The sequence below is a fragment of the Pogona vitticeps genome, chromosome 3, assembly GCF_051106095.1.
Source record: "Pogona vitticeps strain Pit_001003342236 chromosome 3, PviZW2.1, whole genome shotgun sequence".
NCBI classification, from domain to species: Eukaryota; Metazoa; Chordata; class Lepidosauria; order Squamata; family Agamidae; genus Pogona; species Pogona vitticeps.
In genome coordinates, this window is record NC_135785.1 from 225,730,080 (window position 1) to 225,802,168 (window position 72,089).

Below are 72,089 nucleotides of genomic sequence, written 5' to 3' on the forward strand. Positions count from 1 at the left end.
TGGAAAACCTTTTGCTAACAAGCCTGCATGTTTTGTTACTGTGGCGGACAGCCCCCACGCGTCACTCCTGTCAGTCCCCTTAGAGCTCTAGTGCATGAGCCTATGACAGGACAGGGAGTCAGTTAGGAAGAAGATTGTGAAGTGTTTAGACAAGAGATTGTAATGTTGGTGTGTTAGAGAATATAAAAGAGTTAAAAGTTGCAAGAAATACATGGACAGTCAGAATATATTGAGACCTTGATTAAAGTGAATGAATACAAGCAAGCTCACATGTAATCAAATCCACATTGACTGAATGAATAATAAAAGAACATCCATGATTTCATTTCTGTGATTTTCCTACCAAACCATAAATAACCCTTGTTACATTTGGCAGCAATAGTCTGAGATTCATAATTGGTACTGTTGAGGGTAATGTCCTCTGGTGGCAGCGAAAAAGTGTGAAAAGAACAAGTTGTGTCTGCAGGTGAACCTGTGTGAGTGGGAAAACAAACGGGACACTGGGGGTGCATGACAGTTACTCACTTTTCTTCTGATTTTGTTCTTTCCCTAGAACAATTCCAAGTGTTAAAATTACAGTATACCTGTAATAGCTACACTGTGCTTTTTTCTGAAAACTGAAATCAGTTACTATGGGACTAACAGTGCTAGAAACTGCTTTTTTCTGTTAACTTGATTCTTGGGTCTGTGCTGTGTTGATAGTTGTGTTAGGCCATTTAACAGCACAAATTGAGGAGGTGAATAAATGAATACTTCTTTCCAACAGCAGGAAACTGAATTGGAAAAAGAGGATTTCATGCCCAGTTTTAGGCAGACAAGGATTATGAGAATTGTGGCTACATAAGCACTACCAGCCACACAATTACTGTGTTCCTCTGAATACATTCCCTGCATTAGTGAATGTCATAGTCCAAGGACACACTAAATATGCAACCTAGAAGTACCGAAGGAGATCTGTCGTATCTTTATGTTTTGTGGTGGCGTCACTTTTTGTAGACTAGAACTCTTCTCAAATGGATCAAGTAATTTTTAAAAATTATTTATAAACGTGAATGTGGGGGTATTGCACAAGGGGAACAAGGAGATAAACAGCAAAAATCTGGATCACTGTAACGTGATCAAAAGTGGCCCACATTACTTTCTGCTGCAAGGAAGATTCCTGTCGCACTTCAAGTGGCGGTTTCACAACACTGTGCTTGTGAAAAACTTTCTACCACATGCTCTTCGTGGGCTGGTTTTTCACGCTGCTCATCGGAGCAAAAGCCGGATATCCCTGCAATGATTAAATAAATAATCAAATAAGGTGGTTTTTAAAATTTCGTATGGCACAGCAGAAGACAGCCTTATCGCGTACGGTTTCACAAATGAACGATGACAGGAGACAGTCTCGCCCCGTAACCTATCCACACGTCCATCGAAGCCGCCTCCCAGAAACTTCAAAGGGACTTAACATTCGCTTTGCAGACGAACAAACCACAGGCACCCGGCGAGTCGGAAACCTAGACCAACAGTTTGTAGAAGTATCATGCACGTTAAGACCCTGCCTCAGGGACGTCACGAAACCAAAACAAATGGGTGTATACGGGTCTCTTTCTGGAGCCCCTTAAGGTCGTTTCCACGGCGCCGTATCGAAAACCGCTTCCAGCAAATGGCGGGAAAGCGGGGGAGGGGAAAGGGGAGGGAATTGTTTCTCCTTCATCTCTCTATGGTTTTGTCACTAGAGAGAATTTGAGAAGAGGTGTTTGGTGTGTGGGAAAGGCGCCTTAGCCACCACCAAGGTCCATCATTCGTCACAGACGAAAACATCGGTTGCAACAGTGTGTAGGGAGATTTTCCGGTTTCTTCCACGCAATTTTAAACCCTTTATTTTTGCGCATAACAAACACCTCAGGCGTAGCACTACCGTTCCCAGCATGCACTGGGGTTCGGCGGGGAGCGGCCGGTCACGCTCTCCGGCAGGAGGTGACCGCATCAAGATGGCGGCCAGGGCGCCAAACACGAATTTTTGAGAAGTTGGGAACGCCGAGAAGCAGCGTCAGTGCCTGTTCTTGAAAACAGCAGCAGTAGCGTCATGGACGCCTCGGCTTGTATGAAGTCGCTGCTCCTGGCGGCTTCGCAGTATCGGGCTGCGCGCACCCAGCCGAACGCAGCGCTGTTGCAGCGGAGCCTGGAGGTGAGAGGCGACTGCACGGCGGTACGGGTCGGCTCAGGACCTTTTTTCGTCCCCCTGTTCTCCGGCCCCTCGTACCGTTAGAAGCCGGTGAAGCGGGGGGAAAGGTAGTTAAAAGAAAGTTGGCACGGGTCCGAAACGCTCTTCCTTCCCCCGCCCCGCCCCGAACAGTAATTTGAGTGGCCATTCCTCTGTGGCTATTGGGGATGCTACTGTCCTTTTAGGATTCACTCATAGTCCCCCCCCCCCCAGGACAGTTTATTTCTTGATTAAGCTCTATGGTGAGTTATTCGGAAAGTAATGGGTACGGAAGAGCGATGTGCCGATAACCCCAAGTGCCCTAAACATAGCTGCCTGGCAGCAAGTCCCATTGGGCATAATGGGACCTGCTCATGAGTAGAGAAGTACTGTATGTTATGTGCCCTTGGGTCGCATCTGGCTTCCAGCGACCCTAAGAAGGTTTACAAAGTATGTGAGACTGGTTTTATGAAAGCTATTCCCTCCCCCAAGTGTTTCAATTTTAACCCTGGGTACAAAACATCCTCTAGGTAGGATATATATTTGTGACAGCCAGTTGTTATTTAGAAGTACGGTGGTAGGGAATGCAATGCTGCAGGTGTGTGTGTATATGCACACACACACACACACTAGTGCAAACACTACACATAATTGAGTCTGAGACATCTTGTTGGTTCTGTAGCCGTTTTTATTGTTTAGCTGCTTGTGATATTTTGGGGGTTTTAAGTAATAGCAACTGAAAGGTAATATTTTGTATCTATCAGGTTATTAAACTTAAAAAATATTTTAAAGGTGGCTTGTGAGTCCTTTCAAAAAGCAGAAGTGTCTTAAGAAAATTATGTTTATTATTTATATACTGTATTTAAAATATTTTATTCAGCCTTTCGTTAAAAGACATTATGTAAAATTAACAAGAATGAGTATACTCTACTGAAATGATCAAACACACACCACTCTTAAGAATAGTAAACAAAAGTAAAACCAAGATATATTCAAAGTAGTAAAGTACAAAACACATACAAAGCAGTAAAGTACAACAATAAGTTTTTTAAAAATAACCCACTCAGGCAGTCAGAGAAAGCTTGCCAGAAGAGAAAGTTTTTTGCCTGCTTGCTGAAGGACAGCAAAGATGGGGCCAGCCAGGCCTCCTGCAGGAGCGAGTTCCAGGGTTTGGGATCAGTGAAGATCCTTTCCTGTGTCCCCTTGAAACACACCTGTGAAGCTGGTGGGATCAAGTTTAACAACTCCTTTAAAGGGATACAAGGTCCTTGAGATAGTTTGGACCCAAGCCATTTAGGACTTTATACCCTGTTTCCCCAAAAATAAGACTTAACCTGAAAATAAGATTTAGTATGATTTTTCAGAATGCTCTTAATAAAAGCCCTACCACCAAAATAAGCCCTAGTTAAGTGAAACTCCACCCACCACCAGGGACTTGTTGTGCTGGGATTGATGTCTTGTCCACGCAGGCCAGTGGGATCCATACTTCCAACTCCCTCTAGTGCAAGTGCATTCCCGAAACGAGATAGAACCTGTCTGGTCCTGCAATGGAAGGGGCTTGAGGGCCGTTCGTGTTGGGGCCCTTAATGGCAACATCACCACTGCCACCACTACTCCCCCCGTCTTAGAGGGAGTCACAAGAAATCCAGGCCAGATTTCAGGATTTGGAGAGTTATTATGATGTTTCAGAAGATGACATGACTGTATTTGAATAAATGTAGATTTTTGCTTGTTTTGGGGAAAGCAAGGTAGGTGAGAACCATCACTTTGAATTGTGCTGGAAACAGTGTTATGCAACATTTATCTAAACCCTATTTTGTTTAATTCTGAATTAGTCCCACCTTGGAGAGGATGTGGAAATAGATAAATACCGTGTTTCACCGAAAATAAGACAGTGTCTTATGTTCATTTTTGTTCCAAAAAACACATTAGGGCTTATTTTCAGGGGATTGTTTTTTCATGTACAACAATCTAAAGTTATTCAAATACGGTCATGTCATCATCTTCTGGTTGCTGCACAGTGGTGGAGAGCAGGGTTTCACATAACTGGGGCTTATTTTTGGGGTAGGGCTTATATTATGAGCATCCTGAAAAATCTTACTAGGGCTTATTTTTAGGTTAGGTCTTATTTCCGGGAAAACAGGGTATTTAATAGGTAATACTGCAGATCGAGAGCCTTGGACGTAGGTGTCTATTAAAGAGCCTGTATCAGTTCATTGATACGTATTTGGTTAACATGTTGCCTAATTAATTAAAGCCATGTAAATTTCTGTCTGTAAATGAAATGTGGGGTAGAAACAGTTAGAAAAACATTTATGGGTAATTTCCTGTGGAATATCCTCTCAACTCCCTGATTCTTTCTTTGTACAGTACTTGAATATTAGAATTATTTGTGCAAATGTGATAACACTGCCACTTCTTAAGGCCCAATTGTGTGAGCAACTAGAGTCCAGGTCAGAAAATAGTTGTTATCCGTAATTAAAACTCATAATTATACTTTTATTTTTATATCAGGGTCATAATTGTATGTATGTTAATAACAGGCAGATTAGTTAAAAGAGGTTTGCCCATAACATGCCTTAACAGCCCTAATATAGCTGCCTCAGAAAAGCAGAAACACAGAATTGCTTAGCACTAATGAGCTGAATTGATCTCACTTAAAAAACTAAAAGGAAATGCTTCTTAATAGAGTAGATTTTGTCTAGAGGGGCGGGGTATAAATCTAAATAAAGTACAGTGGTGCTGTACTGTAACGTCGCTATCCGGGAACATCGCTAAACGGAACATAAAACCCCATAGGAACGCATTAAACTCAGTTTAATGCGTTCCTATGGGTAGAAAACTCACCCGTAAGTGAAGATTCCCCATCCGACTTCCATTTTCGCCACCTCAGTAAGTGAGGGCAGGGCGCGAAAACGCTGCGGTTGGCCATTTTGGAACCGCCGATCAGCTGTTCTAAAAACATCGCAATGCAATAATCGGTAAGCGAAATGCTTACCGATCATCGCAGTGCAATGTTTAGCCTATCTAAACATCGCAATGCGATCGTAAAAAAAATCGCAAAATCCGTGTCGCTATGCGGATTCGTTGTTAAACTGTGCGCTCGTTAAGCGAGGCACCACTGTAAAAGTAAAGATGCCTCGAACAGATATCAATCAAAATGTCTTGTGCAGCTATTCTGTTCTTTTGCTTTGGTGAGGTTTTGTGGAAAATGAGAAAATATAAATGGAAAGTGGTGATGTCTGGATCCCTTGTAAAATTCTTGTAAAAATATATTCTGAATGAATGACTGTTTGAGGCACGATGAATGGATAATAAAGCTCCATCTGCAAGGGACCAGTATTTGTATGGAGTTTTCAATGAAGTAAATCATTAAGAGGTTGATTATGTAATAAGTGGATTCCTAAATACTTAGAGACTTTCTGGCTCCGTCTGTTTGCTACTGTTAACTTTGTGTTAAATATATATTTCTTTTAGATTTTTGCAGGACTGAAACTTGAAAAATTATTTGCATCAAACCAGATTTTACCAAGTGAATGCTTGAATTGTTTAGTAGAACTTATTGATGATCCAAATATAAGTGTTCCGTTGACCCTGAATGTATTAAGTTTGCTGTCTCAACTAGGTGAGTCCTAAACTACTAATGCTGCTTATTCAACATCCTTCAGGGCTAAAGGGTGAATGTGGTATAGTCATGCCCCGCTTAACGATTACCCCGCTTCACGACGAATCCGCTTCACGATGATCTTTTAACGATGGTCTAAATGGGTTTTTTTCGCTTTGCGAAGATCGGTTCCCTGCTTCGGGAACCGCTTCTTCGCATTATGACGATCAAAATAGCTGATCATCGGGTTTTCAGAATGGCCACCAGGTGCTCAAAATGGCTGCCCGCTGTGCTTAGGGATGGATTCCTCGCTATACAGGCACCGAAAATGGCCGCCGTATGGAGGATCCTCGGTGGACAGTGAGTTTTTAGCCCATTGAAATGCATTAACCGGGTTTTAATGCGTTTCAATGGTTTTTTACATTTTGCTTTACGACGTTTTCGCTCTACAGTGATTTCGCTGTATTGAATTAACGTCATTAAGAGAGGCACCACTGTACATTGTACTGCTTACTGTTGGGTAAGATTTTTGTATACTTTTCCAAATTTGTTTTTAGTGTGTGTCTTTGGAATAAGAACCACTTGTAATTTTTTTAAAAATTATTGAAATACTTCTGACTGGTTCTTGAACATAGCAGTTTAGTTCTTTGAGGAATCCTAGAACTCTTGACAATGCAAAATTGTAATGGCCATTGGAAAGGCTGTGTTCTTAATATGGGGATTCTGTGTCATGTTCAGTTCAACACAGTTAAAGAACCCTCTTGTGCAAAGGTCTAGAACAGGGGTCTCAAACTCAATTTACCTGGGGGCGGCTGGAGGCAGAGTCTGGGCCACATCAGATTTTCCGCCAAGCAGAGCAAGAGCCCGAGGAAGCTGCCCAGGAGTATCCGAAGGCCGGCTGGGGCTCCGAGGAGGAGGAGGAGGGGTGCCGGAAATTACCCCCTCTGGCTCCTTCTTCACTACCACCACCACCAGCAGCTACCCCCACCATGACAGGGGAGTAAACTTTGCAAGGTGTGTCCAGGCAGCCTGCAGAGCCGAGGTGACTGAAGCAGGACAAGGAGGAGGAAGCATCGCCGGGCGCTGCAACAGCTGCTGGCCGGGCTGGTGCTGGGGGTGCCGAGAGAGAAAGAGAGCCAGAGAGCCGCTTCCTTGAAAGAGGTGGCAGTGGTGGCAGCTGCTGTTGGCGGTTTGAAGGTGCTCTTCGAGGACAGGCCGGGAGCGAGCTCCACTCTCAGGCATCACGTGGCGGCAGCTTCGGCGCTTGGGGAAAAGGGTTGGCAATGCGCCTCACTCACCGGCTCTCCCTTAAGACAGCACCTCTTGCACCCTCCATCCGGAACTGCAGCCTGCCAGCCAGCAGACAGGCGGGCTGGCTGGAAGGCTGCAGTTCCAGATGGAGGCTGCAAGAGGCGCTGTCTTGGGAGAGAGCCGGCGAGAGAGGCGAGCCTTTTTTTGACTCTTGACAGCAGAGGACACGTGGCCACTATGGGGGGCAGGCAAGGCGGGGGCTACAAACTATCATCTGGCAGACTGCAAATGGCCCCCGGGCCGCATATTTGAGACCCCTGGTCTAGAATAACTCAGGGAGTGCACCAGCATTTGGGAATGAAGCTTATACATCAGGAGTTTTAAACTCAATTTACCTGGGGGCCGCTGGAGGCAGAGTCTGCGTGAGGCTTTCAGCATCAGATTTTCCGCCAAGCGGAGCAAGAGCCCGAGGAAGCCACCCAGGAGTTTCCTTAGCCAGCAGACAGGTGGGCTGCAGTTCTGGATGGAGGGTGCAAGACGTGGTGTCTTGGGAGAGAGCCGGCGAGCGAGGCAAAGCTTTTTTAAAAACTCTTGATAGCAGAGGATGTGTGGGCACTTTGGGGGGGAGGCGAGGCGAGGGCCACAAACTATCATCTGGGGGGCCGCAAATGGCCCCTGGGCCGCATGTTTGAGACCCCTGTTATACATACACCTACATCACTATCTGCAGTTTTGTCTCTGTGTTAGCAGGCAGTGGCCTATGTAAGGCTCTGGTGTGCCTGTGGTGATATGATACCTTTATTACCCGAGAAATGGCAGAACTACATAATTGCTTTTAGATAAAACAAATTTCAGGAAAATTTTCATTATGTTTTAAGTTATTCATTAACTTGTCTAAAATCTGTGTGGTTTGAAATGCAGTAGTAAACTAAATATCTTTTTTAGTTTGCTAGATGTAGTTCTCTTATGTCCCAGCACATTTTACAAAATACACAAAAGTGGGTTCAAACATCCTGATTAAAATTTAATTAGAATGTTGGGAGGGATGTATTACTCCTCTGAATCAGTTTCTGAAATATTATCTGATTCTTTGTAAATGCAAATACAAAGATAGGTATACCTTTATAAGCCAGTAAAAAAAATCATCATACAGTTCTTGAGCGTTCATGGATAAAATACCACTTCATCAGGCCCAGTGTGAAGAACTTTTAAGTTCAAAAGTTTTTGGCAAGATGGATTTCGCCAGGCACATCTTTCTTAAATGTAAGTCAGGATCGTTTCCTGCTCTCTCTCTCTCCCCCCCCCCAGGTTTGTTTCAAAGAAAGGTCCAATGGGGAGGTGTGAGTGTCAATGGCCTATACTTCTTCGTTTGAAAAACTGGGGCTTGATATTCAATCCACATCTGCCTCAGCTGAAACCTTAAAAGAACAACCATACTACTTCCTGCACCTCTTCTGACTTACATCTAACAAAGACAGGCCTGGCAAAAATGATCTTGCCAAGAACTTTTGGATTTTAAGTTCTTCACATAGGTACTAGCCTGATGAAGTAGTGTTTTCAGCCCTCGGCGGTTGGTAAAAGGAGTACCCAGCTTGCTGGGTGCGGGGCAATGGGTAGCCTTCATAATTAACTTGCAAATTGCCCAGAGAATGCTTTAAGTGCTATGGACCAGTATATAAGCAGTATGCTTTTTTTAAATCCATGAAAGCTCATGCATTGTATGATATCTAGTGGTCTATAAAGACATCACCTATTTTTGTATTTGTATTTTATTTTGTACTGACCATAAGGTTATCCTTTATCTCAACTGATTTTTGTGTTACTCTAAAAATATTGTTTATCATGTTAATTCTATACAATTTGTATCAAATATGTTTACATTTTAGTTCTGCACAATGAAACTAGAGAAACCCTTCAGAATACTTACAATCTGTGCAGTGTTCTGGCAGGTGTGATTCTTCGAAGTTCTGTGAATTCTAGTGACCCAGTATTATTCCAGGTAAGGTAACATAACGCTTAATGCCTTCTATAATAAAAATCTTTCTTACAAAGATTACTTATTCTTTTCTGGTAATGTTTATCCACCTTTCTCCCCCTAAACACAGAATGATGGTTGTAGTACTTTCCCATTTAACATCCAAGCTTTTAAAGCTTTATTAATGGTGCTGATGCATGTCCCCTCAAACTATACTGAAAAATAAAGTTGTGATCAAAACATTGTGTTTTGAGCACAAGTTTTAATATTGTTATACACCTCTCAGAGACCATTGCTAATGGCACAGCTAAAATGTAAACTAACTAACTAACTACCCTGTTTCCCTGAAAATAAGCCCTCGTAGGATTTTTCAGGATGCTTGTAATATAAACCCTACCCCGAAAATAAGCCCCAGTTAAGAGAAACCCCGCCATCCACCATTGTGTGGCAATCAGAAGTGACATGACTGTATTTGAATAAATGTAGATTGTTGTACATGAAAAAAAAAAAAACAGTCCCTGAAAATAAGCCCTAATGTGTTTTTTAGGGCTTATTTTCGGGGAAACACACTAACTAACTAACTAACTAAATAAATAAATAAATAAATAAATAGTATTTCCCTTTGTAAAGTTTCCTGATGGATGTGTAGATGTAATTTTATTTATCAGACTTAACTGACATGTGAAGAGATTAGTAAAAACATTATTTTAAGCTGCCTTTTATTAGTACTTTACTACTTGAGATGCTCAAATTTGTTTAATTTAAAGGTAAATTTTAGCTAGAAACATGGTTTTATTCTGTTTTATTGCAAAGTACTTAGTTTCATTGATTATAATGTGATTTTAATGTGCTTTATTGTGTTGTTAACCACCCAGAGAGCACATGCACTCTATAGCTTCTCATTACCCACACAGCCAAAGACTTTGCTGGTTTTCTGAAATTCTTTGGTACACTTCAGTAGCTAACATATGTTTGCAATATGATCTTTAGTGCCTCTTCCTTTCCAGAATTCACCCTGAACACTGAACATTTCTTGCTTCCTATAGGGATAAAGTCTTTGTTGCAACACCTTTAACATCACTTTGCTTGCATGGGAAATTAACACAATGATCATATAATGCTGTGGTACTATAATCACTACATTCTTTGCTGTTTCCTTTCTTGGGGATCAGAATGTAATATTTCTAGTGTGTGAGCCATTGCTTGGTTTCCATATTTGTCAGCCTGTTCTGTATAGGATTTTGGCAAATTCAGTCTTTGTTCATTGAAATAATTCCACTGTATTAGTATCCCATCTACTCCTAGTAATCTATTTCTTCCAAATGAAAATACCATCCAAATTGTCCATAGCCCAAGAATGCAGAACCAATTACTTCTAAGGCCTAATATTGTAAGTAGTCACCCAATAATTACTTTTTACAATTTGAATGAAATCCTTTGGAAATCAGTTTGGCTGGGCAGTGATTAATTTCTTTGGTTTCAGAAATGAAAAGAGATACTAATTGGATAAAATTCATGGAAGAAATAAACATGTCAAGAAGTAATCAAAATGCCTGGAGATTATTAAAGATTTTGTGTTTTTTCTTTTTCAGTATCTGTTGTTCAAGTATAGATCTGAATCACAGTTATGTTGATAGGTGTTCCCAGAAGTCTGATTGATATTATTCTTCCTGTGCGTTATTGACCCTAATTACACATTTTGCTGCAATATTAGAGCCATTGCGTTTTTACCAATATGTTAACTCCAGAGGAAAACACTTTTATAATTTTCTGACTGAAAATCTCCTGTTTTCTGTTTCACATTCTTCATAGTGTGAATAATAAGGTTGTTATAAGTGTCAACCTCATAATGACTGTGCTTTTGGGCTTTACTAAAACTAAAACTGATGAGGCACACAGAAAGAAACAGATTGTCTAATCAATCAAGACTATCTATTCCTATCCTCCTTCCTTTTTAATTACTCATGCATGAGCTTGAGTCCTGATTTTAGTAGTTTGCCTGATAAACTGAGAAAAAATAAAATAGCTTATGATTTTAATACATTTTTGAAACAGTATAGCTTTGAATTTAAAACTAATGAAACTGGGTGTAAAGAAGTATCATCTTCACAAGTTGAGCCTCAATAAGCTATGGTGTTTTAGTTATTTAAATTACTTTTCTTATTTTTAAGAGTACCCAGCTGCTACAGAAATTGACCTACAATTCAAGAGTATTCCATACCAGTGCTAATACTGATGATTTAATCTCATTCCTTATGAATCGTATGTAAGTATTTCTTAAACTTAAAGGTTTAGCTGACTGAGGCTACAGCTGTATATTCACACTGTTCATTGGCTTGATGGCACATTATTATTATCATATTATGTAGAAATGAGTCTTTAAATCCGCATCCTTGTGCACTTCCGCAAGGATAAAGTGTGATTAAATGCAGAAAGATTTACCTCTGGGTTAGCATATCTAGGGTTGAGCTGCATCTTAGGAAATTGTTGTTAATTGCTGTCAAGTCAGAAATGAATGATAGCAACCCTAATAGGGCTTCAAAGTAAGTGAGATACATAAGGAGTGGTTTTGCCAGTTCCAAAACCTCAGTGAGCTTTCATGACTGAGCAGGGTTTTGAACCTGGGCCTCCTGAGGCCTAGTCCTTCATTGTATCCACTATACCACACTGGGTAACTCATCTTATGAAGTTATCAAGTGCTAAATAAATGCATTATTGGAGTTCTGTTTAAATGGTACCATTAATGTATGTGGTGTGTCACAGACTCCCAAGAGCACAGACCTTGCCTAGACAATGGAAGAAATAAGAAAGGAGGCAAAAATAAACAGGAGAGTGATATGCATTTGTTGTATGGGTCTTGTTGCAGTGGTATGTGAGAAATAAGAAACTGCCAAAGACTTAATGGAAAGGTTCTGTTATGATAATGAATTCTAAGGAAGGAACAGAGGTGCTCTGGCAGGTAGATGAAACAGAAGGAACAGCAAAAGAGAATGGATATCATTGTTATGTGTGTTTCACTTGAGATTTGCCCTATAGCCAAAATTCTCAGGGAAACTTATGTAGTAAAATAAAATAACCTTTGAAAAGCTAAGTGTGCTGCTTGTATACCACTCCATAGCGCTTAAAGCAGTGTCTGGCAAGTTTGCAATTTAATTGTACAGATGACACATGCCCTCCCCCCAGTGGAGGGCACAATTTTCAGACTTCGGAAGGATGGAAAGCTGAGTCAACCTTGAGTCACCTACCTGAGCCCAATGGGATCAAAATCAGGTCATGAGCAGAGGTTCACTGCAATGGTCCAGCTTAACCACAGTGCCATGAGACTTTGAAATGTGTTACAGTAAAGCAGCAGCAAAAACTGCATATTGAAAGCTGAATGTAGTTGTCAAATGTCAGAGCAACAACAAAAACAGGGGAGTCAGATCCCACACAATTCTTGTAGTTCATCATAATCTTAGAATTGCAGAGCTAGATCCTAACATCATCAAGTCCAGCCCCTGGCAAAGAGGCACAGTGGGGAATCAATCTAACCTCTGGCTCTATAGTCAGATACCTAGTTCTCTGGCTAGTACCCTGTTCTTCGCAGGCAGAGCATAAGGCTCTTCCCACAGAAACTTTGCAGCCTTCTGCAGTCTTTGTAGTTGTTGTGCAAGGTAGAGATTATCTTACTGTTTTTTTATATAGTTTATGTTTCCACAGCTAGATTCTGAGTGCCTCCTTGTACAAGCTCCAGAAGAGCTGTGTCATGTCTATATTGGAGAATTAAGTCTGAAATTCAGGGCAAGCAGATGCTAGTCTGTGTACTTTGAGGGAGTTGTTGACATATATAGTGGAAGACAACGGTTCTTAATGCATGCCTTTTTAAATTTGAATTGTTAGTGCGAAGCATCTTCTCTTTCTGAAAGCTGTTCTGTACTTCTGAAGCTCACTTAGTATTTTTTCAGCAATGTTTTTAACATGTTTTCTATCACTGACTGAAATTATGTGTTGGTGCTCTGTGCACACAGTGGGGATGATGTCATCACAAGTGGCAAATCACTTCTGATTAAGGCAGAGTGCATGCAACTTGTACACAGTGTGACAAAATCATGTGCACCTTGAAATTGCCAAAGAACTGCCTCTGACCAGTGATTATTTGCTGGTGATGGTGATGTTAATCAGTATTGTGCACACAGAGAAACACATCAGGATTTCTGCCAGCATGTCTGTACTTTAGAATGAGCTGCTCTTAGAAGTAGGAGCAAATACATACATATTTCCTTCGAATTATATTTTACTGAGTTATATACGATGATGGTTTCTCCTGATATCAGTTGATATTTTCTTCTGCAAAACAGTAAAATATTTTGCTTTCTTTGGTAATTTGTGACCTTTATTTTAGTCAATCTACAGAAGATGAGTTAACTATACCATGTCTAGGACTTATGGCAAATCTCTGTCGACACAGTCTTTCAATTCAAGCACACATCAAGTCATTGGTGAGAAACTTTATTGAAAAATTTTAATTGCAGAGAAGAATAGGGAAATTATGTGCTCTTCTGAAATTTTGGCATTTTAAATGAACAAGTAGGAGTTGATTATTTCAAGGTGGTTTTGTGTGTGGTAGCAAGAACTTCAAAGCGTGTGGAATTTGAAGAATTTGCTTGAGCACTTTCCATCCATGATTCTAGTTTTAGCATATATATCTCATTTCTGTTTTCCTTGGGTTATGTAATTTCATGTTAATGAAACATGGAGAGATTCATAAATTGCAACCCCCAAATTCTAGAGAATAGGAATTGTACTAATAGAGGGTTCTCTGAAGCAATTTTGGATATAATTTCTCTTGCTTCGGCTCTTTCAACAAACAGCTCAGACAACTGTAAGTTAGGTGGGAAGAACAGGGATTCTGTTTTCAATGCACAGCAGTGCAGCTATTTTATTCCAGAATTCCAAACCTGAGATTATTCTTCGTTAAATGGAAGAGAACACCTCTAACCAGATAGTTTCCCCCATACTTTGCAAAGTACACAGTACGGGTCAATTGTGGTATCGTAGAATAATTGAGTTGGAAGAGACCTATAAGGCAATTGAGTCCAACTCCCTGCTCAATTCAGGAATCCAGATCAAAGCAGATCTAACATATGGTTGTCCAATTTTCACTTAAATGCTGCTATACAAGAGTTGACATTGATTGGAAACTGAATACCTGTGAAGAGAACATTCTGTTTTCCTAATCGACCTGGGTTGAGTTTGGAAGCATAACAGACTAAAAAGATGGGGATATTAAGAGATGTAGGTTCAGAACCTATAGGGCCTGCTATCGCTGCCACTAGAAGATGTCATCTCTATGTTTCTATATTTTGTGAAAAATGGTTGAAAAGGCTTATAATATTCATTATTGGGCAATACAAGTAACACCAAACATAATTAAATATTTAAATAATAGTGATAACTCCATGTGCACAAAATAGCACACTATTTTATGTTTTAAACTTCAGGAGTGGGTACTCAGTCCTTTCTTAGCTATGAAGTGTGTTGTCTATGTACTTTACACTGTGGGTTGGTTTTGACCCCAGAGACTTGCAGTATATGCACCTATATATTTTATTGGAAAAGAGAAGTTGTCAGTAAGGATATGGGGGTTATTTTTTACTTGCAAAGAGTGTCACATTTTAAACCTTTCACCAGATAATTTTTTTATACATCTGAGTTTTAGTATATTTCACTGTTACACTCAGTATATGCAGCTGGTGTTAATGCTTTTGCCTAATTACACTTAAAATGTATTGATTTAAGTTGTAGTGCTGTTCTCAAATACAATTTTTCCTTCTCTCTCTTAGACTAATGTGAAAGGTTTCTATCGCACTCTGATCAGTTTCTTGGCCCACAGTAGTCTAACAGTGGTTGTATTTGCACTTTCAATATTGGCAAGCCTTACATTAAATGAAGAAGTTGGAGAAAAGGTGAGAACGTTTCTTTTTCTAAAAGAAGCTTCTACCTCACATGGTACTCTTTTAAGATAAGAATATTTGTGGCAGAATGTAGAATTACAACATGCTTTAGTAGTCTGGATCTGTTCTGTGCACAATGAGTTTTTTTACAGCCCTATTGAATTACATTTATTGCAATCATATTGCATGTTTCAGATGATTACTATGATATAAGTGGATGTGTCACAGCTGTAAAGCTTAAATGGTTGTTCAACTGTTTGTTTAGCTTTTTCATTCCAGAAACATTCATCAGACTTTCCAGTTAATATTCAACATTCTTGTGAATGGTGATGGAACACTAACAAGAAAGTATTCTGTTGATCTGCTCATGGATCTTCTAATGAATCCCAAGATTGCAGATTATCTTATGAAGTATGATTTATAAAATTAAACTTCTCTACAAATGTGGTGGGATCATCTATTTTTTAAAAAAAGCTTATATTTTTATATTGTTTACAGGTCAAACGTGCCTGCATTACTTCCCCAACCTTTCATTTAGTGCTTGATTTTATCAGTTACAGAATCTATATCCTGTATTGCTTTTCACATTTCGATTCTTTACTCCTGTACATAGGTTCTAGACTTAATATGGTGAGAGGACTGTGACTGCAGCCATATCACTCTCATTGTTTTAAAAACTGCAGCCTGGCTACAGATTGCAAACTATATATTTCTGCTGACCATCAACATTCAGATGCCAAATTGTAGGATACATGTTCTTAAAAAGTAAAGCCAGTAGACCACATGTGCCTCCCACCAAATTGTACTAATGGATCCTTCCTATTATGCTGGAATCAACAGCAAGTCTGTTATATTCAAAGGCAGCAGAAACAAGATTTTTAAATTAAATTAAAAATTAATGTAAATTAAATTAAATGTAATTAAATTAAAATTAATGTAAGTAGAGATTATGAAATATAGGGTGAAATTCTGTTGCTTAGCCTAATAAATAACAATTAGAGCAGGCCTGTTGAATCATTTTTAGAGGAGGTGACTCATCAATTCCCAACTGATTCAATGAGCAGTTTACCATGCCAAGCAACAGGATTTCATCCATAGCATATTTTTTTCTCTGTGGTGAAGTACAAAAGAGATCACACCACAGGGCTACACTACTGGCTCAGCTCAGAGATCCCTATGTTTGGCTTATCCCAAATGTTTCTCTTCACGTCGCAAGTTAAATAAATAACTGCTAAATGATATATGTTACTTAATTGAAATTATTCTATACTGTGTAAGAATTGGCTGTTTCCTTATTGGGCTTTGGAAAGAACATCCAATTCCCAAACGTTTGTACTGCAGACAGCATAACATCATGTTATTTTGCTTTTATACCATTTTACTGATTCATATTTGATACATAGACTCCAGTAGAGAGTGGCCAAGTTCAGATGGTGAAGTCTTGGCTACTGAAAATTGGTACATTAAAATATGAATAAATTACCTATGGATGCCACCTCTTTTCCTGAGCTATAATTAAGTCGGAATCGTAACTAGATTTTTGTTGTGGCCAACAAGCAATAATAAACCATGCTTTGAAGTTTTAGTTTCCTATCTTTTTCTAAAAGATAGAAATCTTTTTTCGTTTAGTTTACATGGATATGTAGGTGGTTAAATAGGGGCATCTGGCTTAAAGTATGGCACTGCGCAAAGGAAAGAATGAAGTGGCTACTTGTGCAGGCAAAATGGCTTGTTTGTATCTTTCTTAAGAGGCCAGATATGATCATCTGTACATAAATTGTATTTTCTGAGCAAATGGAATCGGCCTATTTCAATTGTCATTTGTTGAAAATAATTAGAACTCTACTTTAAAAACTTTAAAACAAAGAGTGAACAATGCTTCTTTCAGATCCCATGAAATCATTTTATTTATCTTTTGCCAAAGTAAAAGAAACCCCAACATTTACTTCTTGTATTGTATCACTTCTTGAAATAATAGGTTGAACTAAGCACTTTCCCCACCAAGTCATTCTTTATTTCTTTCAACAAAATAGGTATGAGCATTTTACATCCTGCCTCAATCAAGTGTTGAGCCTCCTTCATGGAAGGGACGCTGATTCTTCAGGAAAGGTACAGATAAACAGATTTGTGCTGGTACACCTTAACAAAATCTTAATTCCAAGTATTCCTTGGAATACTTCCAATTTAATGCCTAATCAAAGCTAATTTTTGACAACTAATCTCTGTTTTAATAGGCTCATTGAATCAGTTGCTGAATGGTAAATTAAAATATATGTAGAAACGCTTGTTTCAATGAGTCACCTCTAGCTGAGATTGGCACTTCAGTTTAGACCTCTATATGACATCTTTCTAAAAATGCCAGAACGTTGATTGCAGTATTGATGTTTGAAGGAACTGGACAATTATATTTGAGTTTCATCAAGTTGTCCTCCCACTATGATGGCGGGAATACATTTGTAAAAGTCTTAAATATTGTCACAAAAAGTATTTTGCTGTGACAATAGAAATAATGACTTCTTGCATTTTTTAGGTATTAGAATTGCTACTTGCCTTCTGTTCAGTACCAGAACTCCGCCATGTTTTATGTCAAGCAATATTAGAACCAAATATGACAAGTTGTGGAAGTACAAGACTTGCAACTCGATCTAAACCTTCAGAGCCATCTGTTGTCTTAGTACACTGGTCAAACCAACCTTTGGAAGAATCTGAAAACTGCTCAATTCTTGCCTTGGAGCTGTTTAAGGAGATATTTGAGGTATCTAATTCTTCTAGAATTGGTTGGAAATGGCTTTTCAGTCAATTAGTCCATTAGCTGAGCCAACAGGTTGTTTTCTTCCCTCTTTCCCCCAAAGAATCAATTTACCTCACTTTAAACTGCGATAGCTGTTTTTGTAGTAGATAAACCACTGCCCTTTAACCTAAAGTAATTCTAATTATCTTGATAAAACAAATAGCTAAATAGTAGTCAGTGCAAGCATTGTTTCTCTATTTTGTGGGTGATATCCTGTTGATTAGCATAGTCACAACTATGAATTAATAGAATTAATAGAATTTATTCTATTAATTCAACCCTTGAATTAATAGAATTTATGGAGGAGTTGACTCACCAAATCCTCACTGGTTTAATAGGCCTACTCTAATGGTGACTTGCTATGATAATCATTGAGACTTCAGCCTCTAAAAGTTCAAAATGTGTGTTTGACTTAAGAAAAAGTCATTTTTATTCATTGCATTGGATTATAGCTTCGTTCTGTTGTAAATTATTTCTTAAACAATTAATGGTATTTGAATTATATTACAAAGTTTTGTGTGTTTCAGGTCTGAAACATTTAGGTTAATTGTTATATGAACAACAATGACATTTTATATTGAGCTGGTGTAGGTAGCATTTAACTCCTTTTGCAAAGATAAATAAAAATGGAGGGAATAGCAAATGTTCCATAGTATTTCAAGGTGAAGGGTAACTGTCCATGGATCTAGATAGTAGGCTTGATGGAAGCAGGAGGATAACTTCTTTATTTGTTAACTTGCATGTAGTATTTCTGTTACAGGATGTTATTGATGCAGGCAGTAGTGTTGTGGCTGTGCGCTTCGTGGATCTTCTTCTACCTGTTCTTCTCGACCATCTTCACTTTTCAGATCACTTAACTGAAGATGTGTTGGCAAAAAAGAAATGTGAAAAAATGATCAGAGCTGTTGACATCTTGATAAATATCCTTGATGAAGTGTTTCTTTTTTTACCATAACATGTGTGAAATAAACTATATTAAATATATTTCATTTAAATAATATTTAAAACTGAAATCTGGCCCTAATATACATACAAACTATAGACAATTTGTTGTACTCTTCAAATACTTTTGGGTGAAATATAATTAGGCCATCCTAAGTGTAAGTGGCTCCTCCCCCTCACTCCAACACGTAAGACTAGTAAATCAGTCAGTTTGGATTCAAGAGTCCTCTATTATGAGAGACTGTGTCCTTGCCAGACTTGTTCTTTCCTGAATTTTGAGCGGATTGATTCTCTTGCTCTTCATTTTGTTACCAGTTTTCCTTCCTTCCTCCCTCCCTTATTGAAGAAGCTGATTCTCTTTTCTACCACAGCTTCAGTTTGTTTGCTAAAGATTTCAAAAGGGAGACAGAATTAGTTACAATGTCCATCTTTTTGCTTTCCAGTTTTTCACTGCAATTCATATTTGGAGAGTAGGGCCTTGTATTACTAGAACAGAGTTGACTGTGACACCTAAGGTAGAGGACAACCCAAGGGTGTTAGGAAATTGCCTGACATTGGTTGCCAGAGCAACTGCAGAGCAGATGAAGCAAGGGTTTGATCCTGTTCCAAAAGAGGAGGCCAATTTGAGCAGAAGCTATCTGCCATCTGGCAGGCCCATTAGAACCAAGGCAGATCTAACATGCAGATTCTGGAAGGAATGACAAAAGAAATAAATGCCGCAGAGACAGGCTCCATACCTTCCTCTCTGAGCTACATCCATTTCCCTGAATTCTTATGATTGACCAGAAAGCCATAGGATGTTGCGTGTTTAGGTGCACTGTTTGGTATTGGGGTGGCAGACAAGAGACCCGATTATAAACTGATCAAATTTACTAATGTGGCTGCTATAATGCTTTTCAGAAGGACACAGCAGCTGAGTAATGCCAAAGTCAGGATTTGTGACTTTACCAGTGACTCTTTTTTAGCAGAATATTCAGATGGATCAGGTTTATATTGTATGTAAAAACAATTCTCCTAGGGCTGTTCCAGATAGCAGAGAAGTTCTTCCTCCCTTTCTCTAGGTGTGGAACTAGTGAAGAGAAATGTCCACATGTTGCTTTTCAGAGTCATTTCTCTGGAAATCTCTTCTCCACTAAGAAAATCTTGAAATCCTTTTTTAAAACACACCAAAAAACCCCTAAAACAATCATTTTTAAAAATTTTATTCCTGCTAGGGGATTTGAGATTTTTGGGAAGGATAGTTTTTGTACTTAACTAAAAACTTCTGTTTGTGTAACTCCTCTCTGAAAACCATCTTGAACTCTATAGTTTTATGAGGGGGAAATCCTATTGGGGTTTATACTCGGGAACCCTTTTTAAGATGTTTCCTCTTGAACTTGGAGAAATGTAATTGACATTTTTGGACTAGGAATATTCTGCACATGTAACAAATAAAACTATCAGATACTTTTCAGATAATAAATGCTCAATCTGAAAGAACTCTTTGTTATCTGTATATTGCCATTTGAATTATTTTTGAAAAATTGTCCTTTTTAGTATATTCTGGGTTTTTGAAAAGTGGCTACAAAATAGCTTTCTTTATTGATGACCTATTATAAATGTGCTTGGAATTTCCAAGTTTTCAGCATGTTGTGGTTCAATACATATCTTTTCCTGATAAGTAAGATCTTGCCTTCTATCTTTAAAGAGTTTTAATCATTCCCATAGGCTAGCATAGGTTTATTTGTGAACTCATTCATAATCTGAACTATATTTATTTTATTTATTTACAATATTTTTAATCCGTTTTTCTCCACAGAAGAACCTAAGGTGTCTTACCTTATCATTATCATTAAAAAAGATAACTGATAACAATATATTATTCAGTTTAAAAATGTATTAAAAACATTAAATAAAAGCATTATTCAAAGAGATGAAAAGCAACAAAATAAATTGGGCTTCATCCTTAACAGAACAATACTGCTTTGTACTGATGATGTTCTAAAAACACATGTCACCAAAGTTCTGACAGCTAGCAAATGTACATCTCTGATAGAAAACCTATTTACATGCAGTGGGATTGATTCTGGCTTTGGAGTAAAAGTAATGGACTCTGAATTGAGGTAAGCAGAAATCAAAACACACAGACAAACCTTGGAAAACATGGTTTTCAGTTGTCTTTAATTCAGATATTTGAACTACAGTATTTGAATTGTTTGTTGATTTAAATTCTTCTATTGTCTGAAACTTGCCCTAAGGTATTTTGAGGTAAGATGCTCTATAAACACTTTAATAACTAAATACATTTGTATGTTTGAATGTGAATAGAAGCTTTCATGTTTCCTATTTTACCTTGGTTTCTGGTCATACTGAGGCTTCTGCCTATCAAGTCCCATTCAGACCAGCCTGCTTACATGGGAAAGGGCTTTTGTGCTGTGGCTAGAATTTATATCCCAGTGCTTGCTACACACATTGCTATTATATGTTCAGGCTTAATGTCGGTATAGGTCTATTGACAGTTATAAAACGGCCCCCAAAAGCACCTAGAGAGACAAAATTTGCAGGGAACTTTCCCCTGACTCTCTTCTACAGTCACACTTTTGTTGAAGTTTCAGTTTTTGATATCCAAGTTGTACACCCTCAAGGAGGGCCTGACCCCAGGAAAATTCCCTCACAGGAGGGCCTGCCCCCAGGAAAGTTCCCTCCCAGGCACCTAGAAACGCCAAAATCATCAATAAGTGTCCCATGACTCTCCTCTACAAACCCTCCAAGTTTGGTGAAGATTGGGTTTCAAACATCCAAGTTATAAATCCACAAAGTGCCCACCCCTGGAAAGTGCCATTTAGCAACTGGCTTGGGGCCATTTAGCAACTGGCCATTCTTCACCAAACTTAGAGGGTTTGTAGAGGAGAGTCATGGGAAGCTTCTCTGTAATTTGGGTGTATAACTTGGACATCTGAAACCCTATCTTCACTGAACATGGAGGGATTGTAGAGGAGAGTCATTGGAAGGTTCTCTGCAATCTTGGTCTCTAGGTGCCAGGGTGTGTGTGTTTTATAGCCAAATGAATGGATGAATCAAAAACTACTAAAAGTTAATTGAGTCGTATATGCATTGATTTGTACAAACATGAATCAACAGATTGGCCATTTTTGAATGAATTTGGTGATTTATTTTTTAATTCATGCCCATCTGTAAATGTTAGCTTTTTTCTTGTCCCTGAAGGTAATTCAGCTTAAACGAAAGAGGCAGAGTTGCAATTTTTTGTTCCAAATGCTGAAGCAAAGAGCTTTGGAAAATACAAACTGGCATTCCAGTGATAGAATTACTTAGTTATGTGCCGATAAGTTGACTCCTATTTATGGTGACCTTTTCAAGGTTTTCTAGGTATAGAACAATGATAGTTTACCATCATTGTTTTATGGGAGTGCTGTGGGCCTATGCAACCTGCCCAGGCTACACAGGCTGGCTGTTTTCCTGGGATACATAGTGAGAAGTCGAACCTCTAACTCTGCAGCCATATACCTATCTCACTGAGCTATCCCTCCAATGTAGAATTATTTAGTTTATTAATTTAATAGTTAATTTCCATTTAAAATGCATTAAAATATTTAAAGTTACATGTTAGCAGACCCAATGAATTTTTGTTTTGATATTATTTTGTTATATGTTGACTTTACTTATAACCCATTTTTAGAAGGATTTGTATCCATATATGCAGAACAATAAAAATGACAAATACACAAATAATTCAAAATGTACTTGTTAGGATAAAACAGAATAATCGGTTTCAGTATTTATTAGGGAGCTACTGGCCAATGATATTTGCCTCTTGGCAGATTGAAAACAAAAATACACTTAAACGAATTTCTTCATGTAGAGAGTTCCAAAGCATGGACGCCACAACAAAAACATGAAATTTGGGAACAGATTTTTGCATATACTAATATTGTTGTCATTTATTCCTACGTTGGTAAGGAATAAATAGCATGGTTGTAGTTGTCTGACTCTGTCTGCATTCAGAGAACAAAGTTAGGGGAATTCAACCTTTTCTTAATAACTGTTGCAATAATGTTCCCCAAATTCATTGAGAAGTAGGAGACGTTGAAGCTTGATTACCTAAATGGTGGTTGTTCCATGTACCCAAATCTGTTATCTACAACTTTGATATTTTGTTCTCAATAACATAAAACTCATATTTTAGCAAAAAATCAATCATGTGTTTTTCCATTTTTAAAATGAAACTGACTTTTTTTCAGAGTTACAGTTAGAATTATGCAGTGTTAGAAGTTTCAGTATGTGTACACTAACCATAAAAATTTTTTTTTTGGTCTCTTCCTTTTTTTAGCAAACTTGCTGCTGATCTGATCTTAAAAACACTGGATCTCATGAGCAAGCTAAAGCAGCTTGTTTCTAACATGGAAGTTAGTTTTTACAAGATTCTTCAAGTAAGATTTTTGTGTGCATATTTATTAGTTTATATCGCAGTTAAAGGAGGACGTCCTGAAACCATTCATTTCTGTAATGGTTCTTCATAAAATTTTAAAAACATACAACTTCTATTTAGTCATACCTAAGAAACAAACTTTGTAATATGGGATGCATTTGCTAAGCTGTGATTTAGTTTAGTTGTGATTTGTGACTTCAGCAATGAGGTGTCTTGCAGACAACCAAACTACACTTCTTATCCCTATTTCTGGTCTCCTTTTTTCCTCCCCTTTTTGACAGTTCCTTTTGTCAACATAGATAGCTGAGGCAAAGCTTTGGTTCTAGGTTGGAATATAAAAGCAAGCTGGGGCTTGCAAAATCGGGCTTCTTTAAACCATCAGTAACCATGCCTTCTAATCACAGTTTCTAACTGACTAACAAGCCTTGCTTTGTGGTGATGGGTGCAAATACAAGCATAAACCAGAATTCAGTAAACTACAACCTTGATTGAAGTTTGAGAACAAGTGCAGTGGCTTGCATTCAAAGGTGCTTTGTCTGAAGGGAGAGGCATCCAGCTCCTAAATACAGCTAATTCTCCCATTCTGTTGATGCTTCACTTACCTAATACCATTTCACAGACTCCTTCAGATGCCTTTTTATAAAAGGCAGTGGGAGGAAAGAGATCAGAAACGTTGCTGTCCATGCCAGCTTCTCTGACTCCAATGCAATTCTACCCTACCTTTATGTTTTTAAAATTACATGTTATTAAAGATTGTTGTTCATAGTGTAGGTATAAAGGTGTACAGGGATGCTGTCTCATTCTTAATTCATGTGGGATATAGCAGATCTTATATCTATCTCATGCAGATGCTTCATCTCAAAATCAAGTAATTTTTTAAAATGGCAAAATAGAATATACTGTGACATTTCATTTGCTAAAGTTTTTGATTGTGTTCGGTTTACATACTTCAGTTTCATAAGAGAAAGTTACAGGAAATATAAAGGGAATATTTATTAGTTCATGCATGTGTTGCTTAACATCTTTAAAGATTGCTTGTTTAAACTGACAGATATTTTATGTCTAGGATCACCGTTTGGTTACACCTTTGGCATTTGCTTTAACATCGGACCACAGAGAGCAAGTCCAAGCAGGACTCAGAATACTATTTGAAGCAGCACCATTGCCAGATTTTCCTGCCATAATGTGAGTTTTCTATGGATATTTCTAAATTGGCTTCCGAGTTAATGTTTTTAATTCTTTGGGGGGGGGCAATATTTTTCTACAATATCCATAAGAATACAACATATAATTTATTTACAGTTCCTACCTGTTGATTTTTTCTTTTGTATATGTTTCTGCTTTTCATATAGGCTTGGTGAAAGCATTGCAGCCAATAACTCTTACAGACAACAGGAGGCAGAGCATGTTCCTAAAAGAAGCAACATACAGACATCCATGACCTGTGTTAACCCAATGAAATGCACTGTTGTTATTCCGCCAAATGATGACATTGAAACCCACAACATTCAGGACTTAATACAGAAACTCCAATCCAGCCTGGAGGTTAATCAATTTAACATACGTCCTTTTGAATATAACCACCTTTTCCTAATCTTTATAAAATTCAGTAGTCTGTTCTAGTCCTGTACTTTTTAGACTTTAAGGGTCACCGCTTGTCAGTTTGTATAGACAGCACTGCATAAAGTGATAGAAGTGATAGAGACAGTGTGAAGACAACTACTAGAAAGAGTGAGGTAATTCAGAATGGTACTTGAATCTACACTAACTAGAGATACGATGAAAGCCCTCTGAAATCAGTGAGATGTATTTACAAGTAGTTGAAGTACACTTTAGAATATTATGGCCCAAATCCAACTCTTTGTGCCTGTTAGAGCAGATCAGCAAATCCATGGGATTTACATATGTGTTGATTTGTCATTCAGCAGTAGAGTCAATGGACTTCTCTATTTGGGACTACCAACTGGGTTTAAACTAACCATTCCTAATTAGTTCCTTGAAGTTAATATGTTTTGTCATTGGAAAGATAAGTATGCAAGATTAATAATAGATACCGGTGTGGTGTGGTGGATAGATTTAGGGAGTAGGAGGCTTGGGTTCAAATTCCTGTTTAGCCATGGAAGCGGACTAGGGGAGTGGAACTGGTAAAAAAAAACATTGCTCAAATCTCTCACCTACCTTGAAAGCCCTATTTGGGTCTCTATAAGTTTGTTCTGATCAGATAACACATAACAATAAATAAATGTTAAATACTTTGTTCTGTTTGAAGTGGAACTCATTATTTTAAACATGGCAATTTGTTTTAGGAAGTGTCAGTATAATTATATGGATTCCATTAATGCCTTTAATGAACATTATTGTGTTATTTGTTAATGTAAGAAGACTAACAAATGTTTGGCATTTGCCAACACTTGTATCATTACCCTTCTTATGCCTTGCATATTGTAGCTCATGCTGTCAACATTTCCTGCAGATGAAGGAAGCAATCACAGATGTAAGAGTATCTGAAATAATGGATGTGTATGAGCAGAAACTAACTGCATTAGCAGTAAGTACTGTTTGTTACAAATCTGTATGTTTGTTTTATATACATATGCTGCTTATGCCTCAATGTCAAAGTGTAATTTCTGTTTTATTGGCAGTCTAAAGAAACTAGATTACAAGACCTTCTGGAAGCAAAGGCATTAGCTCTTGCTCAAGCTGATAGACTTATTGCCCAATATCGTTGCCAAAGAGCTCAAGCTGAATCAGAGGTGGGTAAAATCGAAATTTTGACATGAGAATTATGTTACAAGTTTACGCCAACCACTGCAAATCCATTTATAACAATATGTATTATTGTTAGAAATGAACATGGCAAAATTTTTGTTTTCGGTTCTTTCAGGGTGCCTCTTTCATTTTCATGTTTTTTTCTACACTGGTCCTTTAGTTTAATACAAAAAGGACTGTCTCTTTTGGCTCAGTTTGTTCAGGTTTTTTCCTTTCATGTTTTGTGGTGCTAGTCCAAAAAAGCCTTAAAGAATCCAGAAAAATTATCCAGAAAAGGAGAGGAAAGGTAACAAAGAATCTGTCTACTCCAACAGAAGGTAACAGTACAACCAGCAACAGTAACTACTAAACAAAAGTATTTAATTTTAACATAATAAATACACAGTAAATTCATCAAATAACATTTTTAAAAACAAATCAAAAATAGAAAGTGTGCACACAGCCACACGTGGGGATATCAAAATAAACGTGTACACACACAGCCCCCTCTCTTCAAATCCCCCCAAATGGACCAAGCAAATAATGGCAAAAATGCAATCAAATCTCCTTAAATCAAAGCCAGCAGAACATGGGCAGATATCTCTCCCCACTGCCATTTGATGCTTTCTTTAGCAAAATTTATCCAAGAAAGGAAAGGGTGAAATACAGGAAGAAATCACCAGACAATTTTGGGTGGGGTGGGGATTAAAAAAAATTCCAGGGAGACACACTGGCATAGGCAGTCTGTTTGCCAGCAGAAACAAAAGTATTCCAAAGTATAGGGGGGAAAATCACCCCAGAAATCTAGGAGAAAAAGAAAGAATCCAAGAGAGGCACAGGCAGGCAGGGCAGCAAAAGTGAAGTGGGAGAGTGCCAGAACCTTGGGCACAAACAAGGAATAAAGAAAACGCAGAGTACTCCTATTGGGTTCCAACCAATCCAGGCCCTTTTGTAGCTTCAGAATTCGTGCTCCCCATAGATACCTGATTGGCTACTACCAGCAGTCCTCATGACTCTATTTGATGAAATATTTCCCAGGCAATCTGACTAAGAAAGGAAGGAAGGAAGATTAGATAAAAGAGTGAAACGTGAAAGGATATGTTTCAGTAATATAAATCATTCATGTTTTAGAGGCTCTCTTTTGGGATTAAACAGCAACGACAAAAAATTAAAATGAGGAGGGAGTATTTCCCTTTGTTAAAAATGCAAGTTCCATCCCTAGTTATTATTTCTTTAATTAGGCACAATTTTTCAGAGAGCAAATCTTTGCCCAATGATTCTTATTATTGAAACTGATTTGCAATCAGGATGCTTGGAGTTTCTAAAGCCTGCACTGCTTTAGAAACTTCCATTGCTTTGAAAAACAGACCTCTGCCCTGTAGAAGTTGCTAGTGTAATATTTGGAATTGTCATAAACTAAAAATGGGATCCTTAGACATGTCTACAGTTTCTTGCACAACCCCATTATCGGAATGGTCCTAAATCTCCAGGGTAAAGTTGAAGAGCATATAGGGTAGAATCGGGTCTGTCAGCAGGGTCCATCTCACTGGTGGATGGATGCCATTAGAGACAACACTTTTCTGCATATTGTGAAATGGAGTGGACTAACTTTCACATCTTTCCAAAAGGCTAGGACACTTGCTTCAATGCTGAAAGATGCAGAGCGGAAGAATGAAGATCTTAAGGCATTGTTGAATGCACAGCAGGTAGAATCTGAACGAGCACAAAGTGATATGCAACAACTCTTTCAACACAATAGGAAACTGGAGACAATTGCAGAAGAGCACACTGATCTTATACAAAAGTAAGATGTTGCACCACCCTGCAAGATATTTAAGGAAATAGATTTGTGAAAAATATCCCCCTGCACAAGAAAGCAAATAATAAAAACCCTTCTCATTTGTACTTAGAACAGATTGGGCAAGTGTGCATAGAGAGAAGCATGGATAGATTTGATTTTCACTTACTTGCACAATTTGCGTTTGTGCATAGTGTAAGGACAACTGCTGGATGCCAAGCCATTGTGTCTACGGTTAGGTAGAGCCTGGGAGTAAGCATCCACATGAAGTCTGGATCAGTCTGACTGGTACGTGATCAGTTTTTAGTGGAGAATTTTGTCACTGCATATGATCACCACCTCCTGATGTCAGACTTCCTGAACTGATAGCCAGGTTTCAATACAATACATCAGTTTCTGTGTAATCCACAACATGGAAAAGTTTGCTGAGCACCAGTTTATTAGAAGCGAGTCTGCTGTTCCCAGTCTAATCATTTAAGGCTTACAGGAGTACCTCGGTTTATGAATTTAATGCGTTCTCTGGGATGTTACGTAATGCAAAAAATTTGTAAACCGAAACGCAGGTTGCCATAGGAAAGGGAGCGGCACTATAAACCTCCAGGCACAATGCATCCTGGGGAAACTTGCTTCGTACTGCCAAAAACAAAATCGTAAACAGGCGTTATTTTCAATGGATTTCTGTTCCAGTTAACATTAGAACCAAGGCATTTGTAAACCGAGGTACTACTGTATTCTGAGGAAAGTTGCACTTGAGCCGTGACACACAGACATCTGCAGAGACTTCCATAAAAAAACCCAGTAAGGTTCTAAAAGAAGAACATCAATGTGTGATCAAAATACTGCATTATGGAAATTGACTCAGCATTAGCTCTATTTACTAAGAATACTTTAATCTTTTTTCCCTTTTTTTATTATATAAATCCAACCATATTGATTTAACATTGTGTCACCAGGGTACAACTTATAATCATTTGTAAAACAACTGCTACACACATTACCCTCCTAATCTATACAACATCCTTCTAACCATTGATAGAATAAGTCCCATGTTTGATAATATTTTGTATCTTCTTTTCCTTTGATTTTCAGTGTTAGTCTGTCCATTTTGGCGCAATCCAATATCTTTTTAATTATTTCTTGATCTGTAGGTGTTCCTTCATTTTTCCAGTACTGTGCATAAATAATCCTCGCCGCTTAGAATATGCAGTATTAAATATACATTTTGTCTATCAACACTTTCTGGTATTATACCTAACAGAAAGAGCTCTGGCCTAAAATCTACATGCCTTTTGATTATTTTAACAAGCCATGTATGTATTTTGCTCCAAATTTTTTTGCTTTATCACAAGTCCACCAGAGGTGATAATAGGGGAAACTTGCTTCGTACTGCCAAAAACAAAATCGTAAACAGGCGTTATTTTCAATGGATTTCTGTTCCAGTTAACATTAGAACCAAGGCATTTGTAAACCGAGGTACTACTGTATTCTGAGTAAAGTTGCTCTTGAGCCGTGACACACAGACATCTGCAGACACTTCCATAAAAAAACCCAGTAAGGTTCTAAAAGAAAAACATAAATGTGTGATCAAAATACTGCATTATGGAAATTGACTCAGCATTAGCTCTATTTACTAAGAACACTTTAATCTTTTAGGCATGAAACAATGGAAAAACACTATAATGATCTACAGCTAATGTATAATTCCCTGAATAAACAAAACGAGGCCATAAAAATGCAGAATGAATTACTCAGGCAACAGCAGGACAAGTAAGTTCACTTTTAAAAAATCAAGTTAAAAGAATGGTATGTTTCAGTGAAATGCTTTGGATTCGATCAGAACTACTTAAAGCAGCTTTTAATATACTTGGAAATGTTGTGAAGTGCCTTTTTCCCCATTGTTCTCAGTTTTATCAATGATTGTGTGCTGGTTTTTTTCTCTGGAATAATAAAACTGTGAAGATCATAATCAAAAGAGCCAAATGGCTTTGCGGTGCAGTGAACAGGAAATTATTTAGGCAGAATCCCACTGGGAAGGAAACATTGCACCTAATGGTAATTGCACAAGCAGGTCGCATTTTTTGACAGGATGTTTGTCATGTGACCAATTTGGCAACTAGTGCAACACTAGTCATGCAAGTAGACCCCTCACCACAGGGCAGAAACTACTGGTGCAATTATTGTTGTGTGCATGTTTTTAAAAACAAGTTTCTGTTCAAAATGGTACCCTTAATGAGATACAATTATGCTTTAATCTGGAATGATGATCTCCCATGCCCATATTTTTTTTTTGTGAAAGCCCCTCAGAATATACCTAAACAGCTTTTTAAAACTATATAGATGTAAAACCTCTGAATAATGTTTGGAAATAATGTAAAAGTTTTGCAAAGAAGAAATCTCAAGAAAGTGCTTATGCACACAGGAATGTAATTTTTATAGGAAGAATTTCATAGTAGTGAAATTTCTCCCCCCAAAAAGTTCTGACATTAAATTATGACCCTTGATTTTTGCATCTGAGATATTTTCTCAAATAGTAAGAAATAAGTACCATATAGTAACAAGTAACACATAGTAAATGCCTCTGTTCTGAATTGACAAATTCAAATCCAATTCTCTTTTTTTAGCGCATATAGCTGGGTTCCTATTCAAACAAATAAGAATATGGTGGTGGTGGTTCTGTGTTCATACAGTTATTTCAAAATTAGACTCATTTGTTGTTTCCTTACATAGGTTTTGGAAGGGGAAAAACCCAGCTGACGTTAATGGCAGTGGAAAAGAACAATGCCACAATCTTACCTTACAGTAAAAGTGTAAGATAAGATCTGTGGTTATTTTATGAGACTTTCTAATGTATAAAGTTTGAATGTCAAGTAAGATAAAGAAAAATTATACATCTGCAGGATTGTTTAAATAGAACTAATAAAAAACAAAAACAATTTTTTTTACATAGCAACTTCTAGTGCAAGACCATAAATTGCAAATTTTAATGGTGGTTATTCGTTGCCTTTATTTTATGGAACATTTGTTTCTAATTCTTTAGAATATGTAGAAACATTTTATTATTTCATTGATTAAAGGATAATGAATTCGGGGAATAGAAAACTGATTTTTAAATAGTAAGCTCAAGTAATGGTTAAATGTTGATGAAAGACTTTTCTTGTTCATTCTTTTTAATAAGTATGTGCCATCATGTCAAATCTGACTTAATGGTGACCCTCTGCAAGGATTTTCCAGGTGCAGAATGCTAAGAAGTGATTTGCTATTCTTTTCTTCTGGGGGCAGTCTGGGACTGTTCAGCTTGCCCAAGGTTATAAAGGCTGGCTCTTGGAAGTTCCTTACTGCTGTGTCTTTCAATTTTTCAGAACGGTTGCTCAGTTGCTAGAAACAGAAGAGCATAGAAAAGAGTTGCACAAACAGTTGCAAGATAAAGATGCGAAAATATCAAGTAAGTGCTGAAGAATTCTGACTTTCTTAGGTGTGTTGCTTTACAGTTCAGACCTGCAAAATGTATTTGTTACTCTTTGAAAGCTGCAGTCCTGTGTTACCTGAAGGGCACCGTATCCCAGTCATTGTAAGATTTTCTGCATCTTCTACAGTGTTAGAGACCTTAATCTACTTTTGGAGCGGAAGGGCAAATGTTGTGTGTCAGCTTTCAGCCACAAGAAAAATCTGCAGCTGTTTCCCTTATGCTAGGGAGCACAAAAAGAAGGGAAGTGAATGAGGGCAGTACATGAAATTATGTGGAATGATGGAGAATGAGACCAACTGTGGAGCTGGCATAATTCACTTCACTCCTTAGACATCAACAGAAGGAAGCAGTAGGTCTATTCAGACATTATTCCGGAAACTTTGGAAAGGCTGAATGGGTAATGGCAATGTAGAGACCTGTGCCCATGTCGTACACCTCCTGGAAGTCATTCAGACCTTCATGCCATTCACCTGAATGAAACAGAGCATGTAAGAACATTCATCTGATGTTATGGTTTCTGGTCACAGGATCTGTGCTCTTATGAAGGTCTGGGTGGGCTGGCAACATTTGGGGAGGGGGTACAAAGTTCACATGTGTCTCCACCATCCATGCAGCCTTTTCACTAAACAGAACTAATGTAATTAATGGGGAGAAAACAAAAAAGCAAAGCTTAAAAAATGAGCCCTTCCACCTGCCCTAATGGCTTAGGTCCATCAGTGTCTGTCTTTGAATCTCCCTAGTAAGACTGTAAACCAAGGGGATTGCTGTGGACATACAAAAAACTTATGCTAGTTCAAGAAACAGACCATTACGGGTATACTCAAATAATGTAACTTCTTTTGATAGATGGATTCCCAATTGTAACTTGCAGTTTCCAATTGCTCTTCTGTAACATTGGTACTATTGCAGTAGCTTGGAATCTTTTGTTGATTCACATGTTCTTCCTTTGTTGAAGAACAGCATTTTATGTTTTAGGCCTAGGGCCAAAGCTTCAGCTCAGCATGCTGTAATGATGCAGGAATGTTGTCAGTGCTGGTAAATGGGAGTTCTCTAATAGGGAATGTTCAGTGTATGTCATAACTGCAGATTTGTACCAATATCATCAGTGACTGTTTCATCTCTCTGAAGAATGGTAGTTCATGGTTCAAAAGGCAGCAATAATTGTTGCAGCTACAGTCCGTACTGCTCATGTAGTGAACAACTTGTGGTTACAGTAATTAATTTAATACAAGCAGCTTCCTAGAATAAATTGTGATTCTTTTTTTCAGGTTCACATAGCAGTATTTCTGAATTTACCATAAATAAGCTTTGACAGCAGGAAAACTCTTGTGTTATCCCTTTGAGATCAGATGTCTCAGCATGTTTCTGCAACAGAGTGCAAAATGTATCTTTGCTTGGATACTGAAACACCGAAAACTATATATCAAATGACAGCCATTCAGTAGGTGGCAGTGCTGTCTAGCTAATTTAATAGTAGCCCTGAAGAAATGTTGATGGTTGCTTTTCTGGTATCTGGCAAAGAATTCAAGTTTTTCTCTCAAAATTCTTCAAAAGGTTTACAACAAAAGGCAAAAGTTCAGGAAGAAAAATTGAGAGTCAAGCAGAAGGAAAAAGCAGATATGGAGGAGACCATAGATGTTCTTAGAAAAGAACTGAGCAAAACAGAGCAGGCAAGAAAAGAACTGAGCATTAAGGTAAGTTATTTGGGGGGAGTCTATGCCACATTTAGAAAAAGAAATTAAAAGTACTGAACTGGTGATCATTGCTGTTGCAAGTACTACTGTGTAAATGGTGTAGGAGGAAGCTGTCATCTTATATTCATTTCCAAATGAGTATGCCCCACTGAACTCAATGCAACTTTTATTTTTAACTTTTATAGTATTGTACTATAAGTAAAATAACAAGGAATGGGACTTGAAGCAAGTGGTACGTTTTCATTGTTCTGTGTTTTGCAAGCTAGATACTAAGGTAGATAAAAGTGAGGCACTCTGCTTCTAAATGTAGTGAATGTTTTTCTTAAAATTGAAATCATAGTTTTCTCAAAATATTCTGGTCACTTTGGATTGCAATTTGGGAGTGTATTTTCCTTCTCTATGAATTATCACATCTGTTGGTAATACTGGCAAAAGCATGCCTGTTTAAAAAACAACATATGGCAATAAGCCCCAGTTATGGAGATGTGTGTTTCCACTTTATGAATTGTTCCTTTTGGATTGAACAATGAATTAAAAAGCAGACTCTTCTGGCTTGCTTGCTTGTACTGATGGTACTGTGAGTAAACAAGGCTGGATTGATTCATGCTCATCAATAATTTCATTAAATACATGTTCTGTAAGATTCTGTGGTGAGTTTTTCCCTAACAGCCATATGAGCATAGACTCATTTTATGTATCAGTCATCTGTGGTTTGTCATCTAGAGACATATACAATAGAATGCCTGTATCTGCAGGATCAGTATCCAGTTTTCAGTATCCGCAATGGGGCTTGAAACCAATCCCCAGCAGATACGAGGGTCCTACTGTAACAGGCAAATAATGGTTTAAAAGCGCTTGCATAACTCTAGTTTGCCAATTACCCATATTTTTCGCTCCATAAGACACACCTTTCCATAAGACGCACCCGTTTTTTAGGAGAAGAAAACAGGAAAATATAATCTGTTTTCTTCGCTCCATAAGATGCACAGACTTTCCACCCCCCTGTTTTGTGGGGAAAAAGTGTGTCTTATGGTGCGAAAAATACGGTAAGATGTCACATCTAAATGTAGTGAACAGCAATGCTGGTTAGCAAACAGATCCAGTTTGTTCTTTTTATATGCCTCCTTTCTCTAAAGCTCAAGGATACTGGCTGTTCTTCCCTCTTTAATCCTATGACAGCCTTGTAATGTAGGTCAGATTCAGACAGTGACTAAGCAGGATCACTCAGCCTTGTGGCCAAGCAAGGATTTGAACACAAGTCTCCAGAGTCCTAGTTCAGTACTTTAAACACTGTACCTCACTTGTTTTCAGCACAGTTGTAGGCTATGGTTTCCCAATTTAAATATTATGCTAATCACTTTTCTTAACCATGTTGTGATGTGATAGAGGAGTTAAATCTGAGTTTCCTCCAGTTTACAAAGTATGCATGTTGGAGAGTTTGACCTGAACAGTATGTGATATGTATCTTTAGGCATCTTCTTTGGAAGTTCAGAAGTCACAGTTGGATGGACGACTTGAAGAAAAGGAGGCCTTAATCAAATTCCAGCAAGAAGAACTGAATAAACATTCTCACATGATAGCAATGATACACAGCTTGAGTGGTGGTAAACTAAGTGCGGAGACAGTGAATCTCAGCCTGTAGAATATGATTTTCTAGTGCTAGATTTCATGAAAAAGAACCAATCAAATAAAAAAATCCCACTTTTGTAGAGAGTTCTTTATGAAAAATAGTATATTATGTGTTTCTGCAAGAAACATACCAACTTCTGTGCATGTTGACAGTAGTGCTACCCCTGCAGCTGTCAGCTACTGTGTAGGCCTTGTTTCTTGTTTAAACAAGAAATAATTTGACATACTTTTGAAAAGGAGTGAGAGATCTTCCAGATATACAACATTACAGTAACGGAAGCTAGTTTGGGGTGGGGTGAAATTTTCACTTTTAAACTATTTTATGAGTATTGATTTTTAAGAATTGTATGTATGTAGAATTTTGTACAGTTACTTAACACATAAACACAGAAATTAGAGGGAAAATACACAAAAATTGTATGTATTCCAAAATATTTTTGAAGTAGCATATTAGGCAGATTGTAACCACAATAATAAGTATTAAATTGAATGTGCAATTAAAATGTTCTGGCCTATTGGAGTATGTGGCTCCAAAATCTATGTCGACAGGGGGGGGAAAACCCATGGGTTTGCATAATCAACTTTATTTCATCTTCTAATGTCAACTGCCATTCGTTTTATACTCTGCCTTTTAGTTATTCAGATTTTTGAAAATATCTGTTTTATCTTGAACACCTACACTGTTGCTATTCTTTATATCGAAGATCTGTAGTGTCGGTTTGAATCTTCATCATATAGTTACAATTTGCTACATTTGAGAACATTTATTACTTTTTCAAATTCTATACATTTGTAAATGAATATATGAATATTTTTAGAGTAATGAATTTTAATAAGAATAAAAATTAGCAAATTTAGGTAAAGGCAAAGGCATGTATTTAGTAAACTATAGAATTTTAATGCATGAAACTTGATGGTGATTAAGAATATTAACATTCTGAAAGAAATTCCACTTAGAGTGCATTGATGTTAAGCCAAAATATCAACAAGTACCTTTAAACTTAAGTCTTCTTTTACACATGCAACTGATGCTTTCAATTATATTTTGAAAGCTGCTTTTATTGTCTCTAATTCAGTAATGGTGTTTGACATTTTAATGAAATATTTATTATGAGCTTATTTTTGCAATTGTCATTTTATACTTGTAGATGGCACCATTTGTGTCTGGGAAGGGAAATAAAAAATCAGTTTCAGATTTGTGTGTGTGTACTCTATAAATGTACTTGACTTAACACAAAAATGTTTTTTATAGATCGATGATAAAATCAGCTTCCTTTTTTCAAAACTGATAAAAAACATTGTTTGCCCCGGCCATCAGGGTCTCATTCTCATAAAGGTGATAGGTTGTTTTCAAACTGTATTTCAGACAGCAAGTGATAGTTGATGTAATTGCTCCCACAAGTAAAGGCTTTTTAGTGCTCCAAAATAACTGATTGATTTACAAACCTTCAGGTTTCAAGAAAAACTTAAAAATTAAGATTCTGGCGTTCCCTGCTCTCCGATATACTAGATTCCTGTGAGTAATTTTTCCCCAGTGAGAGTGTAGATGTTCAGCCATGCCAGTCTTCATATGCAGTTTAGTTTAGATAAAAAATGGAGTAGGGGAATGTTGTGGAGCCAGTATTTCCACTGATAGAACTGCTTCCGCAAGCAGAATAAGGAGAGAATTACAACTCCTGCTTCATCCAAACACACACACACACACGCACACACACGAAACCCCTTTGCTTTTTGACTGGAATCAAAGAACATGGGGGGGAAGAGGAATTTTAAAATTTACCCACCATTACCCAATAAATTTGTTGTTGAACACAATTTTAATAACTGTTTCTTCATTTTCAGGTTCAATATCCACATCTTTGGTTAGCGTGTTTTATTTTGTGAATGATAATTGCAAGGTAAATATGGGGCTGTTTTGCAAGGCTGACTGCTAAGGCATCCGCTTTTAAGGAAAACTTTTGTTTTAAGAAAAATGTATTAATTGCAAAGAATATCTATTTTGATATCTAGTTTGATCCTGACTACTTCCATGGTACAGTTTTGGAATATTTGTCTGAAAGGCTGATGGTCGGATTCCAAAAGATCTCCTGTATGGAGAATTAGTGCAGGGAAATCGCCCCCGAGGGAGACCACAGCTGCGATACAAGGATATCTGCAAGTGGGATCTGAACGCCTTAGGAATGGACCTCAACAGATAGGAAATCCTGACATCTGAGCGTTCAGCCTGGAGGCAGGCAGTGCATCATGACCTCTCCCAATTTTAAGAGACCCTTGTCCAGCAGGCTGAGACAAAGAGGCAGTCACAAAAACAGCAAAATCAGGGAGCTGGCCGGGACAGATTGTATTTGTCTTCAGCGTGGAAGGGATTATCACCCTCGAATTGGCCTTATCAGCCACACTAGATGCTGTTCCAAGTCCTCCATACAGAGCACGTTACCATAGTCTCTCGAGACTGAAGGATGCCTAATCTAATTTAAGGGGAATTGATTCAGTGGGTATGCAGGTGAAAACTTAGTTGTGGAATGAAAATCAGTGGAAATTTTATTTTAGAGATAAATTGTTTTGGATGTTCAGTGTTTGTGCCTGGTATCTTGACTCTGCCTTGAATATTATGAAAACTAATATTATGAAAACTTTTTTTGTTTTTGTTTCTGTCCTGCCTTTCTCTTAGTAAAGGACCCTGTACGTCAAAGTATCTTTGAACATGTTCTTCAGTTGCTCTGAATTTAGGAACGACAGTGGTGCCCCGCTAGACGCTTACCCTGCATGACGTCAAAATCGCTTGAGATTTTTGTGATTGCTATGGTTCCAATGGGGGAAATCCGCATTACGTTGATTAGGATCCTGCTTCGCGAACCGTTTGTTCGCTAAACAATGATTTTTCCAGGTCCGCAAAATGGCTTTCCAGCCGGCTGCTTTCTGGACCCCTGCTTCGGAATACAGCAATTTTAAACAGCTGATTGGTGGTTCTCTATGAGCAATCTTTGCTGGACGATGAGGTACTTCCCCATTGGAACGCATTGACTGGTTTTCAATGCATTCCAATGGTTTTTTTTTTTTTTTTGGCTTGACGATTTAGCTTAACAGCGATTTTCCTGGAACGGATTATCGTCGTCAAGCGGGGCACCACTATACTCTGTTTCCCTGAAAATAAGACAGGTCTTATGTTAATTTTTGCTCCAAAAATGCATTAGGGCTTATTTTCGGGGGATGTTTTATTTTACAGTCATGTCATATTGTGGTTGCTGCACAATGGTGGAGGGCAGGGTTCCACTTAACTAGGGCTTATTTTTGGGTAGGGCTTATATTACGAGCATCCTGAAAAATCTTACTAGGGCTTATTTTCAGGTTAGGTCTTATTTTCGGGGAAACAGTAGCAGCTTTATTCCAGGATCCTTTTCATAGCAGAATCAAATGGTGAGGAACAAGGCGTGCTTAAAATACATCTTTGCAAAATAAGGTAAATACTGTATGCCAAGATAATGTCTTCAAAGTAATGACAGCTACAATGCATTTTGGGCTCTCCCTCTAGTCTGCATTATGTTATTAGAAACTAATTTTGTCAGGAGGCAGCTGTTGTCTTGGCTGGACATTACTGGAAGATATCTGGGCATATTGTTTATGTTAGTATTCAAGAGTAACATTTCAACTGTCTTATAAGAGCCGAACGGCTTTGACATCTGAAAGGAAATAAAAGGGCTTCGTAATTTCAGACTCTAAAGGCTTGTATGATAAGCTCTGAAAAACAGCACTTAACCAGTTGCATTAGGTTCTAGCCTCACTGCATGAAGGAAAAAAGGTCAAGGGCCTCTGCTGTTCCTTTATTTGTGTTATATCAAATGTCCCCTTTTCCACTTGTCTCCTGAGGACATTGCTTGCAAATACATTTTAATGTATTTTTAACCCATATTCAACAACTGAAACCAAGATTCTGCTGATTCTAAGCCTTGTCCATATTTTGGATGCCATCCATTCCTAGAGTACCCCATGCAGGCAATCTAATGAGGTGGGATGTAAAGCACAAGAATTTATACCACAGTAAGTACTTAATTTTCGTATTTCTCTGTGGCATTTGCAAATAATTTATCCAGAAAATTGTCATGAATATGAATATCAACAAGAAACACAAAACAAATAAAAATGAAATAAATAAATAAAGGTAATTCTGACTTACCACTCTGATGGCAGAAAGTGAGGAGGAATTAAAGAACCTTGTAATGAGGGTGAAAGAGGAGAGTGCAAAAAACGGCCTGAAACTCAACATCAAAAAAACTAAGATCATGGCCACTGGTCCCATCACCTCCTGGGAAATAGAAGGGGAAGATATGGAGGCAGTGACAGATTTTACTTTCTTGGGCTCCATGATCACTGCAGATGGAGACAGCAGCCACGAAATTAAAAGACACCTGCTTCTTGGGAGGAAAGCGATGACAAATCTTGATAGCATCCTAAAAAGCAGAGACATCACCTTGCCAACAAAAGTCTGCACAGTCAAAGCTATGGTTTTTCCTGTCGTGATGTATGGAAGTGAGAGCTGGACCATAAAGAAAGCAGACCGCCAAAGAACTGATGCCTTTGAATTGTGGTGCTGGAGGAGGCTATTGAGAGTCCCCTGGACTGCAAGGAGGACAAACCTATCCATTCTAAAGGAAATCAACCCTGAGTGCTCACTGGAAGGACAAATCCTGAAGCTGAGGCTCCAGTACTTTGGTCATCTCATGAGAAGAGAAGACTCCCTGGAAAAGACCTTGATGTTAGGAAAGTGTGAGAGCAAAAGGAGAAGGGGACGACAGAGGATGAGATGGCTGGACAGTGTCTGTGAAGCAACCAATATGAAATTGACAGAACTCCGGGAGGCAGTGGAAGACAGGAGGGCCTGGCATGCTCTGGTCCATGGGGTCACGAAGAGTCGGACCTGACTAAATGACTAAACAACAACGAATTCTGACTTGCAGCAGTCCTTTTCAGGGTTTTCGAGCTAAAGTATACATAGAAGTGTGTTTCCGTTTTCTCCTGGGGGTGTCAGGAACCGTGCAGTTTGCCCTAGGTCACACAGACTGGCTCTACTCACAGGAGGTACAGTGGGGAATCACATTCCCAGCTTCTGGCTCTGCAGCCAGATCCCTACACCACTCAACTATCCAGCCAGTTCTTAAGGACTAACTGCTATATTTTAATGTGAGCTTTCATGGATCAAACCCACTTTTTAAGACAAATATGGAGACTCCTCCTGTTCATACACAGACTGCCATGGAAGGCTTAAAGAACCCAGCAGCCAGGAAGCTAGATAGAATTTCAGATTAGGTTTTAATGCTGGCATCACTTTGCTGTGTTGACTGGTTTTTCATGAAGCTGATGATGCTATCATCAGCTTGTTAGCAGAGTGACATTATTTCTCTTTCCTCTACCTTCCCTTAGCATAGAAAATATGTCAGTGTTGTTTTTCCCTTTTAAATTTCTGAGTTAGACATAGGAGAAAACACAATGCCTTTGCCTGGTGGAGTTAGAGGTGCAATGTGATTTCCTATTTTGAGGAGTTTTTTTTTAGCACCTCCTGTCGTTTCCATTAGGGAAGTAAACAACTACAATAATGCCTGTAGCAAACCCCACATATATTTCAAAGCAAGAGGAAAAGGCTGCTTATGAACTGTAGGTATCTGACCACGGCAGAGATAAAACTGCAGTTCAACTCTTCAGCCAAAGCAAGGGAAAACAAAGCAAGCTTTAAAGACAATGTTTCCTTTTCCATCCCAGCTTTACAGACATTGTTTTCTAGGTAGAGGGAAAACAAGAGGATTTAGGTGCCTGCAAGTGCATTATGGGAATAAGGGAGGGGGGAGGAGAGGAGGAAAAAAATTCCTTTCTCCATCACCAAGCTCCCTAGCACTACTGTGAAAAGAGCAAAGGATATAAACCCAGTCAGCAGAAATCCACTACAATTAAAGATGAGCAAATGCATAGTTTTGAACTACAGCTCCAAGAATTCCCCAAGCAATGCAAAAAAAGAGATTCATACAATCAGCTACAATGATACCTATACACATGCAGCACACAGTTATTTCCTTCCTTTTAATAAAATGTGGAAGCTTTCATACAGCCCACATGCTAAACTGGGACACATAATTTCTTGTAGATCATGTGGAATAATTCTCAAGTAGCACGCCATCAAAAGATGTTGTGAAACAAGGCTTCTGGACTGCCTCCAAGAGTTTTGCCACATTTTCCATTAGGACTGCTTGAAGTGAAGGACAAGATGCTGTTTTCCATATCCCCACATAAAATGGCTCAGATAGAAGCTAAATCTTGGAACAACATTTTCCACAGCCTCCAAGGGCAGTAGCCCAGTTGAGGAGGTGGTACAGTGCAGACTGGTTTAGAAGGCAGACTCTAAAAGCAACCCTCAATTTCATTATCAGCAACCTTTCTAACTAGGAGAACGTTGGCAGGCTGATAGAAGCTCAAGAGGGTCAATTGACGAGTAATAGCTGCATGTGACCTAAGAGGCAGGGGGAAATGCCTTGGCGACAATAGACAAGGTCACTTTTGCTGAGTTATCTATGTGATGATTAACTCAATCCAGATACCCTCTTTCTGCCTTCCACCTGATTAGACTCAGTAGCTGTAGGTTTAAAAGCCTAGTCCTAATTGGACAGTTTTCCAAAACTTAAAGAAGAATTTGTTTCATGTCATAAAAATTTAGGTTGCATATAAGAGCATTCTGGAAGCCACCATTCAGTTTGGGTTAGACCCAAATATAATCATACTGAGAGCAGATCAAATGAAATTCATGAGATTTAGATTAAATTGTCCTATTAATACAGAGAGTCTACCATAGCCATGTCTAAGGCTGGATCAAATTCCCGTAAACAACCAGTGCAATGTCCAGACTTAAATAGGATAAAAACAAAACACTAAGAAATTGAGAACAGAATCTGGTTTACCCAGGGGCCATGTGTCAATTCCACCTTGAAGATGTGTTCAGCTATTTCCTAGCCATTTACCTGTGATTCCACTTTAAAAAATAAATCCAGCATCTTTACCAGTCATATCAAACACATAGTCATGCCTCCTTAGCCTGTGTTGGAGGATGTGTGAACATCAGAAATCCCCAGGGTGCACAACTGGGCAGATTTCAGAAAACTGGTGAGTGTGGCTTATGTTACATAAGAGTTGAAGTTTGGGGGTGTTTTTTTAAAACACTTTTTAAAAAAGTACATGCACAGGTGTAGCACCACATATGCCAGAACCTCCCATCATAGTTACTATTCCTGATTAACATGGGCCAGAATGCCCAAGGAAATTTTTCAGGGTTCTTATGATTTCTGAGAAAAATAGAAGAGCGAGAGAAGAAAGCTAAAATAACAGAATATATTTTGCTTTGCAAGTGAGCCTTTGTTATTCACTGTTGACTTCTTCCTATCATCCATTAGGTCAGGATCTATCTGACAGAGAAATGGCAGGCTTATGCAGTCATTTCTTGCTTACCGGATAGCCTCTGCATCTGCTCACATGATCATATGTTCTGCCCATAAGGTACCCCTCTGCATCTTCTTCATCTTACTTGCTCCCAATCTGTGATCTACAAAGGTGCCTGTCACGATTCCATGTGGCCCCTGATTGTTTCACCAAACTAGGAGCTCATGTTATGTGCCCCTCAGCTGCCACCAGTTGATTTTATCAACAATACCTATTATGAATGATAGTTGTCCAGGCCCAAACTCCAAAACGCCACCAAACTCTCTCACTAACACTCTAATTCTTCATCTCTAGAACCCTATCTAAACCTTATATATGTCTATCTATCTCTTATACTTCGTGACTCACCCCTCTAGCACTCCCATTGATCTATGCAAATAGCATATGAATATTCATGACCTGGGTGAACGCCACATTGCCACCCAGAAGTTCTCACATGCTGCCCTTTGTGTTGTGTGTATGTGTCAAACTTTTTTCTTTTACATCCCTGCTCTGACACCAAAATTAGGCTACTACCCTGTTTCCCTGAAAATAAGATCTAACGTGAAAATAAGCCCTAATATGATTTTTCAGGATGCTCGTAATATAAGCCCTAGTTAAGTGAAAACCCACCCTCCACCATTGTTCAGCAACCAGAAGATGACCTGATTGTATTTGAATAAATCTAGATGGTTGTACGTTAAAAAAAAAACATCCCCTGACCTAAAAAAAAAAGCCCTAATGAGGTTTTTCTGAGCAAAAATTAATATAAGACCCTGTCTTGTTTTCGGGAAAACACAGTACCTTAGTTGGCTCCAAGGCTCAATCTCTAGTCATGCAGTTGTCCACTAATTGGGAATTAAATAAAATAGGACATTGACTGTTTTAGTTAGGGCTGGTTACTAGGCCTAGCTAACTAGTCCTTCTGGGCAAAGGATAGGGAAATGTATCCTACCATCACATATTTTATCCTATCCAAAATGGCATAAAGACCCAGACAGGGAAGTGTGCATGGGAATCAATAGATATGCCATGGAATATTGTCCTGGGAGGTAAATCAGTTATGGGTTTCCACCCTCTACATAAGTGTTTCCCAAATTTTTTGAGTCATGGCCCCCTTTTATAATAGTAACCTGTTCACCACCTGCCGTATTTGCATAAAAAGGCATTTTTAATGGGGTAAAGCAATATCTTCTCAGAAAAGAGGATTTTTTTTCTCCCCCCAAAAGGGCTTGTTTCTCATAATACACATACACGCTAACTTTAATCTCCCACTCTGAAACGTCAAGTGTAATGTGTAGGCATCCTTCAGTCTCGAGAGACTATGGTAACGTGCTCTGAATAGAAGTCTTGGAACAACGTCTAGTGTGGCTGAGGAGGCCGATTCAAGAGTGACAATCCCTTCCACACAGAAGACAAATACTGTACAATCTGTCCCCTTTACAGCTCCCTGATTTTGCTGGTATTGGGACTGCCTCTTTGCCTCGTCAGGAAAGAAATTATTTGATAAGGGCTATAATATATGTATATAAGGTGACCCATGACCCTCCCATCTGAAAACAGTTTGTGATGACCCTCCTCCCAAAAAACACTGTCTAGGTTGCGAAACACTGCTCTACATCCTTATTAAAATATACATAAGAAGAAATGTATGCAGCTTTGGGATTCTGGGAATGGGAGTCCAAAAAAGCAATCCTTCCCATCTCTGGGAAGAGTCAAATATCCCTTTACATTCAGCTATTTTAAATCACCCCTCCCTTTCCTGCAATATGGAACTCAGTGGCTGATTCCTGAGTGTTGATGAGGCCTATTAAAAGGTCCAAGAACTCCATCAATCTCACTTCCTGAAAATGAGTTCTCCAGCTAAAGGCATGACCTGTTTAGAAGTTTTTAAGATACAATAATGATTGAATGTCAGCAGGGTAGAATGAGTAATGACGGCTTTGATATTTATCCCTACTTAGTCTGAAATGGCTGAGGGTGGGAGGGTGGCACTTCTGTGCTGGTGTTTCAGTATGCAGCCGCTTTACAGGCTGCGAAGTGCTCTCGTCCACTTGAAAACGCATTAGAGATTAGGCCTGCCTTTGTCTGCTCTGAAACCTGTGAAGAATGCAACATTTTTTTTCCTTTTGTGATCTGAGATTTTTCTTTTGATCTCTTCTTCTCAACTTCTTAGCAGCTATCCAAACTGTAGACTTTCAAGGAACAATAGGGTATTTTCACCTGGCGTGAAACGGATCTAATTATTTTCACAAACAGAGCAAGTTGTCATTCATGTATTGGATAGGTGTTTGGGATTCTCTCCCCGCCCCTTATAGCGAATTCACCCATTTGCTCACTAATTGGGGACAGAACATTTCAATTTTTTTATAGGCTGTTTAAAGGGCCCAGAGATCTTCCACAAGAGATTGTCTTGATTTCACAGCTAGGAGAAGAACTAATGATTATGGCTTCCTTGTGAGCCCTGCAGGCACAGAGTCTGCGTGTGGTCAACACACTTTTCTCTGTTTTCAAATCTGCTCTCTTTTTCATGTCACAATTGTGTGCAAAAGAAATGATCTACATTGGGGCCAGAGCCAGTGTTTATGGTAGTCGGAGGATTCTGGGACTCCTCACTCTGTAATCCATAACTGAAGACCCATCCACAGTTACCAGGTGCCGCTTTATGTCCAGATAACTATTTGGTATATTTCAAGGGGAATTCATTCTTTACTATCTCTGTACTTGTTAGAAATAATAGCTGGGTTATGTCTGATCTGGGACCACTGTTTTTAAACCTCTCCTCCCTGTTTCTGAAACAAATTCATGCATGCACATCTGAAGCTGCAGTTTCCTGTCTTAGAGCAAACCAAAACTTGGAATCTACCTCTAAAGAAAATTTATTTGTGTCATTTCATTTCATTTTGTTTTATTTTTATACCACCCATCTGGCCGAAGACCACTCTGAATATAATAACATGCTCATGCCATCCATCACTGAGCAGTGATAGGATAATGTTCTTGCACGGATTGCTCAGTCCTGGATGTCTTTAGCGTCCTGTTTTAATTCTTCAAAGTAATTTTTCATGCTCTAGTGCCATAGTTCCCATCCTTGGGAACCTCAGTTGTTCCTGGGCTTCAACTCCCAGAAGCCTTCTCCATTAACTGCTGCCCATAGTTTCTGGGGGTTGCAGTTCAAGAATACCAAGTTACCCAAGATTCGAAACCACTGCTCTGGTGAAAACTGACATATATTTTCCCCAATATATATAATAACAGTTGCAAGATAAGAGGGACCAAGAAGAGTTTTCAAGACATTTTGCCACCTGACACAAGCAACAAGATGGCATTCTCTTCCCATTTCACATATATAGGATTATCAGACCAGCACTTTTGACTCTTACTTCACTAATAACAAGATAACATCTTCTCCTGCACTAGCCACATGATATGTACAGCTTTGTTCTCCAACAGTGTAGGATGACTCAAAAACTCAGGAGGGACAATTGGGGATAGTTCGACTCTCTTCCAGCATCTCCTACTTGAGGCTGTTGCTTCACTTTGCCTAATCAAAAGGTTAGCCATTAAAGGACAAAAAAGGGGTAGTGAGGTTGCAACCATATGGACATTTCTGCTGCTGTTTGTCCCACGTGCCTCAAGGATCATTTTGATATTTTCTCCAGTGACCAGACATTATTATCAAATCCATGCAAATTCAGTCTTTTTGAATGAGTATCCACTACATTTTGTTCAGCTGGTGTATTTCACCTCTTCCTCCCCCCTCTTTGTATTATGTGAATGTTTTTTTTCCCCACTCTTTTGGGAATATTGATAGGTGTATACTGTATTGAGAACATACATCAAGATATTTACAGCATAGTGGCATGTGTGAGTGGGTACTTTTGCTCCTTTTAATTTTTGTGTTCAGAATCCACAACAATTCTCACACGAGATTAGTTGATGGTTTTAAGTGACATGATAGCTCTGGTTGTAATATAAACAAGTTATACACTATACTGATATATTGCTATGCCATTTCGGTGCTATACCAGTTTTAAATTTTTTTCAGAAAGTACTTTCAAATCAATAGTTATATGCAAGGGAAACATGTGAACACCTACAAAAATTGTTGTTGTAGATTTTTCTGGACAACACCAGCAATCATTATGTTAGACTGCACAGGTTGAAATCCACAAACCCCAGCAGAGCTTCAACAAAAAAGAAGGAAGTCTAAAATTCAACAAAGCCTGGCTCCCAACACTGAAAAATACAGCCTGCAAAATGTCAATGAACTGTACCCAGCCACAGGGACCGGTGATCACTGCACACAAAAGACCAGTTAACAACACCCATCAATCACAGTGACAGATCATCTCTCCCCCTTTTCACAACAATACACCCCAACAAAAAGACACTGATCATCATAATCGCCCAGTCTCCTAAAAAGGACAAAAGCTGATCCCACAGCTATAAATATTCAACTATCCCACAAACTGTGTACCAGAGCATAGACAGAATTCTGACTCCTGTACTCTGAAGATGCCAGCCACATCTTCAGAGGACAGTTAGGTGAAATGTTAGGAAGAAAAACCCTCAGAACATGGCTAAAGAGCCCAAAAAACCTACAACAACCATTGGATCCTGGCTGTGAAAGCCTTCGAGAATACATTTACAAAAAACTCTTTGGGTCAAGTATTCAAAAACTTTTCTGGTTGATTATAAACTGGATTTGCACTATACTGATGTACTCTTTGATAATGAATTAATAGGAACATGCAACAAAAGCATGTACAGCAAAACAGTTCAAATCCATGTCTTCACACTGTGTCATTTTGACTCACTTATGTGCTAAGGCAGACAGTGGATGGGCAGGAACAAGATATAAAAAGGAGCAAAAAGAGCAGAGAACAGAGTGGTAATATTGTCAGAGGAGGAGGATGGGTGTGGTGGAGATACAGGAGAAATTTCGCTAACATAATGGTTTGAGCAGTTAAAATGCAATCTCTAGGGCTTTAAAAATCTAGATGTGAATCCTACAATTGGTATGGTCTGCAGCTATATGGCACACAGAGTATATGTCAATGCAGAACAGTCACCATGTCTGATGGCATCCTAAGTAACCATGTTTATGGTCCCAATCAAACCTGGAAAGAAAGCACATGTTTGGTACTTTTGACTTGCTGGCTAGAATATTCGAGGAGTTGTAGTACATTTTTTTCCCCAAGCTCTGAGCACATCAGCATAATACTTGGTTCCAGTCCAGGACTAGATAAAACAATGTTAATATTTGCTTTTGTTCGATTTAAAATTCCTTTGCAATACAGGTAAGATCTCAGATGAGTGCTTGGTAGATTATAAGATGCAGCAGCTGGCAGTAGAAAGTGGATTGAATGTGTTGAAGATGTAGGTTCTTGTAATTCAGCCTCTCTCTATGCATCTGTTCTGAGAGCCTAAATGGGATTTCATATCCTTCCTGCTGGCACTTATATGCAACGTGCATATTTGAAAATATGGATATTATAAACGTACCACAAGTGATTCTTCAGCCAAAAAGAACTTAAGCCTTATAAGAGGGCTCCTTGAATTCCTCACTGCTCAGAGGAACAGAAGGCATGTACCAATATTAAAGTCAACACCACTCTCCTGCATCTAAAAGAGCAATTAGCCAATTAGTTGATGTGTAAGCCAAAAGTTTACTGTTGTAATGGACTGTAGTTGATATATATAAAGGTATACTAACATCTTGTGACTTCTTTTGTATTGCAAATGGCCAAAACCCTATTGCATATTTATGCTCATAGAAGCAATGTGGAAGTTGCCATGGCTAATTAGCACAAACTAAGTGCATATCAGATGACTGCTGTGTCCACAACGAGCTACATATGAAACTGGCGCTTCTTCCTCGTGGTCTCTGTGAATGCACACAATTGGGTTGTTCTGTGCCTGCGCTGAACCTTTCAGAAGTTTATAGAGCTTAAAGACACATGTGGGACGTTCCCTCGTGGAGCGCATGCTCCGCCTGCCACTGATCCCCTCAGTTCCTTTTTTCCGCCGTGTTGGCTAGACCTGTTTCAGAGAACTAGAGCGATCTATTGAATTAATACTTTTTACTGAATCATCGTTTATTTTCTTCAAATTCCCTTTCCATCATCTTTCTTTATTTTACGTTTCTCCTGAGAGTTTCTTCCAGGTTTTTTCTCTGTTCACGTTTGCCGATCCCGTACTCCCCACGACTGTTTTTTCCCCTCTCCTTCCTCCCCCACTCTTTTATGCTGCCCAGGCCTTTCAAGCACTGCATTCTGTGTGGAAATAAAATCCCGCTCACTAATGGCCACAACTGTGGCCTTTTCTGTCTTGTAGAACAACATCCGATACACTCTTGCTCCGAGTGTAGAAGGCTAACTAAACCAGCGCTAAAACTGCATTTGCAGAGTCTGAGATCTTACCTCTGGGAGAAATCTCTGAACCCACCTCCAGGCGCTATGGAGTCTGCACAATCTCCAAACCCTCAACCTGATCGGCAAAATCCCCCCATGCTCATTTCTAGCCCAGCAACTCCTTCTCCTCACCATAAGGAGAAGTCCGCTTTGAAATCGAAATCAGTGTTGACGATGAAGACTATTATCCGCAATCATCTCAACACCAGTTTTAAGATGATAGAAGAGGTAGATACTACCAATATGACCCATATCTACCTGATGATCCTCTAGAACCCTAAGATGAGCCTAAAAGGGTCCAATATACTTTACCGTATCCACCCTGATACTCACCTTCACTCTCTCCATCTCCTCCTCAATGTCGACACCGGTCTCAACATTCGCTATCGACTCATGCAACCCTTCCAGCTAAACCAGCCCTGAAATGCCCTTCATTGACTGTAGAACATTCTCAATCAAAGCGTTCTAAGCATTCTTCCAAACACCTTCTCCAGGCATCACTGCAGTTTATTACCACTTAAAAGGGTCCTCCTCCTCCTCCTCCCGACATGGAGAGATATTCCAAACAGATGCTTCCCACAACACAGCCTCCCTCCCCCACACAAATATTGCTGTCAAAACCTTGCCACCAATCTCCTTCCTCGGGTTCATCTCCACCGATTCAGGACTTTGCCTCTGACATATCACAGGAATCACCATGTAATTTACCGACACCTACCCTCTCCATCAAAAGACTTCACTTCTTACTCTCAACTAGTCATGAAAACGGCTCAATCTTTACAACTTGAAATTGAGGAACCACTACCACCTGAATATGACTTGGTGTTCGACAGTATTAATCAAGATAAAACACCTCCTCTCAGTCTGGCATTCACTCCGGCGATGCTTCATTTTTCCGGCACGTCCTCAGCCTCAGAAATCTCAATAACTTCATCCAACCTAGACACTTCAGAATGTTGACACTAGACACTATCATTCCTCTCCTTTCAGAGGGAGACTGGTTTGTTGTCATTGATCTCCAAGACGTGTACGTTCACATCTCTATTCACCCGAATCACCACAAATTCCTTCAATTCCGATTCAATGATATCACATACCAGTTCTGTTCACTCCTATTTGGGCTTTCCACAGCACCAAGGACTTTTACCAAATACATGGCACCAGTCACTGCCTACCTTTGACTCCAAGGTACCAATATATTCCCTTATATAGATGACTGGTTGATAATCTCAGCCTCATATCATGATGCCATCAGAGCCACACAACTTACTCTCGATACTCTCTGAGATCTCGGTCTCAAGGTGAATCTTGCCAAGTCACATCTCGAGCCATCTCAAGATGCAGTTTGGAGTGCTGCTTCTGTTGATGCTACCTGCCATTAGCACTGCTGAGAGCTAATAAAAGAGGGTAGGGCCTACCAAAAAGGTGTCCTTTTTTCATGGAGTAGTCTCCCATCTGATGACAGGTCTCTTTCTGAAGGGTGTCCTCTGTTTGAAGGGCTGTCCAATCCTAATATGATTTAAAGATAAAGAAACGAAAGGAGAGACCTTGGACTTGCCCATTTACTGTGAGCTTCTGAACAGCTAACTCACTGGAATTTTGTTTATATTATAAAAATCTAGCTTTGCCTCTGTAACTGTACATTGACATATGGAATTTTATTCAATTCAGTGTCTACTTTTGTCCTCCTTTGTGGTGATAAAAGTATCCACCCTTCTGAAATGTGGATGTCATCCTGTCAAGCGATTTGGTGGGTTGTCTCCATACAGCTTCAAAACATATATGGTCTGCAGTGGTATGGAAAAATACTGCGTAACAGTGGCCAGTTATCACGGCAAAGAGCCTCCGCGGTACAAGGATTAATTTGAAATCTGTTTGCTCATACTGGTCTTTTATTATACAGCAAGGTTCTGCACTTCTCACCTTGGAATTGATATTTTATATCCGGGCATTAAATTAGAGAACAGAACTATTAACATCAGCCATCATTTCAAGAATGCCTCTAGTTCTTCATTTAGAAAACAGCAAGGTGTCGTAAGTAGATTTTACACAATCCAGACAACCACTTGGAAGTTTTGGCACGGCTTTTGACACTATCTGTGTGTCTAGAAAAGATAAGTCTTATTGCATTCTTTTCCAAGAGGCAGTGTTATTAAAAATAGACTAAACAAGTCACAGGATACCTTATCAGAGTTCTTATAGCTTTTGTTTTTAGCATACCAACTTAAAAATAGTGACCTTTCTACATAAGCAGTGATGATATTTTTTTATTTGTTCCCACATGTAATAAATAAACATATCATTCTGGTAGGAATTATTTCTATGTTAATGTGTTTACTTAATTTATACTCTACCTTTCCACAAAAAGGCACCCAAGGTCAAATGCTGGGAACTATGAGCAATGACTGGAATACAATCAGACTGAAAACTACCAGTTGAATCATGCTTGACAGGATAATATTTGAATGATTACACTGAAAGATAAACAACTTTTTTCTTGTATTTGAGGAAAACTTTTCCACAGAAATGCTATGTAAGTGCTAGATACACCTTCCAATTGTGGTTATTTCTTAAAAACCTAGATTTTCTTATTGTATTGTATTCAATATTCTGTTGAGACTAAGTCGAATAGCTTTGCTAATATACATTGCACTGAAGATTATAGGTCCCGTGTTAGAGGTGGCTAACTGAGCAATTATTGTGTTCTCTTTCTTTCATAAAAGTGGAACCTATTCAGCTTTCCAGAACTCAGAAGGAATCTTTTCACACATTAAAAGCTGTAATTTTGAGGAAATGCAAATATATAAAAGTACAGATTGACTACAGTTGTTGACACCCTATCTTTGCCATCCTCTTCTACTGCCTGAAATGGATAGAATTATAAGAAAAATGGGTTCATATTGAAGCCAGTAAATTACGGTATGTCTGCATGTTTTTAAAATATACTATAATAGTAGTAGTGGTAATTATTTTCTCTTCTTTGTCTTCATCATTGTCTCTTTTACTATCATTTCATCACACATCATTGTTTAGGAAAGCTGTTCCAAGTTACAGATGGTTTTGCTATCTGTTGATCCCTAGGGTTGCCAGGATAGCAGAGTCTCACTCCCTGAGATTTCAGGGTCAAAATCAGATACTAGGAAGTGGACCCATGTAATGTCACAAGAATTAAACCTGATGTCACAGTACTGGGCAGGCAGAGACAATGCAGAGGAGTAAAGATATTTTTGGAATAACTGTTGAAATAGGCTCAAGAAGAATTTGAGCAAATGGGTCCAGAATCTGGATGAAATCTATCTCATCACATAATATGGGAACATGGGAGCTGGAATCCCCATTTTCTGTGGTTGGTGGGCTTTAAAACTTTAAAAGGACATCTAAATAATTTTTTTTCCAGCACTGCTTGAATTGAGATTCTTGACCTTACCTAGATGCCCAAGGAAGAATAGACATTCCCTAAGACTTCAGCCGGTTCCCTGGGACATGGCAATCCTACCTCCCCTTCAAAACATGACATCACTGTGTTCTCTTTGTGCTACCAGACAGAGGTCCTCTAGAGCTATCAATAAAAAAAGGTGTTCAATTTTTCCATCTTTATTCAAATCAGTGTCTTCTTTCATCCTTCTTTGTGGTGATAGAAGTATCCACTTTTTTAAAAGTGTGTGGGATTTTAGAAAGTGGTGGGAAATAATTGGAAGAGGGGAACATGGAAAATGACAGCCCCAATAAAATCTAAGCAGATCAGTTGTGCAATAAAATCCACTAATTCACAAAGTGACATGACACACACACAAAAAAAATCCCAGAAGATGACTCCCTTTTTGCATCAGTTAACCACTTCTCACCCAGATACAAAGCAATTGTCAGGGCTGTTTTTCAACAAGTGTGAATGGTATTGAGTAGAGGAGGGTATCCTGTAGACCATCTTGACTGCTGCCATTGGAGTTGTCAAGATGAGCACGTGATCCGTACTATGGTTACTGGTAGAAAACAAGAAGAAATAACAGCTGTGATGTACCTGTAGTCCCTCTGTGCCAAAATAGTTTGAAGAGCTGTTTGGGGATTAATAAAATGATGAAGCAAAGGTGTGAGCACAATGGAGAAACATGCACACCCTTTAACCTGTCAGGTAAACTAATGTTGCCATGCCCACTTTGCAGAATGAAGACTAAAAAGCTATGTTCCAATTTCCAAACCTTCTGCTCTCAATGTTTATGTTTACAACAGTCATGCTTATAACTAGTTTATTAAAAAGCCAGAAACTCAGAGGTTCTTCCCTCTCAAATGGCTTTTTTCAAAATCAGTATTACCCCCACCCCCATTACCTGGATTCCATCCAAATTTAAAAAAAATTAACCATTTTTAAACCATTTTTTTCAAGATAAGCAAGTTTGGTCTTTTCATTCAAGCATGGAACCCCTAAGACTGTTTGAACAGGAAAGAGTTAAAAAGTTAGCTAAGGTTCAGCTAATTTTCTTTGAAGATAAACAAATTTGTCTTTTCAATTTTTTATGATCTATTTCCACCTATTTGGCACTGGCTAGGCCTCACCTTGAGTATTGTGTCCAGTTCTGGACACCAGACGTCAAGATGGACACCAACAAGTTGCAGCAAGTTTAGAGGAGGGCAACGAGGATGATCAGGGGGCTGGAAACCAAGCCTTATGAGGAAAAATTTAAAGAACTCTGTGTGTTTAGCCTTGAGAAAAAAAGACTGAGGGCAGATATGATAGCTTTTTTCAAATACTTGAAATATAGAGAAGGAGCAGGATCTGTTGTCAGTCATCCTACAGTGCAGGGCATGCAACAATGGGCTCAAGTTACAGGAAACCAGAGTTCAGTTGAATATCAGGGGAAAAAAAATTCTAACTGTTAGAGCAGTGGAACCAATTACCTTGAGAAGTGGTGAGTGCGCCAATACTGGAGGCATTCAAGAGAGACAACCACCTGGCAGATATTCTTTGATTTGTATTCCTGCATTGAGCAGGGGGTTGGATTCAATGGCCTTATAGACCCCTTCCAACTTCATGATTCTATTATTTTAAATCTGGAATCATTTAGGGCCATCTATTTCTGAACAGGGGATAAAGCATTTGTACATTTAAAAATCATGACTTGAAACCCTTTTGTCCAAATGTCCCCAGATTTAGCACAAAGCAAGAAAAGACTGTTTGCGACAACTGAGCAGAATTTGACTGTGTCTTCCTTTATATCTATTCATTCCTTTATGTGCATTCATTGTAGTTGTTTAGTCATTTAGTCATGTCCTACTCTTTGTGACCCCATGGACCAGAGCACGCCAGGCCCTCCTGTCTTCCACTGCCTCCCAGAATTGGGTCAGATTCATGTTGGTAGCTTCGGTGACACTGTCCATTCATACAAACATCTTATTCCTGTTGGAGTTTAGAAATATTATCTGAAGAATCTTCTGATTCTTCCACTGTGTCCATTGTTAATCTAGGTCATGAATGATACCCAAGGAGAAAACAAGAGAAAAACTTCCCCTGAAGTTCTCTGATCCTTCTATTATCTACCAAGCAACACCCATATTGGTTTATTTTTTTACAAGCCTTTCTTTTCTACCAGAGTTTTTCCCCCAAATACATTTTCCACTGGAATTTCTTACCAAGCATTTTCAAATAGCATGTTGAACAGATAGAACTGAGCAGTTATAGTATGTAAACAAGGGCTCTATGCTGTTCAAAAATAGCTAAATGGGTAGATATCTTGGAATCAAACACCTAACCTGCTGCCTTTCTTTTTTCAAGTGTTAGTAGGCTCAGCACTGGCAGGCTCTTTGGAGCCTTGTTAGTACTCCTGCCTCTAGTCAACTTGATGCAACATGCAGTATTCCCATGCCAAGAAGAGTGCACATTTAGACTGTGCAGAAAGCAAAGGTATTTGAAGATGTTGGTCAAATACATAACTTGATAAGCAATTCAAAAGCATGTTAACTGGTCTTACTGTATGGTTATTGTATATTCTGCAACAGTTTGAGACAGGTACCAATCATCTCTGGAGTGGCGAACAGTGTCCAGATGCTTATTCTTCTGCATATTCTGGCATGAAAAAGGCAGGGAAAATATAGAGAACAGCATTTCCTTGGGGTTGCTTACAACCTGGTATACTGTTTGTAGCACAGAATTATAGAATCATAAAACTATACAGTTGGGAGAAACTATAAGTTCACCTAGTCCAAGCCCTTGCCAATGCTGGAAATCTGAGCTACGGCATCCTCAAAAGATACTAATATGCATTATGTTTAACAACCTCCTGTAAAGGCAGGTATTAAAACCCCCCCATTATTTTGGCATCTGATTTTTCCAGCCTAAATGTACAGTTTTACATAAAATTATATACCTCTTTTGAAATTTATTTAGTTTCAGCCAGGTCTCCATTCTGTTAAGGTCCTCTTGGATTCTGAGCCTGTCCTCTGAGAAATTCTCTACTTCTGCAGTTTTGAGTTTATTTCAAAGCTTGAACTTAAATAATTAAATGAACAAAGTTATATGCAAATATTTATAAGTCATGTAACTAGTATTTACAAAGATACTTTTTAGGCATAATAACAAACTTAAGTTATACAGGCATAAGAAGTAATATTAAGGTGGGATGACACAATGAATGAAATATGAATTCATTCAAATTTCCTTGTTATGAAGTTGCCCCGATGAATGTAGGTTTCATCTAGTCTCTTCACGTTGACTGGCCACGCGGGCAGAGAGGAGGAGAGAGCCAATCTACTGATTTAGAGATTTTGTCAGAAGCATTGTCCTTTTCTGTTCGTTCGTTCATTTGTTCGTTCGTTCGTTCGTTCGTTCATTCATTCATTCATTCATTCATTCATTCATTCATTCATTCATTCATTCATATCCTGCCCATCTAGACCAAAGTCTACTCTGGGTGGCTAACAATAATAGATAAAAACAAAAATAATATAATAAAATAAAAACAACATAGTTCAAATATAGTTCAAGATAGCAAAAAATAATCAAGTGATGACAGGAGGGAAAGCCTGCCTAAAGAGCCAGGTCTTAAGATTGCTCTTAAAAACCACCAGCTCTCTCTGCTGGTTCTTCTATCTTCTAGCTCCATTGTTTTATCATTTAATTCCATTCTCTCTTCTCCTCTTGAAAGATTTGCACCATTTCCTTCTAGTAGCATGCTAGTTATATGACTTGGCATGGAGTTAGGAATTCAGTTGGGGACTTGTTAATTAAAGGCCTTTCACTGCTCTAAGCTATACTATGGCACTTCTGCCAATGTAAACATTCATTTGGACTCTGGCTGTCTCTTCTGAAATGTTTAATTTTGTTTAGATATTAATGCCTTTGTTTTTTATTTCGATTGTGCACTTTAAATTATTAGTTTAATTTGTGCAGTATTATTTTGTATTATTATAATAAGTCCCTCCCTTCTCCTTTAATTTGCTTTGACTTGTTGTGTTAGATTGTATGTGTCTTAGGGAAGATATTTCTTATCCCATTTTAACTTTTGATAAAGATTCATATACAGTACTATATAAACGTATGACAGTTCTGGTGGTGGTGATAACACCAACATTTACTGTACTTTAAAAGGGCATTTATAGGCCTCTTTGGAAACATTTTAACAAAAAAATTTATCAGGTTTTATAGAATTATCTTATCAGTTCTAAGTGAGAAGATTTCTTTGTTCTTTTTAATATTATGTAAGTATTTCTGAAGTGCAACATCAGAATTCGCCACTGGTAGTAATGAGCGAGCATTTCCATCTCTTTTCATGGCCTTCTGGTAATGGCAGTGCAACATATTAATAATGTGCAACATAAGGAATTATTTCTGTGATTAGAGCAATGATAATTTATTTTTTATTTTATTTTATACATTCTAAACCTCTTTTCTCCTTTAAAGGATCATAGAGTGGCTTCCATCATTAAAAGACAATATTTAAAGCTAAAAACAGTAAGTATACAAATACTAAAAAGGATCAAACTAAGACTACAAAGGACTTCACCTGCTTGTGGAAGGGCAGCAATGATGGGCACAGCCTGGTCTCCTGTGGGAGGGAGTTCCAGAGTCAGGGAGCAGCAACAGAGAAGACCCTCTGCCGTGTCCCCGCCAAGTGCACCTATGAAAGTGGGGGTACCAAGAGAAAGGCCTATCCTGATGATCTTAACACCAGAGTAGGGTCATAATGGGAGACATAATCCTTGAGATACCTTGGTTCCAAGCTGTTTAGGGCTTTAGAACCAGCACTTTGATTTGTGCCTGGAAACAGATACACAGTCAGTGGATCCGCTATAATGGGGTGGGTGGTGGAGTGGTTATGTGATTCCTGTAACAGATCCAGTTAGCAATCTGGCTGCTGCATTTAGGACCCACTGAAGTTTCTGACACAAACCTGAGGCAGCCCCACATAGTAACAGCAACCTGACGGCTAAGAAGCAATAAGTAATGCAACGAGTTCTTTATAACATGTAACCATCTGAGTTCTATGTCATCAGCAAATTTGATTAGTGGCCCCTTCACTCCTTTATTCAAATCATGTACAAACATATTGAACAACACTTGTTACTCCTTTCCAATATAATGAGAAACCGTTAGTGAGAGCACCCTTTAGGTATGGTCGGAAAATCAGCTACAAAATTGGCCTAAGAAATATAGCTCACTGTAATGCAGAAGCCAAAAAAATTCCAGCATGCACTGGGATATTTAATCAAAGAACCTGGCCCACACATCTAGCCATAATTTTTAGAATTATTATGTTTTGTGTGTGTGTTTTGTAGCACCCACAGCTCTGCAATGCTCAACCTGATGGAGTTTAACGAGCAGCTGAAAGTTATCCTCAATGTGGATACTTTAGCAGTTTATTGAAAGTAAAACCACACCTTTTGTTTTCAGATAGTGTACTCTGTCTTACTCTCTATCTGCCACTGTGTGGGGTGTGTGTGTGGGGGTAAGAAGGCGAGTGTGGCTATGTCAGGAGTCCAAGCACCTGAACAATGCATTCTGAGTTATGTGAACAACTTCCCTACATCCAGACAACATATGTGCAGCTGAAAATGTGAAAAATACATAACTTGATAAGCAATTCAAAAGCATGTTAACTGGTCTTACTGTATGGTTATTGTATATTCTGCAACAGTTTGAGACAGGTACCAATCATGGACCAGTTTATTGGTGTTCAGTTTATAAACACCTAGATCTGTTCATATGCAAGACTTGTGTAGCCTGGGCTTCCACTATATTTTTGCTTCCTCTTGCCTGTCTCTTTTCTCTCATGAGAGCATTTGCCCATACAATGCTATAAACTGTTTATCTTGACAAGAAATATCTGACTGGTGTCTCAGAGTTAATGGCTTGCAGTTTGTAGCCTTGGTGTCAAATTAAGCTATAGCACGTTTGTTTGTTTGTTTTAGACTGATGAGAAGTAGCACTTGCCTTCTCCAATTGGAGTTTTGTGAACTTTATATTGCCTCATGAAAGGGTGGGTGAAAATTAATTCCAAACCAATGAACAAAACATGTCCTGTAGAATGTTATACATGCTGAAGTGTTTTCCCCACCCCTTCTTCTTCCAGGACCTTGTGGACAAATATAGCAACACGAGAAACAATGAATGCCTTTTACATCATTATCATCGATGACCTTGGTGGAAGGTGTATAAAAAGTCTGGAGTAAGTAGGATCCCCTTACTTGGACCTTAATTTTCCAGGGTAGGTACCAACCTCTCTTACTTCTACAGAATTTATCAGTGCATCTATATATATATTTGTATTCCAAAGTTGGTTTAAAACTTTTCAGTATTGTATTTTATGCTGCTGGATGGAAGGGCTTTTGTTCTGATAGTTGTAAACACCAAACATTGCTTTACTAGCTTTGAGATGCTGCCAGTAAATGCATGGATCAGAAGCAGGTTTTTCTGCTGAGACCCACACAAAGCCAAAATGCTCATGCATCTGGAAGAACCATTTTTTTTGAGCAGAGATTTGGTTCCTTGTTATGCTGAGGATGGACTGATCATGTGTTATATGCAAGTCAGGTTTTCCATCTTTGCAAATATCTTAGGCAGATTTTCAGTTGCACAGCTTAAATGTCTTGGTGGATCAGTTATCCATGGCATGCTTAAGTCAGAGCTGAGCTGGAGTCCCTTAAGAAATGCACAGCCTAAGACAGTTCTCAGAAGTAACCGCAGAGGGAAAAACATTGGCCAGGATTGTGGAGTATAGCAGTTCACTTTCTCCCCATTCCTTTCTCCTTTTCTGGAAAAATAATACTTTAATTTATCACTACTTCTTAGAATGTATATCCCCCACCCCACCCATCTCCAAGGCTATAAGCTCGATTCTGTTTCCATAAATTAGAATCCACTTTGTTCCTGCTTTCATCTGTATGCCATCATTTTTGTCCAATGCCTATTTAACCCACAAAATACTTCCCTTTTTATCAAAGTCACATCACTCATATGGTGAAAACAGTACATCATTCCCTGGGAAATTTGCAAAATTTCAGTAATGTTTGCCAAGTCCATTCAGAGTTAGGATTGGGCGAATCTGGTTTCAGTATTGCATTTAATTATTTTTTTTGCAGTTTTCCAAAGTTTGCAAATACATGTTCATAAGGAATGTTGGTGAAACTGAACCTGACAAAATGTGTCCATCCAGGCTCAGTACTTTGTGTCCTTCCTTAATTCTGATCTGTCTGGTTTTGAGTTCCTGTGTTGATTTGGAACTAAAAATCTGTCTAGTTTTGAGTTCCAAATCAGTCATGTTCATATTGATTTAGATTTGCTACCTCTTTCTCTTGACATGCTCCTCGTCTTCAGCACGCACAGGCCATACAAGCTTAACAGGTCACCTTTATGCTGGGAATAGCTGTAGCTGCTGAAATTGACTCATGCAGAGGACATGCAGAAGAATTAACCAACATTATCAAGTCACTTGTTTGGGACAGGAAGAGCTGAAAACAATTGAAATTATCTGAAAGCAAAATTGACAGGTTTCTCTGTCCTTAATTGGAAGTCTCAATGGATGAAAAGGCCCTAAACAGAACAGCTTGTTATGATGAGTTCAGGTTTGAATGATGTAAAATCATGAATCATTTCACCACAAAGCCTTCATACATTTTTCTAAAAGTAGGTCCCTTCCTTGTGTAGGCTTCTGTTGTCAATCTCTTTGCGACATGATTTTTTGACAAGTTTCCTTATTTTTGACAGTATGGAATTGTGAGCTTCTCATGTGTTTTAGAGTTAAGGAGACTGTCACACAAAGGCGGTGTGACTTTCCTGTCCTCTTGTTCTAACAAGGCTGTCTTGTTGTAGCATGATGAAATGTTTTGTCAGAAATCACATGTAAAATTAAGGAGGAATTGCAACAACTGTCCACAAGGCATTGCACACTGCAAAATGGAAGACAGATTGTCTGATTGGACCAGAAAAATATTTTGCTCAAGGGTTTCAGCAGGAAAGTAACATTTTTTTCTCCCAAAACTGGGTACTTATTGCAAGAATTGATCTCTAGTTTCAAGATTACAAAACCACCTTTTCAAATCAGTAGTTGCCACAGTACTTGGAAAAGTTACTTTTTGGACAGCTCCAAGAATACTTCAGCTGACTTGGACTTTAGTCTTTGTCAAAGAACATTTGTTGTTGTACATTAATATTTGCCATAATGTGGAAAAATAATTTATGTTTTTTGTGTTTGAACTACAGTTTCCCTGTACTTCCAGGGAATTCTGTGAGAGGTGATCCAGAAAAGGTCATGTTTCCATGATCAGCTATGGTTGGAGGGTTCTGAAGGAGATTCTGAATCCAGTTTTCTCTTTGAATTTAGAATTTGACTAATATGTCACAAGGAATGACAATCAAATGACAATTTCTTTCCCCTTGTCTTATGGCTCACTTAACCGTGGCTGTCGTTTCAAATACAAGGAGCCTGGTGTTTCAGCATTTTCAGAACTGGCATTAAACCCAGCAAATCCACGCATTGTTTTGCATCTAGATGGCCGTTGCTGGCCCATACAAATGAGAAAAGCGAGGTATGGCACATCTCTATAAATGGATTCATATGTTCACTAAACTCCCCAAGGGACTTTCCATCTCATCCCCACCACTCCTGCCCCCCTCTCCGGTAAAACAGGAATATAGGAAAACATGCTTGATATCCAGCAGTTATTATTTGGAAATGAAAACATACAATAACCTTGCCCCTTCCTGCCGTAAGTTGTCAAATATTTAAATTATGGAATGAATGAGAACAAATATTGAATGTTTTGTCTAACATGGAGCGGGGAGTAAGCCCTACCAAACACAATAGGCATAGCTCTGAGCAAACAGGCTTTCGACTGCACAGTTAGCATACTGAATACCATAAATTTGTCAGTTTTTAAAGTTCTATGAGGCTCTCTGGAGAGTGCAAAAAACGGTCTGAAACTCAACATCAAAAAAACTAAGATCATGGCCACTGGTCCCATCTCATCCTGGGAAATAGAAGGGGAAGATATGGAGGCAGTGACAGATTTTATCTTCCTGGGCTGCATGATCACTGCAGATGGAGACAGCAGCCACGAAATTAAAAGACGCCTGCTTCTTGGGAGGAAAGCGATGACAAATCTTGACAGCATCTTAAAAAGCAGAGACATCACCTTGCCAACGAAAGTCCGAATAGTCAAAGCTATGGTTTTTCCTGTAGTGATGTATGGAAGTGAGAGCTGGACCATAAAGAAAGCAGACCGCTGAAGAATTGATGCCTTTGAATTGTGGTGCTGGAGGAGGCTCTTGAGAGCCCCCTGGACTGCAAAGAGAACAAACCTATCCATTCTGAAGGAAATAAACCCTGAGTGCTCACTGGAAGGACAGATCCTGAAGCTGAGGCTCCAATACTTTGGCCATCTCATGAGAAGAGAAGACTCCTTGGAAAAAACCTTGATGTTAGGAAAGTGCGACGGCAAGAAGAGAAGGGGACGACAGAGGATGAGATGGCTGGACAGTGTCTGCGAAGCAACCAATGTGAATTTGACACAGCTCCAGGAGGCAGTGGAAGACAGGAGGGCCTGGTGTTCTCTGGTCCATGGGGTCACGGAGAGTCAGACACGACTAAACGACCAAACGACAATGACGACGATGAGGCTCTCTATCCTTATGGCAACATTCCAGCTTCTGTATACAAAGGAAACTGGTCGGTCTCCAGGCTTAAAAGTAAGGTACCTCAAAAAGCTAGATGCAGGGGAAGGGTATCAGGAGAAAGGGATCTAGTTGTCTCGTGTGCTTCCAGAGGCATCTGGTGGGGCCACTGTGAGATACAGGAAGCTGGACTAGAGAGGCCCTTGGCCTGACCCAGCAGGGCTCTTCTTATGTTCTCCCTACTAGTCTTAGGAGAGATTTGTAGTTATCCCCAGAACCACATCCCAATTTCCTAATATATTTTTTAATGCTAAGGCAAGTATTTTATATTTTTCAGCAGAATTAAATTCTAGTAGATTTCAGGTTCTACTCGGGAAAAGCACAACATATAGTTTGGTGAGCAGTCTTTGCTGAATTCAACCTCAGATTTTTTTTTAAATTGAATATTTGAATTATAAGCAAACTCTTCATTGGGTGTAGGCATCCTTCAGTCTCGAGAGACTATGGTAACATGCTCTGAATAGAGGTCTTGGAACAGCGTCTAGTGTGGCTAAGAAGGCCAATTCGAGAGTGACAGTCCCTTCCACACCAAGACAAATGCAATCTGTCCCCTGTCCAGCTCCCTGATTTTGCTGGTTTCGGGACTGCCTCTTTGCCTCAGCCTGCTGAGCAAGTGTCTCTTAAAATTGGGAGAGGTCATGGTGCACTGCCTGCCTCCAGGCTGAACTCTCAGATGTCAGGGTTTCCCATCTGTTGAAGTCCATCCCTAAGGCCTTCAGATCCTGCTTGCAGATATCCTTGTATCGCAGTTGTGGTCTCCCTCTGGGGCGATTTCCCTGCACTAACTCTCCATACAGGAAATCTTTTGGAGTCTGACTGTCAGCGATTCTCATGGCATGCCGAAGCCAACATAGATGTTACTATTTCAGTGATATATACATGCTAAAAATTCCAGCTCATTCTAGGACTACTCTATTTGGAACTTTGTCCTGCCAAGTGATACAAAAATGCATCAGAGACAATGCATATGGAACGCCATTGATTACTGAGCTGTGAGAGCAAATACTTTTCAATTTGTATACAAATCCACTTCTTGCTATGGTTTGTGGATTTTTGTTGCCAATTCTGCCTCCGTATGAGGAAGCCACTACCAAATTAAATTAAAATTTCAAGGGTAGATGCACAAGATGGACAAAGGACCAGCTTGGTGTTTGTTTGCTTGTTTATGTTATTTAGATGCCACCTTTCCCGCACTGGTTACCCAAGGTGGCTCACATACAAATAAAATTATACAATAGCCACAGTTAAGAACACTATAGAAAATGATACCCGAAAACATTTAAATATGCTTGATCTCCATCAAAGATATATATTATTTAGAAAAAGAAAACATACAACAGCCTTCCCTCTTCTGCCCCTGAGTTTTTAGGTGTTATTGTATGTTAGGGCATAATCTACAAATTCTGCAGTTTTCAAGTCCTTACTTGAGTTTCGATTGGTTTTGATTGATGTTCTGAGTTGACTTGGCTGTTTCATTATTAATCAGAATGGCTGGATATATATATGATTTTAATACATACATTTTTCTGCATGCATAAATACTGAGTTCTCATACCTTAAAGGTCAAATTACCCCAAATGAATTAGCACAGTATTTAGAAGTACAGTTTTTTAAGCAGCAAAAGATGTCTACTGGTTCCGATGCAACTTTTCCTCCCCTCCACAACTTGCAAATTAGCTTTCTTTCTTTTTGTTATTGGTTATTGGTGTTAGAATAGGTACAATAATTCTGTGTTTAAAGCCACCAGTGGGAAGTGTTGGACAGATAAACTAGACAGATGTGATTGGGCATCTTGGCCTTTCTTGGTTTTCTGTGATTGCCCACTTGTAGACTGTTGCCCTGACATAAGAGTCTAGAAATTGATAGTACACATCTGTGAGAAATGATTCCTGTCCTCTTGATGTGATGGTCTCAAACATCCTCGTAGCATGGTTTGGAATTTTTACACCACATACTTAAGACCAAAAGGCTGCCAATTAAGACCAAAAGGCTGGCACTCTGTGATTGTTCTCTCTCTCCCCCCCCCAATCATCTGCTTGAAATACCACAGATTCCTGTGATTGGGAGGTAAACACAAGCTTCATATACAAGTCTGATTGTTCAAACTGCTCCAAAGGAATTAGGTTCCCTCAATGCTTTCTAAATATGAGTTGAGACTCTAATGTATTTCGGCCATCATGAATTAAAGAAAGGGCTTCCGTGTCATATGTTTGTTTGGAGACTGTTTCAAATCTCTTCCCATTCCCATTCACTCTTCCTTAGACATTAAATAGTGGGTGTATCAAGCATAGGTAGGAAAACTTAATTTAAAAAATATATATAAATCATTTAGTTTCTGATGTGGCCTAGCTGTGGATATCTAAAAGTTAGCATGGTTGCTGGCCATGTTGGCCAGAAGAGATTCTGGGAGCTATAATTTGAAAAATATTTATTTATTTATTTATTTATTTATTTGATTTATACCCCACCCATCTGGCCTATACTGCTTTCAAGTTCTGGATTTAATATCGTGATATCAGCCTTTGTTTGCTTGAACTACCATATTAGACCATTGTCTATCTAACCTAGCACAGTCAGCTCTGGCTGGTAGCAGGTTTCAAAAGATTTAGAAAAGATTATTTCCTGAGCCTATCCAGAAATTGCAAGGATTGAACTTGGAACCTTCTACATGCAAAGCCTGTGTTCAGCTACACAGTTATGGTCCTTCCTCAGTACAGAACCCTGTATTTACAGGTGATTTCCCATCCAAATACTGTAGCACCCAGGACTGATTGTCCTTAGTTTCTGAAATCAGATGAGTTTGATTTTGCCAAGGTGGCATAGGCATCCCTTGGTAATGTCTTATCTGTCGTGTAAATGACAATAATACCTGATGACTGTTTAGCTGTGATTTCTCGCTGCAAGAAAAGTTCCTAGTTGAAATCCTTTGTAGGATTTGGGAGGGTATGCATATTCCCCAAGTTTAATCCTCCTTGGAAATGCATGTTATGTTGAAGGTCCTTATACCTCTGCTTATGAACTATTTTATATTTTCTCATTTTGTTACTTCAGGCCAGATTGCTTTATTTCTCTTTTGGGAATACACTCTTCAGCTCATCTGCCAAGATGATGGACATGTCGGAATTCGGGGAAGCTGCACCCTTCCTGCGCAAAAGTGAGAAGGAGATTATGATGCTGCAGACTGTAGCCTTTGATGGTAAGATCTCATGTCTCTAATTCTCCTAGTGATCAATTAGCATGAAGAGGTGAATCTGGCACATAGGTGAATGAAAGAAATTAGATAGTGTGTTATAATGGGCAATGATATAATGACAAATTCTGAAATGACACTTTCATGTCTACATTCTCAAGGAAGGTCAGTACTGTCTCCGTCATCGTTTAGTTGTTTAGTCGTTTCTGACTCTTGGTAGTGGAAAATTCCATTTTTAAACAATGGAATGTTGGTTTCTTCCTAACATGGAGAAAATGTCTGCAGAGTTTGAATGAAAGTTTAGATTCATTAGTTATTTGTTCGGTAAAACAACATGTTACATTTATCTTGCCAGGTATGAAGCAGAGGGCAAAAGGCAGCTGTGTTGGTGTGAAAGCCCCTATTCAGAGTCAACCAGAGGTGGCCCTGCTCTGTACTGAGGAGAAAATTCCCACAGTTTACATAACAAATTACATCAGGGAGAGTTCTAATTGTACACACACTCATAGGACTGGTGCTTGTTCAAGACAGAGAAGAGAATAACTGATCTAGAAAAACCTAGACTGCAGTAAACAAAACCAATTTCTCAGCAAGGCAAAATAACCCTGAAAATGAAAGGAAGTTCTGTTAAACTAATCCAAATCAATGGACAGAAGCAAATAGGATCTGTGAATAAGCTCAAGATGGTGATGTGGGGAAATCTGATTTCTCTCCAATGACAAATCAGGTTTGTAGCTGCATTCAAAGGAAAAAATCGAGGGAGAAAGAATAGATGATGAACCATGGCTTGGAAAAGTTACTCTTTTGAACTGCAGTTTCCAGAGACCCTGAAATTCTGGACTTTGTTGTCCAAAAGAATATTTCTTTTTCCAACTTCTGCCAGTAATGTCATTGTCCCTTTTAATTACAACGCCCTGGTTACAATAATGAAAGGCACATTAAAAGAAACACTCTAATTCTTGGCAATTTTCAGAGTCTTACTGCATGGTGACTCCTAACAAGACTTGTTCATGCAAGTCTAAAAAGTGCTTCAAGCATTTGGGAATTACAATGACATGAATCTTTATTGTTATTATAATTGTTACTATCTTCTGCAACTGCTAGTATGACTACAACTACAACTGCTACTGCTGCTACTAGTAGCAGGCAGTGTTATGTGTGAAATGTGTTTGCTAGAGATGGGGGTATATTTTCCTTCCAATCACGCCTGGGGGCCCCTCTCTTCCTTCCAACCACTCCCAGAGCCATGCTCAGATAGCAACTCAGCAGCCTTGCAGAGAGACCTGTCCTCCCTCCCATTGCCAGGAGTGGCTAGCCAAACTGGGCTCCAGGAGTGATTGGAAGGAAGAGAGGGGTCACCGCCACTGGTGGACACATGAGTCTGGCCCCAGGGGCTGGACCCTCATTAAGTACAACTATGTGGAGGTATTTGTGTTCATATATATGAATGCAAATAGTCCCATCTTTAGTGTTTGCTTAAAAACAAAGGAATTGTTGTGTTTTCCAGGGAAGAAAAAATGCTGGATTCCAGATGAAAAGCAGGCTTATATTGAAGCAGAGGTGAAAGAGAGTGCTGGTGGCAAAGTCACTGTTGAGACTACAGATGGGAGGGTAAGTAACCCCACCCTGTTTGATTAGTAAGTAGAGTAAAACATAACAGATACAATGCAGACAGAGAGTTGTTCCTGAATACAAACTTAGGATCAAACTATATCTTAAACAGAAGGAAGTAACAATCCAAGGAAGTAACACAAGACAGAACAGCATACACTCTTGACATTTCCACCTGGTTTCACTGTATGTGATCCTCTTACCGAAGAGACAAGCTAATTCTAAAACTGACCAGAGGTTTTTGCTTTCAGTAGTAGGCAACAGTAGGAAACACAGCTGACAAAGATCCAGTTATATATGCCATTCTCTTCCCCACCCATATCCTGCTCTGAAGCCTTGGCAGAGGTGAGGGTTACCAGATAGTCTGTGAAATACTATTGAATATACATTTTGTGTTAATAGGTGAATAGGTGCATTTGATGGCCTTTTCAGTATTGTGAAAGCAGAGGGTCCCCTTAGCTATCATATTTTCATGGCAGTCAGGCTACCTGCACAGACACTTACCTGAAGGGAGATACTGGCTCACACTGATGACCTTTCCTTGTGATCTTGCCTAGCTTGTGATCATCATGGCAACCTCAAACAATTGCAAAAGCAGTTTGTAGGGACACTGAATATATGGGATGGGGTGAGGGAAAACACACCATTGGGCTCACCTACAGCAGACCAATTTAAATTACTGGACTTGTTTATTGTGAGTCATGTAAGTTCTATGGATATCAATGGTCCTGGAGCTAGTACTGGATTTAACTCAGAAGCCAAAATCCTGTTGTATGATTAGATTAGCAGAAGAGAAATGGTGTAACTTGCACTGGCAAATTATTGCTAATTAGCAAACTTTGATTCCTCATTGTACACAGTCAGGCAGCTTGTACAAAAAGTAGTAGTAAGGATTTGCTAATAAGTGGCAGTTTGCCACTTCCCTTCCACCAGCATAACTGCTAACAGAATTTGGACCATTGAATATTCAGTCATGTGAAAAAGAAAGTACACCCTCTTTGAATTCTATAGTTTTATGTATCAGGGCATAATAAATATCATCTGGGCCTTAGTAGGTCTGAAAATTAGGTCAATACAACTTCAAATGAACAACAACACATGACATATTACACCATGTCATGATTTATTTAACAAAAATAAAGCGAAAATGGAGAAGCCATATGTTTATTTTTTTTAATTTATTTTTTAGTTAATATATATTCTGCTTTTCTCCTACCAAAGGGACACAAGGCAACGTACAAGTTTTAAAAAGTAGCTTAAAATTACAATAAATCAAGACATTAGCATTAAAATAAGATTAAACCAACATATTTTTAAAAACACCAACGCACAAGCCAAAATACATTAAACCAGCCTTAAAATGCCACTAAATGCACCTCTCCTGAAGAACTGAAAGACCAGGGGGATTATAGGGGGAGATATGGTCCTTCAGATAGCCTGGACCCACACCATATAGGGCTTTATATTGTAAGTCATAACCACCACTTTGAGTTGAGCCAAGAAACAGAATGACAGATTCTAACAGGGGAGAGATAAGATCCCTGTAACCAGTTCCAGTCAGCAATTTACAGTAACTGGAGCATTTAGTCAGAGTGTAAACATACAATGCTGAAATAACAAGCACACAAACAGTAACAGCAGCAGCAATGAGAGATGAAGATTTTAGCCATTATTTCAGCTTACTGTTAAGTTTTTAAAGTTCTTGTTTTCTGTAGACTAGGCTTATCCAATCTGAAGCACTGCAGATGCATTCATGTGGGGAAAAATTGCTTTATACAATTCCTGGTTTATATTTTTCTTTGAATGTGAACCACCTTCAAGTAAACCCTTTCTTCAGTTCTTTGCTGGGAAAATGTGATGGCTTTTAATTACAGTTCTCAATGTTTTACCACATGATTTGCCTTTTTCCTTTGAAATAGCCATCATTATTCGTGCTGTCTGAAAACCATGGATGCTATTGTTTATAACAGTGGGTGGCACTAGGCAACACATTTAAACAGTTTCGAGATGTGTTTTAATTTCTTTTCCTATTTATAGGTTTTCCCAAGGGTCTATAATTTCAGTGTGGTGAGAATCATTCAAAATTTCTTTCTCACTTGTTGGCAGTCTGTTTTTGAAAATAATCTTCAATATTGGTTTATACAGTAAAATAATGGGAGTGGAAAGTCTGCAGCTTCAGTGTTCTCCTTTCTCCCACTCCCAGACAGTGACTGTGAAGGAAGACGATGTTCAGTCTATGAACCCTCCAAAATTTGACATGATTGAAGATATGGCCATGCTAACCCATCTCAATGAGGCCTCTGTGCTACACAATTTGAACAGACGCTACACTAACTGGATGATCTATGTAAGAGTCATTTACTGCTTTTTAATTTTAAATTTAAATTCAAAATTAATCTTAAAACATATAGGTTGGATTGCATCTTCTTCAGAAAACATTTCTGCCACCTTTCAAAATGCATGCCCCACAATAGTTATCATTTTGGAAGCATGGCTAGAGTGTGACTGTGTTGCTGTATACTCATGTAATTACATTGTAATATACTCATGTAATTACTACAACATTACTGTAAATGTGGGGAAAATTTACACTTTTCTTTAAGGAATCATTTCTTTTTGAACACCTGTTGGGAGGTTATTTATTTTAAATCACTCTATATTGTGCTGGGTTTTTAAAGCCATTTTTGGTTGTGTGAATGGCCATATTGTTGTATTCTATGCACAGGGGCATTCTGTGTGCTGATGTTGTGCTGTGCTGTGCTGTGTTTGAGATAGTGCAGGATTTCGCCATCGAGAAGTCATGCCAGCTATCCAAACTATTTCCCTTTCCTTTTTTAAAAATAAACCATTTGACTTTAGCGCTATATCACATAGGTGCTAAAGTCTTTCTGTCTACAGCATTGATGAAACACTATGCCACTTGGAAAAAAAAAGAAAAAAATGAACTTGGACAAGATGGTTGTGGACAAGGACAGAATGGAGGCAGTGACAGGACAGAACTGTAGATGAATTAAAGTGCCAACCACAGGTGTCTTTATAGCCATTTAAAGAGCTGTGTAGTCCCCTGCAATGAATCAACCCAGTTCAATTGATGCTGCCCCATGAAGATGGAGACAGCAATACAAAGAGCATGTAACAAGAATCAATGCAGTAAATACCCGTATACGACTTTTCAGTTATTTGTGCAATATAGTAACAGTCTTATTTTACTTTCTTTAGATGTTTGTTTGTCTGTCTGTTAGATTTATATCCCATCTTTCTTCCCAAACTGGTACTCAGAGCCACACATGGTATCTAAGGCAACACACTGTAATAAGAATAAAAATACAAATAAAAATGCTAAACCAAATCAATATCAAAACTTTATTAAATTAAAAAGACAATTTCAAATATTAACAAAGAAAACAAAGTACCCACTCATGAAACAGCTTCTCCTTCAGCACCCAGTCGAAAGCATACCTGAATAAAAAGTTATTTTCTTGCTTTCAGAAGGACAAACAGAGAGCTGCCTGGCTTTCTTCGGCAAGGACTTTCACAACTTAAGACAGACCTGGGCAAAGTGGGCCTGAGGGTCACATACAGTTTGTGAGCCGCTACTGTCCGGCCCACAGAGAATTTTGAACATCAAAACCATTTATAGCTTTTTGTCTAAAGCTGATCAGTTGCTTATCTTTAACATACTGCAAAAAAACCTCTTTAGTATTTGTGAAGATTAACAAGTTTAAAATGAGAGCAATCATAGCTTCACAGTTTGATTTTATTTTTAAGTAAATAAAATAAAGTTGCTTCGGCCCCCAAACACAGTTCAGATTTTTCATGTGGCCCCCCTATAAAAATTAATTGCCAACCCCTGGCCTAAGAGCAGTCACTGGAAAGTGTTTCTGGATGTCTGCTCTGCACATATTCAGTACCACAAACTGAAACATAATACTTAGAGGCCCACCCTTAATCAATGGAATTCATTTTTCTTTATGTGTTTAGAGCTGGGACATCAGTCATTTTGTTCCTCAGTTTCCATTGTGAGATGGTCCGGTTTTATGTTGCCGTTACTGTATTTTGAGCATTTTTCTATTTTGTTTGGTCAAAATGGATTAGAAGAACAGCATAGTTTTTATCAGTAGGAGAGCTGATGTTATCTTCACATTCATAACTTTAAAAGCAACTTGCTAATAATAACAGGATTAACACATGGATCAAGCCTTGGTTTGGAGTGCTCTTCCTGCCACTGCCTTGAGCACATTTGTGGGTGTGCAGTGAAGAGGGGGTGGACAAGCCAATGAGTTGTAGCATTCAGATGTTTGGAAAAGTAACTAGATAACAGTTCCAGTTACTTTTGAGGAAGAGAAAGGTAAAACATTTGCTTATATCCTGCTGCTTATGAACTGGGCATGGAACAACTCATTCTGTACGTGGTTCCTCTTTCGCTAGCTCTGGTGCAAGGAAGAATCCACTAATATCTTCTGGAAGCAGAAATCCCTGTCATTTTCAAATTGGTGCTTTCCAACTTTTATAACAGCAAGACAGAGAATGCCAGGGAAATGGAGAGTGCTCTGGTTACAAAGCCTTTACATTCCATGTTTGTCAGTGAGATTCTGGTGGTTATTTTTAATTTTGTTAACCATAGCAGTGAATAATTAAGCCCTGGAAACATAATGGTTTTCTTTTAAAAATTGCTTTCTACCTTCTGCCCACTTTCCTCATCAAAGGTCTCTATGGCCTCTTCATATTCTTTCCAGACGTACTCAGGTCTTTTCTGTGTGACAATCAACCCTTACAAATGGCTCCCTGTCTACAAGACAGAGGTGGTCTCTGCTTACAAGGGTAAAAGACGTTCAGAAGCTCCTCCTCACATCTTCTCCATTGCAGATAATGCATACCATGATATGCTACGCAGTAAGTGATATTGCATGTTACCATTTTCCTTATTTTAAGCAATTGAATCTTGCTTTCTTTTTTTTAAAAAGTGGGGGAGTGGCAGACATTTGTCAAATATTGAGGTGAAAATCTCCTGGAATATACCGTATTTTTCGCTCCATAAGACGCACCTTTCCATAAGACACACCAATTTTTTAGGAGAAGAAAACAGGAAAATATAATCTGTTTTCTTCGCTCCATAAGACACACAGACTTTCCACCCCCCTGTTTTGTGGGAAAAAAGTGTGTCTTATGGTGCAAAAAAATACGGTATGTTTACTTGTGAAGAGCAAAAAGACTATGGAGTGACCTGTGATTTTTGGCATCACTCACATTTGGAATAAAACAGTGAATGTAATTGGTCTCCAAGGGAAAGAGAAAGAGAGAAATGGCTAAGATAATGTTTAGTAACCATTACTTTTATTACCAGAAACAATACTATAGTTAGGCTGTCCTTAACTTCTATGAGCAGTAAGCAATTCTATGAGTAGAGCTTCAGATTGGGGTTGGTTTCCTTTGGGAAGAGGTCACTTACTGTGAAGTCTCTATGACTTTTAAAACATTTGAGTTTATTTACAAATATGAGGCATGAATATTAGTGAACTAACTCTGATTGTAAGTTTGCCATAGCATGACCTTTTCAGAAAGGAACACCACACCATGATTTGATGCTGTTAATTTATGCATCTACCACAGATTCACCTGTTCTGTCTTTTTCTCCAAAATCAGAATTGTCCTCTCCTCTTAGTGTGGGTTATCTGTGGGAAGGTTTGCTTTTTCTCCATTTCAAAGACTCAAGAAAGATCAAGCTATTAAGGGCAATTAGCTGGTTATCTCCATAACATAAAATGGGCTTGGCAGCTTCCACAATGTTGTTTTTTGGCTCCATTGATTGCCTC

At 38.7% G+C, this 72,089-nt stretch overlaps 2 protein-coding genes and 1 long non-coding RNA gene across 5 annotated transcripts in view; 2 read left to right on the top strand and 1 right to left on the bottom strand.

Annotated features, from left to right (window-relative positions):
- Positions 1-1,964: 1,964 nt before the first annotated feature.
- CIP2A (cellular inhibitor of PP2A) lies at positions 1,965-35,638 on the top strand. The gene is made up of 21 exons (XM_020806379.3): positions 1,965-2,173; positions 5,666-5,813; positions 8,930-9,042; positions 11,190-11,284; positions 13,400-13,496; positions 14,841-14,963; positions 15,217-15,362; positions 16,985-17,060; positions 17,482-17,706; positions 18,503-18,662; positions 20,645-20,786; positions 23,012-23,111; positions 24,177-24,295; positions 24,463-24,655; positions 25,584-25,658; positions 25,753-25,863; positions 27,487-27,662; positions 29,310-29,423; positions 31,016-31,098; positions 32,677-32,816; positions 34,288-35,638. Exons 1-21 carry the CDS (start codon positions 2,072-2,074, stop codon positions 34,456-34,458), a joined length of 2,709 nt encoding a protein of 902 aa, XP_020662038.3. The 5' UTR covers positions 1,965-2,071; the 3' UTR covers positions 34,459-35,638.
- Positions 16,834-24,521, bottom strand: LOC144588007 (uncharacterized). The gene is made up of 2 exons (XR_013543305.1): positions 24,420-24,521; positions 16,834-18,599 (listed from the first exon to the last, which is right to left on the bottom strand). It is a non-coding gene; the product is annotated as an uncharacterized LOC144588007 (long non-coding RNA).
- A 19,968-nt stretch (positions 35,639-55,606) lies between the features above and the next one.
- The window catches only part of MYH15 (myosin heavy chain 15), a 305,993-nt gene continuing 289,510 nt past the window's right edge, over positions 55,607-72,089 (top strand). For 2 of the 3 annotated variants that reach the window (XM_078389856.1, XM_078389854.1), the window contains exons 1-6: positions 55,607-56,258; positions 57,877-58,011; positions 64,527-64,671; positions 66,173-66,276; positions 68,480-68,623; positions 71,013-71,169. In XM_078389856.1, the coding sequence (XP_078245982.1) occupies positions 64,581-64,671; positions 66,173-66,276; positions 68,480-68,623; positions 71,013-71,169 (496 nt within the window). In that variant the 5' untranslated portion in view covers positions 55,607-56,258; positions 57,877-58,011; positions 64,527-64,580. Of the gene's footprint in view, positions 56,259-57,876; positions 58,012-60,005; positions 60,332-64,526; positions 64,672-66,172; positions 66,277-68,479; positions 68,624-71,012; positions 71,170-72,089 lie in introns of those variants that run through there. The other variant, XM_078389855.1, reaches the window with a different exon arrangement.

What these genes read in the sequence shown, in the direction of transcription:
- CIP2A (XM_020806379.3), top strand. Translation starts at nt 2,072, where the DNA reads ATGGACGCCTCGGCTTGTATGAAGTCGCTGCTCCTGGCGGCTTCGCAG. An exon ending in ACGCTGATTCTTCAGGAAAG is followed by an intron (nt 17,061 to 17,481) that starts GTACAGATAAAC and finishes TGCATTTTTTAG; the next exon opens with GTATTAGAATTGCTACTTGC. An exon ending in CACACTGATCTTATACAAAA is followed by an intron (nt 27,663 to 29,309) that starts GTAAGATGTTGC and finishes TTAATCTTTTAG; the next exon opens with GCATGAAACAATGGAAAAAC.